The sequence below is a fragment of the Eublepharis macularius genome, chromosome 4, assembly GCF_028583425.1.
Source record: "Eublepharis macularius isolate TG4126 chromosome 4, MPM_Emac_v1.0, whole genome shotgun sequence".
In the NCBI taxonomy this organism is placed as follows: Eukaryota; Metazoa; Chordata; class Lepidosauria; order Squamata; family Eublepharidae; genus Eublepharis; species Eublepharis macularius.
In genome coordinates, this window is record NC_072793.1 from 108,579,911 (window position 1) to 108,651,999 (window position 72,089).

At 42.1% G+C, this 72,089-nt stretch overlaps 1 protein-coding gene across 2 annotated transcripts; it reads right to left on the reverse strand.

Annotated features, from left to right (window-relative positions):
• Positions 1 to 2,819: 2,819 nt before the first annotated feature.
• TAMM41 (TAM41 mitochondrial translocator assembly and maintenance homolog) lies at positions 2,820 to 47,894 on the reverse strand. 2 transcript variants are annotated; one of them, XM_054978834.1, is made up of 8 exons: positions 47,689 to 47,894; positions 46,435 to 46,614; positions 43,816 to 43,908; positions 29,905 to 30,055; positions 27,449 to 27,594; positions 23,056 to 23,221; positions 21,069 to 21,131; positions 2,820 to 5,226 (listed from the first exon to the last, which is right to left on the reverse strand). In XM_054978834.1, exons 1-8 carry the CDS (start codon positions 47,827 to 47,829, stop codon positions 5,153 to 5,155), a joined length of 1,014 nt encoding a protein of 337 aa, XP_054834809.1. In that variant the 5' UTR covers positions 47,830 to 47,894; the 3' UTR covers positions 2,820 to 5,152. The 2 variants fall into 2 exon arrangements, with proteins under 2 accessions (XP_054834809.1, XP_054834810.1); XM_054978835.1 differs by lacking the exon at positions 46,435 to 46,614.
• Between the last annotated feature and the right edge of the window lie 24,195 nt (positions 47,895 to 72,089).

Genomic DNA, 72,089 nt, shown 5'->3' on the forward strand with positions numbered 1-72,089 from the left:
TAGTCCCTTTCCCATTAAATCTGCGTTTAAAAAAATTCATTTCCCTGGAGTATAAGCAGCAGCCTACTTGGTTTCTGAACACAAGTTCACCACGGCAGCCCAGAGATGCACTGCATATTTCAGCCACGTCAGACAAATAAAGCCGATTCAGGTTACAGTCAAGATCTATTATAAAACAACACCTGTAATGTAAAAGACACTACAACATTAACTTCCGGGGGTTTGACTTTACACAGAACATCTGCTGCTCATAAAGATGTTTAATTAGCTGTTGAACTGCATGCAACTCCCCCTCCCCTTCTAAACATTTACTTTTGCTCAGTTAACATGGTTCTGGAGAAAATAACTAAGCTCTGTGTGGGGGGATGGGGCGGGGGGTGAGGTTATTCACCAGCAATGTTTTGCAGATTTGATCAAGTTTACATCTAATGTTTGGAACTATATTCTTCATTAATACACTTTCTCCTAAAGCGGCAAGTTAAATAAACTCTTAAAATTAAATCTTTGTTATGACTGGTCACTCTCAAACTTACATGTTTACTCAAGGTCCTGTATTGCCTGTCTTCTAAAAGCAGATACGTGAAATGTGAGCATGCTTGGATATATAAATATACTAATGAGACTTTATACTTGTATCCCTTCACACTTCCAAAATAAAAACCTATTTATAAACTATTGAGAACTTCCTTCAACATGACAACTTAGTTGCCTCCCCAAATATAATAGCCACAATATTGATGCTCCATAAAACACATAGTATTTGTAGCCTGCAACATTCATTTTGCCACTGTTTTTCATGTGCATGATGTAATAGGCTCACAAGGATTCCTGCCATAATAAATCAAGTAATTTTCTACCAGCACCACTGGAGGTTTTGCATGTGCTGGTTACATTTAATTGGCCTTCAGTTAAGTGGGGAAAGATGAAACTTGTCCTATTAAAAAATGGAATAGCTGTAACACAATCTGGTTCTGTGACCAGGAGTGTAGAATAGATCAGTACACCCACAGCATACTTACTGTTTCTTCCAATTTAAACTTCAAATAGGTTTATAAGCATGGGAGGGAAGGGAGTACCTTACAGGGCATATTGTGCAGTGTCCTCTGTGGAGAGTACAGATTTCTCGAGGAAGGCTCTTGAGGCTAAAGGACGGCATCAGACGTTGCTCAGTGGAGTGGTAGGATACATACATACATATAAACCAATCTAGCTATAAACATTTTGTGAAAAAGGTGAGGAAAAGCTCACCAGGCTGAATTAAAAACCTGCTTTGCACAGAAGACCCATTGTCCACAGCAGGGAGGAAGCTGTGGATCCCTCCTCCAGCTGCAGTTCTGTCACTCTCTTCCACTCCTCGGAGCAGCTTTTGGGGAGAAACAGCAGCATAAAGTAGGAAGAATAAGATGGAAAAGATTTATTCCACTAGCAAAACTTCACTTGTAGATCTCAGGATCCTGATCACAGTCTTATGAGCACACAAGCCTCTCCTATTAAATGATTGATTAGCAAACACTGACTTTCAAAGGGCGATATTTATTTTAAAAAACAATTTTATTACACAACATTGAATTATAAAATACACAAATATCGAATTTATGAAGAACCCCATTCTTTCGGAACAACAGATTTCTTCTCTTCATTTTGAATCTTAGGCTGGTTTGGTCTTAATACAAAAAAAGATGGCAGGAATCATTACAAAGACAAATTGTGCAAGTTACAGCATAAGAAATGAAACCTGAACCATTGTCTTCTGCCATTTTCTATCCTGATAGAAGTAAACCATGCAATGAAACAAAGCTTGTAATTGCCAGCTTGACATGACTAGTTTCCACTTTTTAAAAATGCATTACTCCATTTGGGAATTCTGTTTCATTTCTTATGTCTATTACATTCTTAGACGGCAGAACCTCTCACCCCACTATGTTCATCTGCGGCTTAATTTCCAAGAAACATCCTGTACTGCCTAGATTTCCCAAGTTTTTTGTTAGTCTATCTGAGACAGGCTTTAAGCAGAAGTTCTCCTCCTTCCTGGTCTACCTAATGATAAAAAAATTAGATTCAAATTGCACTTCAATGGTATGTGGAATGGAAATCTCTTCTTTGATTGGCTTTTTTCAAGCCAAACATCTTACTATCTTGTAAGATTTTGATATATCAGAGTTAGATTAAGATTTACTAGAAGGTGGGGTTTCCTTCTTTCTCCCAAAGCCTGCTAAGACAAGGGTTTGAATCCAACCAACTGCAAACAGAGCTCTCCTTTTTACCTCCTACTTGCTACTTCCACCAACTGTGCCCTGCATAACATGAGGTTCAGAGGACCTCATTCTAGCAAGATCGTTGGGCACAGTGTGAGTGTCTGCAGTGGGAAAGATAGTGAAAATTGCTGACACACTCCCTCTGTTGACATGCTTCATGTCAGAAGCAGTCTAGCAGACCACATAGTGCAAGCCATATTAGCCTGAACAAGAACTTTGGGAAACTGGGTAACTAAAGTATTAGTGTATCCAGTTCTTTTATGGGACAAAGAAAGCCGGGCTAGTCATTAGCTGGTAACCTGCTAATTACTGGCAATATAAATTATCACCAGGCAATCTGGTTGTGATTTAACAGTCCCTGATCTGGAGACCCATCCAGAACTAGCTTTTTAATTAAAACACAAAATGAAAATGCACAGTTCAGTTCCAGAACATCTTACCATATTTGCAGAAGGCTATTGGTTGCATTGTTTTTGCACGAATCAATAGTGAGTAAATTAACATCTCAGACAAGAGCACCCTCCCTGGCTTTTTGAAAATTTAAAAGAACAGCCAGGATATACTAGATGAATATATTTAGTTATTAGGGAGTCCAAAATGATTGTGTGATCATGTATCAAATTCCTTCTACTCACATTACACATCCTCTTCAATCAAGGATAAGGAGTGAAACACATACAAAAATAATTTTTTAGATTCCATGATAACATATTGATTATACGTGATTGTTTTCATGTGTTAAGCATAAATGTTTACAGATGTATTCAATATCTTAACAGAATGACACTGTCTCTATACATTTTTAAATCAATTCTACTCTCCATAACCTATTTTTCCCCCTTATGAACTACAAAACTTTTGGGAAGACCAGAAATCATTTATAAGGTTTACCAGCTCGGACCCAAACGATAAACAGAGTTCGCCTTGCAACTGGCACATATCTAGAGTGGCATGGGATATGACACATTGAAGGTTAGAATTTGCAAACCATAGACAGCTTAAATACCTAAAAGTACACAAAATCTTCTACATTTTGAATCAGAGGCCTCAACTAAAATTCCGAGGGACACACATGCACACACCATGATTTGCCCCCAAACTGCTTCCTAAATATTTTCCAGGTTGAAAAAGAAATCTGGAGATTTGCCTGAAGAGCACCTTAAAAGGAAACTACTCCCTAGTGGCCAAGTAGTTGGACTTTAATGCCACACTTCACTGGTTCAAATCTCATTACAGCCATGAATTCACCAGGTGACCTGAGATAAGCCACTCCTCTCAGCCCCAGCTCCCCAGCTGTATTCTGGGAATATTAACACTGGCTTTGTTCACTGCTCTGAGTGGGCACTAATCTATCCAGAAGAGCAGTATACAATTGAACTGTTATTATTATTAATGAATCTTCTCAGCTTTAATATAACAGTCATCACACTTTAGATGTTTCGACTCACCTTCGTCCTCGAAGCTTAGAACTTTCAGCCGTCCACCATCACAAGAGCCCAAATTCACTGATAGCACTAGTGCATGAACTCCCCCCCTTCCCATTAGATCAAGAAAATAAGATGTCAAAATCTGTAAGCATGTATTCTTTTTCTCTCTGCAACCACTTCTAAGGAATATACATCATGACTAAGTCCATTTACAATTTTTATGAAATATTACTTATTTCTGTAATTGATGCTTACTGTTTTGTCATAAGCTAGGTCTTGAAAATTGCTAAAATCACTTTTCATGTCCCTGTATTGACTGACACAGTTCACAACTACATATATTTATAGACAACTATCGTGATCCAAGGTCTTGTAAGTCTTCCAATCAACAAGTGAAAAATGCAGCACCATTTACCTTTATCATGATATGGTATTTAGATGTATTCTTCTATTATCCAGCTCTATATTTCCAATATTGTTACTATATTACTCTTTCAGTTCTACTGTGACTTGCTTTGAAGTCTGAAAGCACATCTGATTGTCTCGTCCATCTCTGTATATAAGAAGTAAACAGCTGTAGCAAATGGAGAGGGAGGAGGGAAAAACATCCAGATCTCCTCACCCAACTCTGTACATAATTTCATTTTGAGATTTTTAGGATCAACACCATTATTTTGCATTACTTATTAATATAGTAAAACAGTGTAACAGTAGAACAGGTTTCTTCCCAACTATCTTTGAGAAAATATGGAATAGTTCAGTTGATAGGTTACAATGGAAAATCATTAAAACTCATAATTTTGGGAGAGAAGTTAGCACATATCAAGAGGTAAGAAAACTTTCCTGCTTTTGATCATAGGCTGATGTTAAAGCCCACTCTCTGCTGGCAGCAACATGGAACCCTTAAATGATATCCAAATGGTCACACATTACACTTTGAGCTTCTGGGTCTAACAACCTGAGTTTGTTTTGAATTATGACCCACTCACCAGTATTTGGCTTTGAATTATGTTTCTGTCAACTATGCCTTAAAAATGAATGGCTAACCTTTTTCAAAGTTACTCAACATGTAACTCTATATGTCAGCAAGAGTGCAAAGAGAAAGCATTCAGTTCAGTACAGACAACTTTTGCAAATTCTGGTGAAGTATAAGATGCAAGTGTATGAAAGCAAACTGCATGCAAAATAAAACTCTAAATCTAAGATCTGTACAGGAAACATTTTGAAGAAACTAAAAATCAAATCTACCAAGGGCTTTCTAAAAGTACAAAAACACCTCACAATCTTCAAAAAAACAAAACTGAAAACCTAGGTTTTATCTTCTGTATGAGACTGCCTGCATAGAAGTAGTACAGATGTGTTTCTGCATATGATTAACTTTCCAATAACTTGCAATAATTATGCAACAGAATTTGCACAATGTTTAGAAATAAGATCAGCTTGATTTTCCAGAAATTCCAAATGCAGGTATCATGCCTTCCTTAGCCAACCTTTTGACATTTTGTACATCTTCTTCATGCTGTAAGTCACAGATTTTTTTAGCCCTTAAAGACAAAAAAAAATGAAGACATCAGAAGAGAAAAAAGGAAAAATTAGTGGTTCAACATCTTTTTGCATTAAAACTACAAATTCAAAAATTTAATTAAAATTAAAATTTAATTAAATTAAAAATTAATTTTAAAAGTTTTTAAACGGTTATATCCCAGATAATGGTACAGTTCACTAATTCATACCTGTACTCTACCCTGAGGGAGCACAAAGTTATTGCAAGGGGTACACAAATCCATATGTGCTCTAAACACTCATTTTGATTTGTCATTATGTATTTTCTCAATCAACGGATACTGCTATCATGAGGGGGTACACAAAAAAAATGATGTTAAAAGAGGTCCTCATACACAAGTTTGGGAACCACTGCTCTACTGAAATTTAACAGCTTTGTGGTCAATTGTTTATGACAACTGTGACGGACTGCACGTTTGATAAAGCCTGGAAGGGCTATAAACACACAGCTGCATGACTGTTAAGGGTTAATCCCTCACAGAATGGAAGATTTGTATTCACTTACCGTGAAGCTTCCTTTCTCTGTGGTCTGGGAGTGGGTCAGTCTAGACTGATGGGAAGTAGCTCCTCCTCCATAGCAGGGTCGATTGAATCAAACGATGCCCTCTGGGAGGGCTCTTCCCTGGCACACCAGTTCTTTTCCAAGCCCTCTGTACTCTGCTGCCACCGAGCGGTCGTTCTCGTGCATAAACATCAATCTGGTAACATAACTTCAACACTCATAAACACGTAACCATCAAAACAAATAATTCCTCAAACTTAGGGTGGGTTTGACTGACCCACTCCCAGACCACAGAGAAAGGAAGCTTCATGGTAAGTGAATACAAATCTTCCATTCTCCCGTGGTCTAGGAGTGGGTCAGTCTAGACTGATGGGATATAGTCTAGCAGTGTTCCCCTGGGTGGGTTATCTCTGTTCACATAACGTGCTGTAGCACCCTCCTCCCGAACGCTGCCTCTGTTGATGCAAGCTTGTCTACCTTACAATGTTTAGTGAAAGAATGCACCGACTTCCAAGTAGCTGCCCTACAGATCTGATCTAGCGAAGGAAAGGCCCTATAGACTGCCGACGTGGCCGCCCCTCTCAATGAATGAGCTGTTATCCCTCCTGGGGTTGTCAGTTGTCTGGATTTATACGCCAAAGAAATGCATTCCTTAATCCATCTACTCAACGTGGTAGTAGAAACCTTCTCGCCTAACGAACTCTTCCTAAATAAAATAAACATGTTTTCTACCTTACGGATTGACTTAGTTCTATCTATGTAGAAACTTAAGGCCCGTTTTTACATCTAATTTGTGCCAAGTCCTTTCCTTCTCGTGCTGGGGATTGCTACAGAAGGAGGGAAGGATAATATCCTCCCCCCTATGGAAAACCGAATTCACCTTTGGAATGAATGTAGGATCTGGTCTAAGAACGACTCTGTCATTGTGAAAAATACACAACTCAGAATTTACTGATAATGCTCTGATCTCTGAAACCCTTCTAGCCGAAGTGATTCCCACTAAGAATATGGTTTTAAGTGTCAGTTCTTTAAGAGTACACGTTGCCATGGGTTCAAAAGGTGCCCTAGTGAGTGCTGTAAGTACCAGATTCAGGTTCCATGTTGGAAATCTGTGAACCTGTGGAGGATTGATCAGCATGGTTCCCCGCAAAAAACGTTTAATGTGAGGGTGCCTAGTCAGGGACATTCCCCCCTTTGATCCCCTTATTGCCGATATGGCAGCTGTTTGTCTCTTCAGTGTGCTGGTACTCAGCCCCTTATCCAGTCCATCCTGGAGAAAAAGTAGTATCTCCTTTACTGATACAATCAGAGGGTTACTGTCCCTCTTTCTACACCAGGTCTGAAAGGTCTTCCATGTCCTGTTATAGCTGCTATTCGTAGAACTCTTTCTTGATGCCAGCATAGTATCAATAACATTGTCCGAGTATCCTAGAGATGACAACTGCTCGCGCTCAACCTCCATGCTTTTAACTTCAACGATGCCGGCTCTGGATGAAGCATCTCCCCCTGTGTCAGAAGGTCTGCCTGATTTGGAAGGCTCCATGGTTCCTCTGTTGACAGTCTCTTGAGTTCCTGAAACCACGTTCTCTGTGGCCAAAAAGGAGCAATCACCACTACCTCTGCTTGTTGTTGAATTATCTTCTATAGTACCCTGTCCAGTATCCTTACCGGAGGGAATGCGTACAGGAGACCTTGAGGCCAATTTCCTTGTAGTCCGTCTATTCCTATCGCTCCGTGTTCCTTCCATCTGGCAAAAAATGTCGGTAGCGGTACATTCTGTGCTGAAGCAAACAGATCCACTACCGGTTCTCCGTACCTTAGACACACTAGTCGAAATACGTCCTGGTTCAAGGTTCACTCTGCCTGATCTACCTTGTTCCTGCTCAACCAGTCCGCTACCGTGTTCTGGACGCCCGCAACATGTATTGCTTTGATGGATCTTAGGTTCTGTTCCGCCCACATCATAATCTCTGTCGCTTCCATGTTCAGGTTCTCGTATCTGGTCCCTCCCTGTCTGTTCACGTAGGCCTTCGCCGTCATGTTGTCTGTTTGTATCAGCACATGTTGGCCCATGAGCACCTTCTGGAGGTCCCATAATCCGTTCTTGACAGCCCGAAGTTCCAGCCAATTTATGCTGTTTCTTCGTTCCTCTGCCGTCCATGATCTTTGGGTCATGTTGCCTCTTGCGTGAGCCCCCCATCCTGTAAGACTTGCATCTGTTGTCATAACAATTCTTTCTGGCTCTCTGAGAGGGACTCCTTCCATGAACCTGTCCGGTACTATCCACCACTCCAGTTCCTGTCTCACCGACTGCGGTAAGCATATGCGTTTGTGTCCCCTGTGTGCTATTATCCTCTGGAACGGTCTCAACAGTCTCTGTAATGGCCTTACATGGAATTTTGACCAAGCCAGAGCATCCTGGCACGATACCATCATTCCCTGAAGCTTGGCTAACTGCATCACCTCCACTGCTTTTTCTCCCTGGATAGATCTTACCAGGGACACTATCTTGTGCTGTCTCTCTTCTGAAATGAAAACCCAGTCTCTGACTGTATCTATCATCACTCCCAAATGAGTAATCCGTTGTGATGGTAGGAGGCTGCTCTTTTTCCAATTGATCACGAAACCGTGAGCCTGCAGACAGTCCGTTGTCATCTGAATTGCATTCTCTCCCTCTTCCAGAGTGGGTGTCTTTATGAGGACATCGTCCAGATAAAGAAACAGTGCAATTCCCTGTAGTCTGAGAAATGCTATGTCACCAGAACCTTTGTGAACACCCTGGGAGAGGACTTGAGCCCGAAGGGTAGAGCCTTGTATTGGTAGTGTTCTCCATTGTACGCGAAGCGCAGATACCTCCTGTGTGTCTCTCTGATGGGTATGTGAAGATATGCCTCTTGAGAGATCTATGGAGGCTAGGAAATCTCCCTCCTGAATCGTTCCCAAGATCAACCTCAAGGTTTCCATTTTGAATTTGCACAATGTGATGAACTGGTTCAGCCAGCATAGGTCCAGAATCGCTCTGGTATCCCCGTTCTTCGTCGGCACAATGAAGAACACTGAGTAAACTCCCCTGTTCCAGTAAGGTGTCAGAACTGGTTCTATGGCTCTTATAGTCAGCAGGTGTTGAATAGCTTTCTCTATCTGAAGGTGTTTCGTTTCCAAGGCATTCTTCTGTATATGGATTACGCGAGTCGGGGGTCTGTCTTGGAACTCCAGTGAATAGCCCCTGGATACAGTTTCCAAAACCCACTTGTCCGTGATTGTTCTCTGCCACTGGTTGGCAAATTCCTGAAGTCGACCCCCAATCTGCGTTACCGTAGGCTGATCGTAGTCATGCCTGATGAGTCTTCTTTTGCCCTTTGTTTTGTTGGCCTGGTTTACGGAACGTAAAGGGCCTGTTTTCATTCCTGGCTCTAGGTTGCCAGCGGCTCTTGTACGGTCTGGAGGTACTCTGTCTGATAGGATGCTTGGAGTCACAAAAGGAGTGCCTGTCCCTCACCTTCATATCCTTTCTTTTTGATGGTAAGACTTTTTTCTTCTCCGTATCCTCAACCAGGTATCTGTCTAGGGCGTCCCCAAAGAGTTTGGCCCCAGTGAATGGAATTGCCGCCACCTTGCTCTGTGCCGGTGGGTCCACGTCCCAATTTCTCAACCAGGTGTTTCTTCTTGCTGCCACATTGAAACCCATCGCCCTTGAGGACATTTGGAAAGAGTCCAGTGTTGCATCCGCTGCAAAGGCCACAGCCAAGGCAATCTTCTTAACCTCGTTCTTAATTTCCTTAGGCACCTCTTTACCGGGAGCCGCCAGGTTAGATGCCCAAGTAAATGCAGCTCTGGCGAACAGGGACCCTGTAGCCGAAGCCCGAAGAGATGCCACTGAAGCCTCAAAGTTTCTCCGTAAAGTTTGTTCTATTTTCTTATCTGATGGGTACTTGGGCATTTCTTTCGCATCCATTGGCAACACCGAAGTGGTAGCTAGGCTCGTGACTGGATCATCAACCACCAGCAATCTGATTTTCCTCGTGGCCTCTGGAGCCAAGGAGTAAAATTTATTAAATACAGACTGGTAAATCTTAGGTTTAGCCGGGTTTTCCCATTCAGCTTTCAAAATATTGTGAAAGTACGCTGGCAGAGGTACTGCAGCTTGGGTATTTCCTGTCTTAGGAAGAACAGTCTCTAAACCTTGAGGAAAGACTGGATCAGGCTCCTCCTTTCCTACAGCAGCCTGAGCAATTTCTAATGTCCTCAGAACTTTAGGCAGAAGCTTAGAGAATACTTCCTGTAGAAAGAGTCTAGTTTGTATGACGCCTCCACTTTCCTCTTTCTCATCAAAGAGTTCTCCTTCCTCACTATCAGAGTGCTGATCAGACATCTCTGATTCTGACTGGGGTTCCTCAGAGAGGCTAGAGTTACCATCTAAATATTTCCCCTGAATCCTGCTTCTTTTGGTTTTGGGGGAAACATCAGAATGCCTGGACCTGGGTCTCTTCACTGATTTAGGGGCAGAGCCTCCTTTCTCAAAAGTCTCTGGGCCTTTAATCGAGTCCTTGATCTCTTTAAAACCCTTTTTTAATTCCGTTCTGATCCAGGTTAGCAGGTTTTCTTTAGCCTCTGGTCCCGAGAGGTCTAGTTGATTACTCTCCTGACCTCGTGTACTGGGGCCTGGGAAGGAGTGTGTGGAGCCAGGGGAACTAGACAGATCTAAGCCTCCAGTCATCCCAGTGGCTTTACTAGGCCCTTACATCCCCGTTGTAGTCGCCTTTCCCACCAAAATGGATTTCCCACCTAGAGGGAAGGGGGGGGCAAGAAAGGGAAAGGTAAAGAGAAAGAGGGAGAGGGGAAAATATCATAAGCCCCAATCCCTCTATAAACTTGCTCCTATTCCAGGTAGGCTGCCTTCCTTTCCCGGTGTCCCCAAAGGGATCACTTCAGTTGTTCAAACACTCTCCTGCCGCCACCGCCGCATGCGTGCTTAGGAGAAAAAACTTTCTTGCGGCTGCGGTGTTCCCTCTTATGGCCGCCTTCTGCACCGCTGTTGTTTCACCCCCCGACGGTCCTAGAGTGTCCTGCAGTCGGTGTCCCTCTTTGTGCGGCTTGCACACTTGCCACTGCTGCATTTCGGAGTCGGCTTCTCTCTCCCCCCCCCCGCCGTGGCGCGTTCCCCGTCGCGCTGCAGCTCCGGCATCTCTGTGCGCTTTGTGCACCGCTTGCCGCTCTCCTCCTCGGCGTTTTTGCGGAGCGTCGGCTTCCGCAAGTCTCGGTCGGTTGGGGAGGGGGTTGTTTGTGGGGTGGAGGGACAGGCCCTTCCTTTTCCCCTGGCCGATCCAACTCTGATCTTTCTCTTCTTCTTCCTTTTATTTTATTCTCTTTTTTCTTTTTTTTTTAGGATCTGTGCTCAGCCGAGCACAAAGACTCAACTTCACTTACCGTGAAGCTTCCTTTCTCTGTTGTCTGGGAGTGGGTCAGTCAAACCCACCCTACGTTTGAGGAATTATTTATTTTGATGGTTATGTGTTTCTCTATGAGCGTTAAAGTTATGTTACCAGATTGATATTTGCATGAGAACGACCTCTCGGCGGCAGCAGAGTACAGAGGGCTTGGGAAAGAACTGGCGTGCCAGGGAAGAGCCCTCCCAGAGGGCATCGTTTGATTCGACCGACCCTGCTATGAAGGAGGAGCTACTTCCCATCAGTCTAGACTGACCCACTCCTAGACCACGGGAGAATTAGAGAGCCTTGAGTGACAGGCTACTGCAAGGCATTTGATTGGATAACATGAGCTGGAGAGAGGAGGGTCTTGTTTCAGTCCTAGCAGAGTGGAATCCTATATGAAGAGTTGAGAGGTGGAGTCGCACAGAGGGAGCAGTTTTAACTCTGACAGGAGAACTGGGGAAAGTTGGCAAGGTGGTTTGGGAAGAAAGTGCAGACCAAAGGGCCAAAGGAAGGGAATAGATCTTCTAAGGAGAGGAGATTTTCCCTACCCAGTCATACAGGGAGGTAACTTTGGAGAGTGAAGAAATCCCTGGTTAGGTGTGGTTGGAAACTGCCTGTGGAGACCTTCAGATTCAGTTAACAACTGAAGGCAGTAGCAGACCTACATTTTTGGGACCCTGAAGCTTGAACTGTTATGGGAGCCCCTTCTCAACCAGCACCAATAGGGCAACATCCTACACGGTCCAAAGGGCTTTGCTGCCCTTGCAAGGACCTCGAAGCCCAAATGGTGGAGAACGGGGTGGTCACACCACCCAACTTCAATGTGTGGAAAAAAGTATTGGTTCATTCTCTACTAGAGAAGCAGAAGGTCATCAGAGGGGGCAGAGCTCATTAGGATATAAAGGTGAAAATCTAATTTTGGGTGTTAAAATGCACAAGTGAGACTAGTGCAGCCTGAATTGAGAATTCAGATGTCTTTTTATGGTTCTGATTGGCTAAGGGCTGAGCTGTAGAACTATTAAGCCATGCATCAACAAAGGATTCAAGGATCCAGCTGCCAAAATGAATTGATTCTGGCGAGCTCAGCAAGCCCATACAGCTCGGGTGCTGCAAGCCCTTGAGAAAATTTTGAAATTTGATGAATTACAGGGGCATTTTGAGGCCATATGAAACTAGTATTAGAGCATATTCTAAGGTCAATATTAAGTACTTCAAACCATTGACTTATGATTCTGTTGCTAAAATAGCCTTATTTTAATAACAAACACTTTAAAAAACTCCATCAAAAACTCCATCAGTGTGACACTGAGAGATCTCATTCTTTTGGTGCTACACCTCTGAAGATGCCAGTCACAGCTGCTGGTGAAACGTCAGGAACTACAATGCCAAGACCACGGCAATACAGCCCGGAAAATCCACAACAACCATCGTTCTCTGGCCATGAAAGCCTTCGACAATACATCCATCAATTCTGTTGAAAAATTCACTCATTAAAAAAAAAGTTGCTTCAGGACCCCTCCAGGATTAGGGGCCTTGAAGCTTAAGCTTCATTAGTTTTATAGTAGATCCATCTGCCCCTGACTGAAGGAAAGAACTGGTGTTTGGCGAGAAGGAGACTGGGATGCTAGAAAGTGGGTACCAGCATTCCTAACTCCAAAACTGACAGAGAATACTAAAAGAAAGTATACCAGACTGTTGGGGGGGGGGGAGGACAAGGGAACAAAAGCCTCAAAACCTAAGCCTTTAAGTATCTGTGAAGAGCCTAAGGGCATGTTCTGATTTATCTCAGATATGTATGAGTGTATGTGTTGAATTACCTCATACATTTTCAACCCCTGATTTCACCTGACCTTTCCCTTCTCAAATAAATAAACTAGTTATTTTTGAATTTTAAAAACACCTCTGGTGCCATTTCTACTGTCTAAGGATGAGGGAACGTCATAACAACATTCAGTCTATTTTAACTAGTCCAGCTCCAAACAGTTCATTTCTGAAGTCTCATTTTCTAAATTCTATTTTTTGAGAGGGATCTGGTACTCTGTCAGTGGAAAGCACTGATGGTCCCAGATCTTCCTCACTTTCCCCTCTCTCAAGCAGTTCTTTCTGAATCATGCTGAGGGAGCAATTTTGCCTCATTTACCCATTGACCGGTACGCTTTTTCTTCAGTTGGTCCTATAATCAACTTTCACAGTGTTAGAAGTTACTACAAGGAGAGGGGACTGCAGGAAAGAGCCACAATTCATGAGTGACGTTTTGAGTTCCAGTGGCACCTTAGAGACCAACAAAATTTTCAAGGTATACACTTTTGAGAATTAAAGCTCCCTTCTTCAGATATAGGGAGGAATGAAGATCCCTAAGACTTTATATCCCAGTCAGAAGGTGGGAGAGGCAAAGCAAAGAGTGGAGAATCAGGATGTAAGGTATAATGCAACTTGATAGAACAGAAATTAGCATCTAGTGAGATAAAAATCCTTTGTCTCTGTTCAGCCCTGGGGGTGCCATTGTTTTGAACTTGTAAGTAAACCAAGTTCAGGAATTTCATGTTGTAATCTGCCCTTGAAACATCTTTGTTTGAGGACAGCCATTTTTAGATCACCAAGAGAATGTCCTGGAAAATTAAAAATGTTCTCCCACTAGTTTCTGAGTGATTCTTAATGGCAGGTTGATAGCATATATAACGCTGGAGGATGAACATGTGAATGCTAAGGCGGATAACTAGTGTTTTTATGTCCGGTGATGTTGATGTTTGAGTGAATTGGGGGATAGAGTTGGCATCTCTGTTTACTGCAGGCCCTGATCCCAGAGTTCATCTTAGGAAGTATACTATTGTGAGTGAGAAGTAGTTTTAAGAATGAGGAGGCAAGAAAAGGTTTGCCTCTCAATGCTTGTAAGAGAAGAGTATAATTGTCCAGCATAGGTTGCAAGTCACTTTTTTGTGTCATTTATAGTCTGCCTTTCTCACTGAGACTCAAAGCAGATTACATAGTGTGAAATTAGTAGTCAATTTGAAAGACATTTCAATAAACAATGCAATAGGATATATCAATTTGAAAAGACATTACATCAGCAGAAGTCAAATATAGAGCTGAAGAAATGCTGAAACAGAGCATAAGCAATTTTAAGTCTGACATATTAAATAACATAAAACTATCTAGTAAGAGTACATAGTAGTGAAGTCTATGGTCCCTATTTCTTTCGTGAAGCATCTCTTTGAAACCATCTCCTTATAGTACAGCCTTCCTATCTGAGCAAGAAAGCTCTCTTGAATAATTCAGTTTTGCATTGTTTGCGGAAAGCCATGAGAGTGAAGGCTTTCCTAACCTTTTCAGGTAGGCTGTTCCATGAGGTGGGTGCAACCACAGAGAAAGCCTGTGGACAGGCAGCTGTTGATTTTGGCCACGTGCAAGGTGGCACCTGCAGGAGGCCTTGTTCAGATAAGTGAACATAGGGAGAGGGGCAGTTCCATGGGAGGTGGCGGTAATTTGACTATAGCTGTCAGGGAGCGACTCAAGATTTCTGCTGCATCCTATGGTGATTTGGATTATGAGATACAGAGTTAGGTGTCATCCACATATTGATGTCATCCCATCCCATAGCTGTGAAGTAGTTCTTCTAAAGGCTTTACATAGAGGTTGAATAACACAGGAGATAAGACTGCGCCCTGTGGAACACCACAAGATAATTCCCACTCTAGAGATAGCTAATCTCCAAGAGCAACCATTCCATAACAGCAGTCAGTTCCAGAATAAACTATTTAAACCAGTCCAAAGCACATCCCTTGATGCCCACTTCTGCCTCAAGCACCTCAACAAGATGGCATGATCTACTGTGTTAAAGGCTGCAGACAGATCCAGGAGGAGCAATAACGATGCATGGCCTTAATGATGCATTGACCTACTTTGAGCTGAGAGCTGTATGCGACCACCGGAGGCATTCTGTTGTTGTGTTGTTTGGCCTATCTAGTAGCAGGTGATCCCTTGGTATCATTCCGGCTTTTTCAATCTGTTTCCTTACTACATCAAGTGGGTATTGCAATTCCAAAAATGTCTGTTGAGAGAATTAGGGATGTGCACCCCCCCCCCAAATCCAGGTGATCCAGATGCAGGTTTCAAGCATACCAAAAAAAAATGCAGTGTTCCTGAAATCCAGGTCAGATTCTCTAATCTGGTTAGAGAATCCCAAATTTATCAAACTGTTAATTCCCTATGGGGGATAATAGGGAAAGCTATCTAGTGGGATGAGAGGGTTATTTTTCAAACTAACTCCACCAAAGGTGCAGGGAACCTACTCCTTCCTGTCCATGAGAGATCCTTTCCCAAGTTTCAGGAAGATTGAACCACGGGGTCCAATTCTATGTGCCACTGAACTAGCTGCCCCCAGACACACTCCATTGTTTCCTATGGGGGAAACATTTCCAAGGCTTTCCAGGCAAGGGAAACCTTAAGCAAATGCAAGTCCTGGCCAAAATCCAGTTCCAAACGCAAGTCCCACTCCAGCACAAGCTGAACCACCAAAGCCTAACAGAACGAAAGTGAAGGAGAGGAACCAGTGTCCAGCAAGAGAATTTCAACGTCTAACCAGAGAACGGTAAAGTAGAGAATCCTGAGCCAAGTAAAGCAAGGAGGGAGTGAGGCTCACCAGAGCTGCAGGGTTTAAATGGTGGCCAGTGGCAGTTTGAAGGGCTCTTTTGAAGTTTGGGCAGGGATGTAGGGGCAGGATAGGAATCTGCCTCCTGTCCCCCACCAGTCTCATGCTGCTCTCCTGCTGCAGTGTGAAGCTCGCCTCCACTTTGTACCACACCCTGTCACTCTCCGCTGCAGTTGCCTACAGCTGAATAATCTAACCCTGCAGAGTTTGGTTCCCTGGATACGATCCAGGATTATCTTATGTGATCTGGCATAGATGGATCACAAATCCCAGATCGCATACCTCTAGTGAGAATTTCTGTCAGAGGAACTGGAACAGATGTGGCGGTAACAGAGCTTGGCTGTAGATAATGGATTGCTCGGTACGGTGACTGGAAGCATGTAGATATGTTAGCTGATCAGTAGGTTTCCTATATAAGGTGGTTCTTAACTTTGTCATGTATTTGTACAGTAGTGTCTAGAAAATGTACTTTCTGTGTGGACTGATTCAGAGACAGATTGATGGTGGGTTGGAAATTGTGAAAGGCCTGGTGGACTTCCTCCAGAGCTTCTTTTTCATGTGTCCAGATGATAAAAATGTCATCAGTAAATCTCAAGTACAGGAGGGGTGTACATGATCACTAATCTATGAGTGAGTGGATCGCTAGGTCTAACTGTTTACATTCCTCTCATGAATTCAGACTGCACATGGTTAGCTGGGTTTGCTGCAATTACGATGACAATTTTCAAAATTTAAGTCTTCTTGTACCAAGTATACTATAGTCCAAAACCACACACAATTGCTTAAGTCCTCTCTTCTCATCCAGCCTTTAAAAACTTGCTGGTATTTGAAGTCTGCAAAAATAGACTCATCCCACACCCCACACCCCATCTTTGCAGGATATATCTCTGACAGATATAGCATCCTTTGCTTTTTATAGTGCACTGCTGTATAGCTTGAAAAACAGATGTATTTCATGGATAGCATGAAGAATCAGTACATCATAATGTTCATTTCTGCAAGGAAGGAAGCAGAGTATTTCTCAAAGCCTGCCTGTAGAGCAAGTATAACTAGGTCATAGTTTTCTTAGGTATAAGCTGAAAGGAGGAGGGAAGGAGAGAAAGCTGAAGACAAGGAAGCTGGTAAAGGTAGAATCACAGAGTTGAAAGGGACCTTACAGACCATCTAGTCTACTACCTGCCCAATGCAGAAATGGCCTAAAGCATCCCCAACAAGTATTCATCCTGCTGCTCCTTCAAGACTGTCAACAAGGGGGAACCCGCCATGCCCATATGCAGCCAATTCCACTACTGAATTACTCTTAATGTGAAGAATTTTTTCCTAACGTCCAGCCGGTACCTTCCCTCCTGTAGTTTAAACCCTTTGTTTTGAGTCCTATCCTCTGTTGCCAACAGGAACAACTCTCTTCCCTCCTCTAAGTGACAGCCTTTTCAATACTTAAAGAGAGCAATCAGGTCTCCCCTCAACCTCCTCTTCATCAAACTGAACATTCCCATATCCCTCAGTCTTTCCTCGCTGCTTTGGTCTCCAGGCCCCTGATCATCTTGGTTGCTCTCCTCTCCTTTTTCAATTTGTCCATATCCTTTTTTGAAATGAGGCCTCTAGAACTGCACACAATCCTCCGGGTGGGGCCTGACCAACACAGTATATAGTGGGACAATGACTTCCTGTGATTTGGATGTTATACCTTTGTTGATACACCCCAAGACTGCATTCACCTTTTTTTACTGCTGCGTCACACTGACAGCTCATATTTAGCTTCTTATCTACCCATACCCAAGACCTTGTTCACATACACTGCTAACCAGAAGTGTATCCCTCATCCAGTATGAATGCTTTGCATTTCTGTTACCCAGGTGGATAACTTGGCAGTTATCCATGTTAAATCTCATCTTATTCGAATCTGCCCACTTTTCCAGTGTATTCAGATCGCACTGAATGATATCTCTATCTTCAAGGATGTTTGCTTCTCCTCCCAGTTTGGTGTCATCTGCAAATTTAATAATTCCTTCACAACCTCATCCAGTTAAATTTCACCTTTATCCCTAATGGAGAATCAAAAGTGGCTTACATTGTTCTCCTCCCCTCCATTTTACCCTCACAACAATCTTGCAAGGTAGCTTAGGCTGAGCCTGTGTAGAAAAATATTGAAAAGCACTGGGCCCAGAACCGAGCCATGTGGCACTCCACTGGACACCTCCCTCCAATCAGACATGATGCCATCTGTGGTGGCACCTTGACTTCGCACTGTCCTTTCTCTTAAGGTTCACCTGGTGCCTACTTTATTGTCTTTTAGTCAAAAAGGCAAAAATAAATCTCTCCATGGCTTTTAATTATGGGTTCATCTTATCAGCTTTTTACCAGTCTGCTCTGTTCTATGGATAGTGTTTATGCTGCTTATGTCTAATGGCCTGTGTTTTTTACTGTGGTTTTTAATTACAAGCCTCCTCAAGCAAGATTCTAAAAAGGGGGTATAGAAATATTCTGAATTAATCAATAAATAATCTAATTAATTGCTCAATATTGTCTACTCTGACCAGTAGCTCTTCTCCAGGGCCTCAAGGAAAAAAAACCCATATTTTCCAACATCTACTACTTGGCATGCCATGACCCGGACAGCCCAGGTGAGTCTGATCTTGTCAGATATCAGAAGCTAAGCAGGATCGGCCTTGTTTAGTAATCGGATGGGATACCTCCAACAAAGACCAGGGTTGCAGAGGCAGGCAATGGCAAACCACCTCTGTTAGTCTCTTGCCATGAAAACCTCACCAGGGGTCGCCATAAGTCAACTCTGACTTGAGGGCACTCTCCACCACCACCACCACCACTAGGCATATAAATTTAGATGGAGATTCTGGGGACCCTTTTGTATGCAAACAGGGTTGCCAACACCAGGTTAGAAAATTCCTGGAGATTTAGGGGCCGAGCCTGTGGAAGGCAAAGTCTGGGGAGATGAGGGAGCTCAGCAGGGTTCTGATGTCGTAGAGTTCCACCCTCCAAAGATGCCATTTTCTCCTAGAGAATAGATCTCTGTAGTCAGAAGATCAGTGGTAATTCCAGTCCCTATGTGGAGGTTGGCAACTCTACATACAAAGCAAATGTGCTCCTGACTCATGGCCTTTCTGTAAAATATATATCCAAGTTCAAACTGCACAGCAGCTAATGGAGTAACCAAAGCAGGGTTGTGATTGAAAAGTTAGGTACTAAACCCCAAGCAGCTGGTACAGACCCATCATCCTAAATATTTTTGGGTAGCCAGAGACTGTTCTTGCCCCTTGGTGGTATAGGCCAGAGGTTACATATAGACCAAGGGTACCATGACAACTTGTCCCAGTGAATTAACAAAAGGGGACCAAGTGCCTCAGAAGAAATGTCTATCCTGCTCATTTCTACAGAATGTTGCAAGTATCTACTTGTACATATAAAAAACTGTAAGTCTATATTCCCCCCATAGATTCCCCTTATATATAAATACCCAAGACAACTATCAATCAGAATTCAAAAGTAATGCATGCCCCTGAGAGAAATCTAAGCATGACTGGATCATTACTGTAAATATAACACAAAATATTATTTCACATAAGGTTGCCAAATGCAGTAACAATATATACCTCTAAAGACAAAAAGCCATGCAACATTCTTTAGAAACAGCTAAATATAAAACTTTTCATAGCTCTAAATTCTGAAAGACCATAAGGCTAAGAGGAAAAATAAATCAATGCATGGTGCCTCTTCTAATAGAAACCAGACTAGAAGTCTTGCCACAGACTTTTAGAAAACATACAAGCTCTTTTTTTGAAGAGCTAAATTGGGCATCTGACAGTAAACAAAAATATAGGGCTCACCCTATTTTAAAACCACATTAGCAGGGAAAGATGAAGGAAACCCTCTTAGCTAGCTGAAGGTCTTTGTTGTGCTCTTTGCCAAATAAAGTTTGCAAACCGAACACGCCAGCTACAAAACAACTACCATCAAAGATCTGCCTCCAAAATGACAGCAAGTCCTCTTGTAATCAACAGAACTATAGATTTCTAAATTTAACAAGGACTATTTTATCTGTTCTTTACAATGTGACAACATACACCATTACGGAATTTAGGTATCATATTGAAACAAATAACTGTTGGCCTGTTGCAGGCTAGTGATAACATCATTCAGTGCTGACATGTTCCTAGATCTGGATGTCAACCATACCTTGGAATTACACCAGCAAAAGGAGCGGGGGGGGGGGGGTTAAAAAGAAAATGCAAGTTGTTAATTCAATAATGTCTGGCATTGAAGATTCTGCCTCAAGCTTGCCATTAAAAATTTGAATAAAGATTGCGTGGGAAAGAGGAAAAAGGGTGTAGGAGATGGGTGGATAATACAGAAATGATAAATAGCACTCATACAAGTCTGTGCTAGCACAAAGATTCATTAGCAGAATTATGGTTGTAACAAGAGACAAATGGTTAAGGGGTAAAAAGTGGTTAAACCAGTACCTTTGTATATACCTGAAAACCACCTACACATTAGCCAGAGCTAATTGTGTTTATAAGACTTCTATACAACTGTATTAATACCATCCATGCACTTGTAGGAGAGTCTACAATTGTGTACAAGTTCAGAGTATGTACAAGTCCATAGTAAAGACAGGTAAGAGTTCCTACCAATTAAAGTTTTACAATAAATGGTTTGTGCTTGTAGATACAGATGTCACTGGCCTCTTTCGGCAAACATCTCGTACATTTATGAAAACTTCAACTCAGATTTACAATTCAATGCAAATTTTCACATTTCTGCAATGAAAATTTCATCATTCAAAAAAACAATCAGCAAAGAAACTCAAGCGAGAACAACCATTAATTTGGGTCTAAACTAAATGAAGCCTAATAGCTCCCTTTTTGTAAGGCAAGGTCAGTATTGGTAACTACTTTAAATGCCCACAAGGGAGAATTAAAAGTAGGTGACAGACTAACTGGATTTTCCATACTTTTTAATCTTTACCAAGGCGTTGGTTCTTAAAGACACTTGAATCAACAAGCTCAGCTACTTTTCATGCATCTTTCAACATTGCTTCAGAAAGAACGCTATTAATTCCTACACTAGAATTATAGCAGAATCCTATGCAGAGTTACCCCAATCCAAACTCATTGATTTCAGTGATATTAGACTGCAGTAATTCTTCATAGGATTGCACTGCTAGCCTTGAATACAGCTCTTCCTCAAATGTAGGATAAATCAGAAGAACACCACTCTCACCAGCTGTTAGGGTGGTTTTAGCACTCTGAATTAGACTGGAGGATCTCACAATTCCTGAAATGCCTGGACAGAAAGAGAAAAGGGATAAACAAACAGATGTTACCATCACGTTCTTTTTTTTTTTAAGTTACAAGTCAAATATTTTTCCAGTAACATGATAAACCCAGCATGGCAGCATAACTTGGTTGCTATTTTGCCCAACTCTGTTGATCTTTCTTTCATAAAGCAGCTTCAAAACTTCATTCCAATGATTCTAATATAAAGAACATATACATTTGCAGAGGACCACATACACTGCCCCGAGTTCTTTGGAAGAAGGGCAGGATAAACATGATTAAAAAATACACGTTTACAAACACATTTTGTTGCTTTCCTGGGAACATGTGAACACAATAACATCTAACATCTGGGAACATCTAACACAATAGATGGCTCATGTTTACTTGTGGGCCTCCCTTTCTGAACAGATACTGGCATGTTGCCAAAGATATATATGAGAGCGTCTTTGAAGACACACTGTGTCCACATGAATATTTATTCATGCTACTTTGGTGTAGTGGTTAGGAGCATCAGGACTTTAATCTGGAGAACAGGGTTTGATTCCCCACTCCTCCACTTGAAGCCAGCTAGGTGACCTTGGGTTAGTCACAGCTTCTTGGAGCTCTCTCAGCACCACCCACCTCACAGGGTGATTGTAGTAAGGATAATAACACACTTTGTAAACAACTTGGAGAGAGCATTAAGTTGTCCTGAAGAGCAATATATAAATCAAATCTTATTATTATTATTACTTCAACCTTTTTGAACCATGCTTGTTCACAATTTTAAATAACCGATCACTTTATGAACCAAGATTCAAGCCCTGTTCACATGTTATAGTAAACACATGTATATCTCTTTGTAAGAAAGAGCCAACACATGTTCACATTACAAATGAAACCAGATTCCAGTATCTGGATAAATGCCGTATGTGTGTTGACTGTAATTTGAGAATTATTCAGCATATCTATAAAGAAAAATCAAGTGTACACTGTACAGAGATTGTACATGTGTTCACCACAACTTATGTACAGGGCTTGTACAAGTAACATTGAGTTTATAGTACATAATGTCTATATACTGTCAGTGAATGCATTATCCTATTATGTACTTTTTGCATCATTTAATGTGCATGTTAATACTTATGCTTTGTTTTAGCTTGATTTTTGCATTCCTAATCCTATTACATTGCTTACTGGTTGTCCCATTCGATTTACTGCACTGACTTACACTGTGTAATTTACCTCAGTGAGAAAAGTAGACTATAATGTAAATAAAATAAGTAAATAGCAAGCTTTTTAAAAGGCGTTTTAAAAGGCAGTGGTTGATATGTCATGAAAACTGGAGAATGAAGAAGGTGCTAGCGACATTAATAGGAAAAAGTGAAAAACGCCAGTGGGTGTGCTTCAGTCTAAGGCACTGATCCTTTGGATTTTGATCAATCATTCCTACAATGTCTTGCTTTATTTTTTAAAAAAATAGTCTCTACACATGCCAACATCAAACTACAGTTTGGTGTAGTGGTTAAGAGCATGGGACTCTAATCTGGAGAACCGGGTTTGATTCCCCGCTCCTCTACTTGAAGCCAGCTGGGTGACCCTGGGTCAGTCACAGCTTCCTGGAGCTCTCTCAGCCCCACCCACCTCACAGGATGTTTGTTGAGGGGATAATAATATACTTTGTAAACCACTCTGAGTGACATTAAGTTATCCTGAAGGGCGGTATATAAATTGAATGTTGTTGCTGCTGCTGCTGCTGCTGTTGTTGTTGTTGTTATTATTATTATTATTATTATTACTACTACAAAATTTTGCTGTTTAGTATATCTGCATATTTAATAAGGCTAAGCCTTATTTTATATTTTTAAAATGCTGTAGTCACTATATATACACAATTGATTCTTAAGTATCAACTCATGCTAAGTATCCATTATCATCAGTAAGCCTACCCTGGTGTACCACCAATCCACAGTCAGGGTCATGGGCGACTTGCAATAAAATTTCTTCCACATCCCTGTTCTTCCCTGGAGGATCCATGAGAGCAGTTATTTGTTGCTGCAGGGTCCTTGGCAGAGCCATTAGTTGTGCAAACTGACCTTCTGGGCTCTTATCAATCTAAAGATTCAGAAGAATGAACATACATCCTTTTCCAGCAACTTTGCAAGATTTTACTGTTAAAGTTAGTAACTTAACTTGCTTGCATGCAGACATCACCATAAGTTCCAATTAAGCTGGGACATACACAGACCACATGACCTCCTCAGTATTCCCTCCCCCCTTCCCACCAAGAGTGCCATTAAAGATTCCTGGTTTGAAGCATCCCCGTGACATACAAGCACAAGTGCCTGAAGGAATCAGAAGACCGTTTACACTCACTCACACTCTATGCCGGGATTAAACAATAGCAGAGAACCCTGATTTTTGGAAAATAAACAGACTTTGATTCACGTGGCTGCCTGCATTTGTACATCTTGGTGAAACAGAGTTAAATTTCAACCCGGAAATCCTTAATTACCCTCGAGGTGGGGGGAGTACGCAACGGCAACCAAGTGGAGCTTTTTGTGGCATCTGCTTGCAATGTTACAATATGTGATTAAGAAACACATGACCTTTTCTAAAAGTTCATTTGTTTATCTACCAGCAGCCCCCTCTATAAAATATGTATTACTAACAAAATAAAATGAAACAGGAGTTTTTATATTATTTTGGGGAACACTCAAGTATTCTCTTGAATTCCTCCAGAAATATTTATACCTCTGCAAGCATCTAAACAGTGTCATGTGACTCTTTTATTCCTGTAGTTTTATTCCAATAATTCTTGAACATCATAATGCAGCATCATTTCCTCTATCAGCGAAGTCAACGGTCTAAACGGATAACTGTAACAGAGTCACTAACAAAGAAGAAGGGGTTTCTGCCATACTTGTGAGCAGCTGAATGCCTGTTTCTCTCTTCATCCCACCCAAACCAGAATACTGCTTGTTGTCTAATACTGCTATGGAACCACAGCAACATGAGGCGAGTGGGAAATTAGCATCCCTTAGCCATTTCCTAAACTGGTAAAAGACAGGGAATCTTCAAGAGTCCCCCAAAGGATGGCAGAATCTCTGTCACTTGCTCTGAATCTCATGACCTTTCACAGCTTTCCAAACCTCTGCCCAAGCCAGTGAGAATCCCCTTCCCTTCTAAACAATCCAAAAAAAGACAGAAAGGTCAGCACTGTTTAGGTGTGTGGAGCAATCCCTCCGCATCACTACAGGATGATCAAGGGATCACTTTCAGTGATGCCTCCAGGCTCTCAAAGAAAGATTCAAGTCAACTGGCCCAAGTCTGAACACTTTTGTTACTACAAAGCAGAGGTGGGGTGGGGTGTGTGGGGAAGTCGTCTCTTGAAAGAGGGAAATAAAATAGTTATTGTTTTTATTGTCGCCTCAACTAAAACCTCTCTCTTTCTCACTCCCAAAACAGGAGAATTGTACAAAATGCTGTTCACAGCTGATTAGAGCCTTGGGCAAAAGCACTACTGTTAGGGGATATCACCACAACATTTTGTTGCCACCCTCTAGGGCTAGGGAATTCCTAGTTCAAATCCTACTCAGCCACAAAGTCAATAGTCAACTATTCCACTGTAGGAAGAGCCCTTTAAGTTGGAGGAAGGCTTCAGACTTTGCTCAGTGGAATGATAGGATATGGGCCACTATCTTTCAATCTAAATGCTGAACTAAATGTAACATGCACATACATGGAGGTTTACGTAGCAATCAACTTTTTTTAAAACTGAAAAGCAACATTGGCAGATCATTGTCAGGTGCATAAGAATGGTGGATAGGAAGTGGTTGCTCAACCCCTTTCCCACCAGCTGTCTTTTCCTCTGCAAGTTATGCCCCCAAGTTCTTTTAGCTCTCCTCTCCAAGGGGGAAAGATAGTTAACAGAAGAGGGAAATTCCAGCTGAGGGTTATGTGTAGAGATGGGCACGATTGAAAAAAAACCCACGATAACGGCAATTGCGCGATCGGGACCCGGCGGATCATGCTCGGCCACGGCCAACGATGCAGTGATCGGGGGGGGCCTGGATCGGGGCTTGATCGGGGCGATCGTGCTCAGATCGGGAAGCCAGACACTCAGGCGCCAGCAATCTATTCCCCTGGCAACAGAGCCAGGGGAATGCCTGAGCTGTGTTTGCCATCCTTCTGTCGCCCTGGAAACCTGAATGGAAGCCCAGCTTGCCTTGATCAGCAGGGCTTCCTTCCAACCACGGAGCAGCAAAGCAGTCACCAGTTGGGAGAAGACAGCCAGGGGCTGGAGGGGGAAGGGGGTGTTCTGTAGCCATGGGCACTCCAATCTCATCCCTGCAAACCCTGATAGGCAGTTCTGATGGCCAAACACAGGCCAGACCCCCCCCCCGCCCCCTGAGGGGAGGCGGCTCGTCGCCGTCTCCCCGTGCCCACCGGGCCCGGCGGCCGCCGCCAGCACCCACCTTCCCACATAGCTGGGAATAGCAGCGCGGCCTGCTTTGGCCTCCACGATCCACGGCTCAGGAACGGGAGGTGATCGGTGTGGATCATTTATTGGGGATCGTCGCCGGCGCCGATCCACAGTCGGCTGGATCGTTAATTTATTTTGGATCGTGCCCATCTTTAGTTATGTTCACAAAAAATGGTCTCTTCCATAGCTTCTTCATATTTGCAGTGTCCCCAGGCTGCTTTTCATTAAGATGATACAGACATCATTTAAGATGATACAGCACTTCACCTGCTCTACAAAGATTAACAGTACTATAAACAGCAAGCTAATGGGTATAAAGTAGTTGACAAAGGCCACAGAAAAGCTACATCACAATATTCATGTACAAGTCATACACTTATAGAATACTGATGCATACTTTATGGCCCAGGATTTATTTAATTTATGGAAAGTTGTTTATTGGCCAGTTCTCCATGCAAAGTGTCTGCAACAGAGCTGAAAGTTTTTCTCCAGAATTTAAATGGATTGGGAGGCAGGGCATTGAAGCAAGCTTCAACGTGGCATTTCTTTTCAAAATTCCCTAATGCTTTGCTTAATGTTATGACTGTGATTAGAGACTGGGCTGGCTACAGTTTTCTGCTTTCTCATTTGATGCAAGGATGTACCAACTCTGCCATTAATATTAATAAGCACCAGTTGGGATGTTTTTGTGCCCACAATAAAAGGAAAGGCTGCCAAACTCCCCATTATGTTAGCTTTCTATACTGTACACATTTCATTCCAGTTCTGAAAAGACCACAACAATTTGGTGACAAGATCAAACTGTAATCCATCTTGTGATTTAAAACAAATCTGTGTTAATATGATCAAGGCAACTCTACCTGACATAAATCCAGAGGAATTAGCCGTGTTAGTCAGCAGTAGCGAAAATGCATCTGACAAAGAGAGCTGTGGCTCTCGAAAGCATGCTACAATAAAGTTGGTTAGTCTTAAAGGTGCTACTGGACTCTTTGCTATTTTGCTACTTAACATAAGGAGATGTAAGTGGGTGCCCACAGTCTTTTTCTCCTTCTGTAATGAGTGCCAGCATTGTCTATTTCCTTACACCTGTAAAAAAAGACCAGCGAATGCAGGGTTTTCCAGTGGTGTACCTGTGAGAGCCATAGCCCCTGCCAGTACTTCTTCTGTAACCCACCAAGCTTTTCAGAAAGCAGGCAGTGCCACTGTAAGGCAGGACTTGTTATTTGCTGCCCTCATTCAAATGAAAAGGGTTTCTACAGTAGCTGCAGCTAATGGAAGATCAGGAGGAGAGGTAAGCACTCAGGCTTATGGTTCCATCCCCCTTCCAGCTTTCCTTTTTATTTCCCCTTCTCTCTTTCTCCCTTCCTCCCACCAGAGCTTCCCTTTGTTTCCTTCTCTTCTACACTTAGTTTGAAAAGCAAGGAGGGAGGTATTGTGTGGCTCTGCCTCCTGCAGCAGTAGCCATTTGGAGTTTGGCGCCACCTCCTGCAGCAGCCATTTTAAGTTGCGCTAATTGATAATGTATTATCATTACGTAAGGGCCGGTTGACAATAATATAACTTGTAAAGGAGGACCTGAGAACAAAGCACAATGGATAAATGCAGTTATCATTTGATAATTTGCATGTATGAAATGTGTGCTGTCAGCCATGACTGTTCACTGTTATTTATGTCACACAATTACTCAACAATGGGAGCAAAACTCGTTAATAATAAAATCAATGATGTGTTGGCTATTTAAGCTGAGCCGGAGAGCTAATTCAAGCAGTTAAAACCAGAAATCCAACGGTGGAGGAGAAAGCATACACACCCAGACATCGTATCATTAATAGCTTTAAAGGGTTACAACAGCTCACCTCTAGTTTTCCCAGCTGGTGTTTATATACCACTTGTGGGCAATCTTGCAAGATGTTGCTGTAAAGCTTCTGAAAATGCAACATGTTTGGCTTCACTATATTCATAACCTTTGACTTGTCTTCCCCAATTATCATTCTGAAATCACCTAAACCCAAAGCAAGGAGGTCAAACATACTGGTAACAGAAAGGCACATGTTTTGCATGTAAATTACTTCTAACCACAGCTGCAAACTGTGGTTTGGAGCACAGCATAGTTAGTGAAACAGAGAGATGTTAACACAAACTATGGAGAGTTTCAAAAATGAAAGGCAATGGGAGGGAAGAGAGAGAAGTGCACATGTTCTTAGGGACCCCAACCGCAATCCTGTTTTTATTGGGCCCATACCATTCATTTTCAATAAGTAATGAATATCCTATATTATTGGACATGATAATTTTGCCTAGCCTTGAGTAAACAAAGATTAACCTAACCCAACCCTGCTTCATCACTTCTAAGCCTACAGACAAAAGATGTGTAAAGATTTGGAGGGAAAAATACCTAGAAGCTGAAGCACTTTTCAATACACTTAAAAGTGCCATCAGAATATTCAGATGTACAGAATGACTGAACAAGAATATTGGCACCCAATCAGTGATTAATTAGCAAAATGGAGGAGGTTAAATAAATTGGGTATCCACATCATGTGCATGGTTTGAGGTCATCTTTCAGGAAAAGGACCATTTGCTGGGCAAATATTGAAACTGCCTTGTCTTTAAGCTTATCTGCTATGAATACTGGAGGCAGGGGGCCGGGGACACACACGTGTCTTGCTTACAGGCCTTTTGGAAATATATGATTGGCTGCTGTGCAAAAAAGGATGCTGGATTAACTGGACCATTGGTCTGAACCAACATGACTGCTCTTATGCTGTAACAAAGCAATTTCTTTTCTGCCTCTGCAATTAATTCAAGATGGCAGCATGGTGAAGGAAAGAACGATAAAGCCCCTTCATTCCCATGTTAGTCTCTCCCTAGAAACTGCAGTCCCAGGAGGTGCCATCTGTAAAAAAGTTTTTTTAAAAAAAAAATACATAAAATGTCTATTTCTCAGGTCGGACCATACTAACAAGTTAGTTTAGAATTACATTCCATTTTTGAGACAGAATTTGTTCACAGAATCATAATTTTCCTTTCAGAATTTCTGATTTTTATTTTCTAGCCCATGGGGAAAACATTGAATAAAACAGGGTTGCTTCTCCTCCCACAAATTAACAGTGGATGGAAGAAGAAAGGTTAAAAGTAATAAATTTCTAGCTCTTGTGCAATATATGCAGTATTAATTTGGTTTCCCCCCCACCCCCAAAAGGCAATTTGTTTCTCTTTTTTCCAGTATCACCTATGCCTAGAGGGGGGAAAAACAAAAATACTAACTCATCCATTAGTATTAATAAAAAGAATCACAATTTTGTTTTGAGTCCTGGAAACACAACAAGGACAAGTTTCAAGGAGAAACAATTTTAAAAAGTACCCCTCAGAATACTGACCACATTAAACTTCCTACAACAGGGGAACCTTTTATAACTTGGAAAAAAATATGCTGAGACAGCCTGTACCAACAAGAGGAAAGGGCATTTTCTCATGATCTAGGGATATAATCAAAAGCTGCAGTGTGTAGCATCCAAGTCTGATACACCAACTCAAGAGACAGTTACAACACGTAACCTGTGCCACGGAATGTGCTGTAGGCTTTCCTGAAAGAAAGCACCAGGGCCACTATTTAGCTTTCTGCCAGACAAGGCTAACCGAGGGAGGGTCAAAGGCAGATCGTCAAAGGATTTTCCTGACCACATACAAGCCTAATATACTCACTCACTCGCCCTCCTCAGTCAGTTTCCCAGCCATGTTCCACCAAAGCAGCAATGAGTTAAGAACCCTCCACCCAAACACAATTCTGTTCTTTTACATCCAAAGTTAACTTGTTAAACTTTAAACAAAAACCTATTCGCTAAACTGTATTAAGGTGAAACTCAGACATTATAAAATTGAGAAATAAAGCCTAACCAGCAAGGTAACACAGTTACCAGCAGTTTCAGCTCAACTTTCTTTTTCCTCTTTTTCTTTGGTTGTACTTTGGTTTTGTGAGGGACTGGTTTGTTCGCATGTGTATGTGCATGTACATAAGTTGGTTCATTTCTTGTTGATGGCTTTTGGAGGCTGTCATGCCTTTTAACAGACTGTTTTTGGAATATGAGGATGCACTTTTTTCTTTGTATGAGGAAATAACAAATTTGGCGCAATGGTGCCTTGGCTTATTGGGCTGGTTTGGCCTTTTGTGGAGAGTTCTAGGAATCATGAAACAAGAAAGCACAAGCAGAAAGTAGAAGAACAAATTACAGCAGGAATCAAATGACACGGTCTTCACCAAAGTTCAGTGTTTTTTTGTGTGTTTGTTTTTTACACTGAGCATGATACAGACCAGAATAGGAGAGCCCAGCAATCTGCACATAAAGATCCTCTTCAGAGAAGCTTTCAGGCAACATAAGAAAAGCTGCTGTGACTGCACTCTTCAAATTGCTGGAGAGAGCAGCTTGGAGCTCACCATTCTCATTCTGGGCAAGGATCTTTACCTGAAAGTAATAATCAGAGGATCCGTTTTAAAAAACTACAAAAAGGAAGATGTCACTTATAATAAAATGATGCAGCTACAAATGGAGCACAACGATCTTGAGAGCTTTAATTTGATCTAATTTTACCTTAAATAAAGCAGATCCGTCTTTGTAAATAAAACATCTACAGACCTATGGAAATAATTTAAAAACGATGATCACTGCAGCCAACTGCAGCCTGTAAGATCCCACCAGGTTGAATACCAAAAACGTCAAGAAGCTACTGCCTCATATCTCTATAGCCTCTTCTATTCCTAGTTAGAAGGAATGAGGCTAAGAAATAAAGCACATGACCCGCAGCCCTCTTCCAAACATGGCTTCCAACTGTTGGATATCAGAAGGAAAACTGGCATCGCTTCTCCCAATGTGAAGCTTCCACCCTCCCAGAAGAGAATGGGAAATAATGCATTTGACAGGTTTTACTGTTCCTTGGTACTGTATGTATAAACGTTTTAGGACTTGTTCAGAACATCTGTGCTGATATCATGGTTGCAATTGGGAAAAAATGCCACTGTTTGTAACTGGCACTGAGATGTGCTCTGGAAAGGTTGAAAACAACTAGATGAGATCCAGGATCCATCTTTAACCCACAGATAGCAGTATAAGCCCCAATGAAGCACAATGAAGTCATGTGACATGACAGGAAGAAAAGGAGCCCAAGTTATGACCTCGTCAACACCAGGAGTGCCAAGGGCCGCAAATTAAGTCAGGGTCGGGAATGCACCAGGAAGTGTATCGCAGTGAGGAACAAGCCAGTACAGGCTGAGGAGACATCCCACCCCAAACGCTCTTCCATGTCTTCTCTCTCCCCCTACCATGGCCCCACCCCTGCCCCTCATTGTACAATGTTCTTAGCCCATCCTTGCCATACAAAGCCTCCTCTACCATGAAAAACTAGCTCTCCCAGCGAGAGGGAATGCCACACCACAAGCTCCTGCGCTCAGCACTGGGGGCCCGGCTGATGGACATGCTTGGCCGGATGAGGAGAGGGAGACGACAAGGGAGAGCTTTTGCAGGGAGAGGTGGCCTGCCTCTGCTAAAAAGAATCCTCTCCTCCACTGAATGATTCAGTCTTGCCATCCCGCTGCTCCTCTTGGTGTGCTGATTCACCACATGTGTGCACTAGCAGCTGAACCTTCCAAAAAGCACAAGAAAAGGTCTTCAAGACACAACCCAGCTGGTGGAGCCCTGCAGCCCACCAGAGGGCCTCCACAGCTTTAAATCTGAGCACTTATTTTCTTTTACACAGATGCTCATTTAGACCATGTAAGAGGGTAAGTTACAAACTGCTACTTTTTATAAGGCCGTGGTTAGACCTAAAATACTGTGAAATTAACCTCAAAGTTTTTAGGCTTTTTCTTGAATAGCAGCTTCTCTCCCAATAGCAAGCATTTTTGGATACTAAGTGGTATTTCAGAAGTTTATGATATGGCATGGCAGGCAGCTGTTCATAATCAAGCATTCCTTTGAGGTAGTTCAAATCCCTCTCCAGGCAGCAATTGGACCTCAGCTTGTATTTCTCTGCTGTAGCTAAAAGAGATTAATAATTGCCATTGTTTTATCAGTTGACTCCTTGAGTTACTTGGACAAACTTAACATATGTCCAGCCATTGTGTTCACAAGCTGGTTTAATTTAAGCCTGTACACAACCCATGTTAGCTTCCTCCAATTTTTAATGCAGTATGGTTTGTCCCTGGCTTTCCAGTGTTGGCACATGTTGCACATGTATCACCTCCAACTTAATCACCAATTTCCCTCTAAAAATTCCACTTGATGATTTCAGATCAAATGGGACTGATGGAAGTAGATTTTGAAACAAGTAAGTAGACTGCTATTATTATTACAGTTTGCAATTTTACAGACATGTAGAAGTTCACAGGTGAAAGTCAGTCCATGACAAAAGGATGATTGTATCCAGAGCCCTACAAGCTTAAACCGGAGTCGATGATATATATTTCTCAATGCAACCCCAGAGACCCTAAATGAATCTTTAGGGTATACAATATCATTATTCTTCCATTATCTCCTCCTGCATTTGAAGTGTGGTTTTTGTTAGCAACATAAAATCTGAACCATCTGAACAGTTAAAGGTAAACCGGTCCTGGGAGAGGCCATTTAAACATATGTTTTTAATTTGCTTTCCTGCATGTTTGTAAAAGGCTAATTTTACAAATAAGCATTTTAGGGAACATTTTCCCCACTGAAGGCAGAGAGAACAGAGCTAGTATCATTGCCTAGCACTGAAAATGGCAGCTGAGAAGACAATAGGCAACTGTAGTACAAGACAGCTGCCTTTGCCATCTGTCTTCAAGGGCCAAATTGCACAGCCAGCTGAATGATCCAATGGCTAAGCCACCTATATTGAGGACCACTGTACTCACTTGCTTGGAAAGCTCCCTCTGTGAAAGCCTAGCTGTTTGGAAAAGTGAAATAATGCAATAAGAAACAGGGGCCCATAACTGCCTCCTTTGACCTGATTTATACTATCACTGTTGTGTGTGCAAGCGTGTGTGGGTGGGTGGGGGATCAGACTAAGATTACTGTTCTATTTTAATATAACTAAATTCTGAACATGCTCCTAAATGACAAGATTAATTACAACCATGTAGCGAACATCCGTGACGCAAACCAATTGAAAAAACTGATAGCATATTTGGAGGGTACCTCTGATAAGATACGGGTGGCCATGGAAGCAAACAAAGAGCACTTAAAATTAATTGAAAAAATTATCTTTGGTGCAAAAAAAAGTAAGATAAAAAATGAGCCGAGAATCCTTTTTTATATACCACATTAAAATTTCGGAACAAATGGAGTAACAAATTAATTCCAGAAATATCCCCATTAATTCCATTCATGCTGCACCCCAAATTTTCTCACATAGGTAAAATAAAATATACTAAATGGAAAGAAAAGGGGATTCATAGAATCTTTATCAAACTCCCCTTACTGTAGTGCAATTAAAAGAAAAGTTGCAAGGAATCCCAATGAATTGGATCCTTCTTCATCAATTATATTATCTAATAATTGTGAATTCTACAGTAAGGCACAAGAAAGATGACAAAATTTGAACAGAGGGAGAATGGTCAAGAAGAAAGAGCGAAAAGCAGGGGACACAAGGATGGAAATGGAATTTCGCCTCTTCTGCAAGCCTCTGCAGATCACCACTCTTGTGATTTATTTGTCAAAGAAACCATTTGCAAGATCCAGCCAAAACTTAACATGAGAGGAGGGCTTATGTTCAGAGTGATTTAGCACTAGTTCACTTGAGTACTACAAAAGATTGTTGCAAGCTACTTGAAACTAAAAGCAGTCCATATCTGCTGAGTCAGACTTATTTATTATTCACTAGCTTGATGCCTGTGCTTTGCTACGGCATTTAACTACTTTAAATCCAGTTATAATCGAGTACAGCTCGTGTGTCTGTCTACCTCCTCTTTGTATGCTGGGGCAGGAACGTGTAGCCAACTATATCAGGTTTGTGTGTGTGTGTGTGTGTGTGTGTGTGTGTGTGTGTGTATATAAAATTTTAATTGCTTAATTGTATTGTAGAATCTGCTGTGTAATTGTATTTTATGACTGTTGTACCCCATCCTGAGCCCACTTGTGGGGAGGGCGGGTTAAACATGGAATAAACTAACCTAACCTAATATTTAAGTGTATGTAACATTTTTTGGTTTATGGAGGGCGGGGGGTGAGTTGGTTTTGTAGTATAATAGCATAGTACCCAAGCTTCACAAAGGTGTTTGAATAAAGTGAAGCGTGCTGATGCTGAAAACTGATGGAGTGAATTTTGAAATGTAACATTTATTGAAGAGATTTTAAAAGGATAAAATTGTAGTGCAATAAATAAAGTGAAAAATACATACAGCCTTTTTTCCCCCTTAAGGACCTCTTTGTACACCTCACTGGTGGTTTTCCCCTCAGGTGCTAGGATCACCAGGCCACTGGGTAAGCTCACTCTGAAGCAGCCACATAGAACTGCCCATGTGAGAAGCAGTCTTCCCTCAAAGCAATTCCTGCCACTTTCAGTGTCTGCCCCTGGGACTTGTTGATCATCATAGCAGAGCAGACCTCGAGGGGGAACTGCAGTCTCTTGAACCTGAAACGGTTTATCTGATGGTATGAATGGTATGAACACCGACTCACCCCCGCCAGCACTGCTGGTGAACAATTTAACCTTATGATGTTCCTGTGGAGGACTTTCACTCATAGTCTGGTGCCATTACAGAGTTTGGGTGGGCTGAAGTTCTGGAGCAGCATCACTGGAGCCCCCACTCTGAGGAGAAGCTTGTGGGCTGGAAAGCCAGGAGGGTTGAGCGTGTTGAGGAACTCTACAGGGTAGTGGACCACATCATCCATTTGCTCCACTGAGTCCACAGATCTGTATTCCAGTCCTGCCCCTTCGAAGGAGTTAAGTTGTGTTTCATTAATGATGGCAGCCTTGTCATTCTTGGGGGTCAGAACGGCATGCTTGCACAGCCCATCCATGGACTTCTCCGTGATAGTGATGATATCAGGGTGTATCGTGGCTGTTAGGTCTGCTAGGATTGTCACTACTGTGGCCAGGCCTGCAGAGATGGTCACCTTTCCCTTGGACTTGGGACTTGCTGGTACTTGATTACTGCTGCTCAGTGCACCGCAGGAGTATGATGCGCATATTTCTTTGCCACATCTCCAAGTTGCTACCTCCTTTTAGCATCGGTATATCTTACACGTCTGCCAGGAGGCTTCTTGGGGGCACTTAGAGGTGATGGCGGCAAGAAGTGTGTGGTGGAGTTGGACTGAGGGAGGGGTGGTGTGGTGGGCCCTTTGGCAGGTTCGTGTGAAAGGTTCACATTGAAATGGCCCCTAGAAAGGTCATGCACCATCTCCCCATGAACATTTAAAAACTCAGTTGCCATACTGACTTTTATATAAAATCCCTTTTCAGGAGTCTTGTGCTGCCTTTCTTCAACTGTCTCCAGTTTCCTTTACCTGATTTTTACCTCAGAACATAGTTCTACAGCTGACCCATCAGCCTGCCAGCCACACAGGTAAGCCAGGCCCCACAGGGAGATTGGCAACCCTAGAAGGGCAGGCTGGAAGGTATATTTTTACCTCAGAACATATTCAATGACTGAGAGTCACTGAATGTGTCCTGAGGTACTGCATGTACACTGCATACTCTTTAGAATGTTGGGATGATGACCAATCAAGGCCGCTATGTAAATGACCTCAGGGAAGAGTGGCAGTTGGTGGGGGGAGCACCCTGCCAGCCACAGGGAAGCTATATCCCTTTGGGAAAACACATTTGACCCCTTTTTGACCCCTTAGGGGATGAATTTCTTAAAATCCCTTCTTAGTGAGCCTCTATACCACAAAAGGAACATCCTCCCCAAATTTCACATTTCTAGGTCTAGGGGTTTGGGCTGGGCATTGATGAGTCAGTCAGGACACTTATCTTTATATATATAGATTAACTTCACTTATACCCCACGTTTCTCCCCAATGGGGACCCAAATATGTTACATCATTCTCTTGTCCTCCATGTTATCCTCACAGTAACCCATAAAGTAGGTTAGGCTGAGTGTGTGTGATTGACCCAAGGTTACCACCAAACTTGCATGGCAGAGTGGGGATTTGAACCTGGGCCTCCCTGACTGTGGTTTAACATTCTAAGCACTATACTACGCTGGTTCTCATTCAGATGTCAGTGATTCACACAGACACAGTTTCCTTCTCATTCAGAGTGTGACTAAGGATTGCAGGTTAAAATACTCTCTGATTCCCCATGATGCATGAATACAGGTGACTGGTTGAAAAGGAATCTAATTATTCCTCACCAACTGGAATTCTAAGTCAGGATTAAACTGGTTTATAACCCTAGTTTAAAAGGAGTAAACACCCTCCAATTCAACTGGGCACCTAGTTTAAAAGGAGTAAACACCCTCAAATTCATATATCCTGGGGACCTGGAGTTTCTTTCAAGCTGTGGGACTCCATGGTCTGTGCAAGACAAGAGGAAGGGAAGAAGAACATGTGGGCATGAGAAATAAGCCATTGTCATGCTTGCTGCAGTAAAACATGGCTTAATGGGACCCTTAAATCCAGTGAGAGTGTTGAAAACATCTGGAGAGATGCCATACAGCAAATGCCAAAAGGCAGCAAGACACAATATTGGGCAGCTCTAGTTGACGTCCCTCTGCATTACTGCTTTGCCTTCTGTAAAATGGATGATGGTGCAAAAGACAAAGGAACATTTTCCTGCTTAGTGCTCAGATGTCACTTTTGCTTTGTACTTAGTTTCTGGCCTTGACCAAACCACATGTCCATCTACTGCAGCCCAACAGTGGCCGGACAAATGGCTCAGAAAAAATTGTTAACAAAACACAAACACACCAGTGTCTGTTAGGAACAGGGATTGGCGATGTCTCTGGCTCAGACCTTCAAGACTATAAACAAAACAAAAGGAAGGCAAGAACCATAGAGTTAGACAGATAGATAGGCTAGTATCAGTCTCCTTCCTGGCTACTCTACTATCACTCACTTTCTCTGATTTGTAGAATGTAGTCCAAGGGAATTTCGTTCCTTACTGTCTCTTCTTTTTTCTTTTTTTCCCCCCCTGCAAGCTCCAGGAGAAGCAGCATGGTATCTCCTCCTGGGACAAATGAAGCAGACGGCCTGTTATCAATCTGAAGCCATCCTAGTTAGCTAGATTAGTTAGTTGCTTTTTCTCTCCACTATACTTAAGTTAATGTACTTCTCTAAATAAATAGACCATTATTGGTTCTTTAACTCGAACGAGAGGCTCTCTGTGTGAAATTTGTAAGATAGTGCGGTAAATATTAGTTTACTGCTGTGCTGAAGCTCAAGTGGAGCACTCTGTTAATAAAGAAGGGAAGGGCTGTCTGACTGGCCCAGCCACCCTTAACTAAACCCAACAGTGTCCCCTGTCTGATTCCTGGCAGCTGGTATTCAGAGGTCATGTGCCTCTGGAGGCTCATGTAACTTCCATGGCTAGTAAGAGGTGGGCAGAGCTGCATTGAAGCTGGCAAGAGAGGTTTGTGGTGGGTGGAGCAGAGGGAAAATGGGAAAGATACACACTTTATATAGGCCACCATCTTGCCCTCCCTTCCCTGCCATCAGGCAGTTAACCCTAGATCAAAACCAGCATTCCACATTCTAAAATCTAACTGAACACAAAGTATTTAAGAAAGCCACAGGTGGCTACAGAAGCCATGATAGTGTTTATCCAGTTCTTCAACATGGACAGCAAAGAGGATTTGGCTACTTTTATGTGGCATCTAAAATGAAAAGCCAGAGGGGCCTGGGAAGTAGAAGACAGTCCACAATCCTCAATAGCCATTTGTGCCTTCTTGGAGCTGTCCTCATTTGAACTATGTAGATTATATGAGGACAGGACCAAGAATATTCTGAACTATTGCATCAGAGACTAGAGGAAACTTAGTTTGGTGGCATCCTCCTCTCTCCTTTGGTGGCCTCCTCCTCTCTCCCACCTCTGGCACATTAACTTGGTAGCACACAATCCTGCTGCTGAAGATTAGGAATTATTCTTTTTCTTGATTCCTTATTCATATGGAAATTGAAACCCCATATTAATTGCTGAGTTAGACTGCTGCAAAAAGCTTAACTTTCAACATTCAAGAGATGTAAGTCACAAAGTAAAACTAGTTCTTAAAAAGGAATGCCTTTTCATCATCAATCACAGACATCAAAATGCAACAAAATCAAAACATCCAAACCTAGTGAAAAAGGCCTCATCAGAGGTCATCCCTCAGGTATTGTCACCAGGAGCGCTAGAGAGATGATCCGAAAACTCAACATCTTCCTCATAACATTTGCTCCATTTTAAATGAAAAATTGGTAGTTTCTTTCAGTTCTGGACACAACTTCCAAGAATAAAACTAATCAGCAAAGTTCCAGAAAGCACAACTTCAAGACTTTGGCTCAGCTGCTGACATCATTCCATCATTTGTGGTTTCATGGCACCGATGGAGCTGTACAGGGCTTGCTCACACAGTCTTGGCTCCTCTTTCTCCCACTATGAGAAAATTAAACTCTAACTGAAAATCAACTCCATTTTGCAATGACCACAATTTGTCATTTCAGATATTAACAGCAAACCGATTTTATCAAATTGCTACATTCTGGCAGCGCACAAGGGAAGAAGGAATTGCACAAGAAACCTTGAAGAGCAAGTGATCTGAAGTGAGCAAACAGGACAAGCAAACAAGGAGTTTTCTCTGGGAGAAAGCAGGTAGTTCCAAGGGTGTTGCTTGTGTGCATTTTTCCCTCTTTTGTCTGCGTCTGCTGAGTGAGTAGAGGCTTGTGTTGGCGGATGTACTTTTCCCCTCTGCTTTCCCCCTTTCTCCTGCGGTTGCTGAGTCACCTGACTTCTGAGTAATGTGAGTCACCGGAGATACCTGACTTGAGTTGGGGGCAAGGCTTGTAATTGCAGAGGTGTAGCCATTGCTTCACACACGTAGAAGCAAGCAATCTGGAGCATGCGAACAGGACAAGCAAATGGGGAGTTTTGTCTGGGAATCTGAAGGGGGTGCGAGAAAGTCTGGTCAACTTCTTATATGGATGCAAGCAACATGGCTGGTGAGGGAGCTGAAGGAGGACCTGCAAAGTCTGTGCCACGTTTGTCTTCTTACCAGAGGGTAATGATAACTACCCTGGCAGCAATGGTAAGCTACTAGCTCTACTGGAGGAGAAGATACAAAGGCTTGAGACATGCTTATCCACACTCCAGCTTATCAGGGTTGGTGAAGAGTTCTTGGGAAAAACACATGAAGCACTTTTAGGAGAACAACAGGAGGAGGAAGAGAAGATATCTCAGGAAAAGGAAGAGCACCAAATAGCGGAAGAAGGCAAGTGGAAGAACGTAACCCACAGGAGCAGAAAAATCAGGAGACATTCTGATCCTTTATTACTGAACAATTGGTTCCAGGTCCTCCCCATAGAGAATGGCTCTGGACTACTGGAACAAGAATTACTATCCAAGGCTCCACAGAGTAAAAAAAAGAGGTTTCTCAGGCCCCTGTGGATGAGAGGGCTTGTGCTTTTGCCCCCCCCCCCAAATTAGGAGACCTGCGGTGGTGTTTGGGGAGAATGGTAGAGGCTAAAGTGTGATGACCAGACCTGTCATCTTGGGTGCATGCATCCAAAGGCTTGAAAGGCTAATCAAACCCACATATTATTATCCCTTCTTGCTCATCCATATGGGAACAAACGATACTGCCTGGCACAGTTCAGAACATAATAAAAGAGACTACGAGGCTCTAGGTGGAAAGCTGAAGGACCTGGGAGCACAGGTTGTGATGTCGTCACTTCTTCCTGTTGAGGGCCGTGGTTTAGGAAGAGAGAGCAGAATACTGGAAATAAATAACTGGCTACGCAGATGGTGTCATCAGGAAAAGTTCAGTTTCCTGGACCATGGACTACGCTTTTGGGATGAAGCACTTCTATTGGGAGTTGGTTTGCTCCTCACCAAAGTAGGAAAAAACGTGTCTGGAAGGAGTCCAGCAAATCTGGTAAAGAGAACTTTAAACTAAATCCTATGGGAGAGGGAGAAAAAAATCCAAAACTAGGTTGACAGCGATTACTGGTAATAAGAGTGCTAATGATCAGCAGGTAAGGATAAATAGGAAGCACTCCAGGAACATAAACCACGGATTTCTTATAGATGTCTCTTCACTAATGTGCAAAGTATGGGAAACAAACAAGAGGAACTTGAAGCCTTAATACAAGAAGCCTTAATACTATGACGTAATAGGCATTACTGAAAATTGGTGGGATGAGACACACCATTAGAAGAGTACGTTTTCATATTTGAATGTTTTATAATGAGGCTTTTGTTTGAGAGGCCATAATCCTGAAAAAAGGGCTTCCGAAACAGGACGTTCAAACTGATTCCCTGTCGGCAATGGAGCTGCCACTGGATGATGCATCACGTCTTCATTAAGCTTATTCTGCACCTCCTGTCTCACAGATTATAGTCTATTATAATGGACATACTGTTTGAATTAGAGCTGGAGTCACGATACAAGGTGCAGCTATGCAGCAGATATTCCTTTGCATGTACTTCTATTAAGGACTTGAGCAGCTTTTTTACTTTCAGAGACTACTGAGCCATATTGTTTGGATTACTATAATTGTGATGTTATTTACAGGCTGTTGTTATAAAATTACTGTAATCACTATTTATAACTTTTAATACATAAGAGTATTAAAGAGTTACTACGTTGGTGGATCAGGGAAAGGCTGTGGATATAGTTTATCTTCATTTCAGTAAGGCTTTTGATAAGTTTCCACATGATATTCTGGTTGAGAAGTTGGTAACATGTGGTTGGCATCCTATTACTGTTAGATGGATTTGTAAATTAAATGGATCGTACCCAAAGAGTGCTTGCAAATGGTTCCTCATCTTCTTGGAGAGGAATGACAAGTGGAGTGCCTCAGGGATCTGTCCTGGGCCCCATGTTGTTCAACATCTTTATAAATGACTTGGATGAAGGAATAGAGGGGATGCTCATTAAATCTGCAGATGATACTAAATTGGGAGGGTGGCAAACACAGTAGAAGACAGAAGCAAGATTCAAGGTGATCATGATAGGCTGGAAAACTGGGCTAAAACTAACAAAATGAATTTCAACAGAGTTAAATGTAAAGTTCTGCATTTAGGGATGAAAAAACAAAGGCACACTTATAGGATGGGGGAAACTTGTCTTGGCAGTAGTACATGTGAAAAGAATCTAGAGGTCTTAATAGATCGTATGCTGAACATGAGTCAGCAATATGTTGCTATAGCTAAAAAGGCAAATGCAATTTTAGTACAGTGTCCAGATCACGTGAGGTGATACTATCACTTTACGCTGCTCTGGTTAGACCTCATTTGGAATACTGTGTTCAGTTTTGGGCACCACAGTTTAAGAAGGATGCTGGAACATGTTCAAGGAGGGCAATGAAGATGGTGAGGGGTCTGGAGACCAAGTCTTATGAGAAAAGCTTGAAGGAACTGGGTATGTTTAGCCTGGAGAGGAGGCAACTGAGAAGTGGTATGATAGCCCGCTTCAAGTATTTGAAGGGCTGTCACATCGAGGATGGAGCAGAGTTGTTTCTGTTGCCCCAACGGGTTGGACCAGAAACAAGCAGTTAAAAGCAAAAGAGTTTTTGGCTAAACATTAGGAAGAACTTCCTGACAGTTAGAGCAGTTCCTCAGTGAAACTGTCTTCCTCAGGAGATGGTGGGCTTTCCTTCCTTGAAGGTATTTAAGAAGAGGCTAGATGGTCATCTGACAGCTATAATTATTCTCTGACTTAATATGAATGTACACAGATAAAGAGAGGAAGTGCATGAAGGGATGAGCCGGTACTTGGCTCTCATGGCCCTTTCTTATATGCCCATGATAATGCCTATCACCACTTTGGGGTCAGGAAGGAATTTTCCTTTAGGCCAGATTGGCTAGGTATCCTGGAGGTTTTTTGCCTTCCTCTGGGCATAGAGAAGGGGAGATAGTTGTGAATTTCTGGCGTTGTGCAGGGAGCTGGACTAGATGACCCTTGGCAACCCTTCGAGTTCTATGTTTCTGTGAGATTTCATGCTCCTTCACACAGCACTGCTCCATCTGCACCAAAGCAAAGAAAATCCTCGGCTAGATTCAAGAATGTATGTTTGAGTTCTTAATCTACATTTTATTCACATTATTTAATTATATCCAGCCTTTCTTCCATCATGGAATGCATGGGGCTCCCAGGAGATCTCTCATTCAGGCACTGTCCTGACTGAGTGGCTTAGAAGTAGCGAGTTTGCTGCACCCGAGAGTTTCCAAACATACTCTGCACCCCACTCCCTACCTGTTGTTTCTAATGTGGCACAGTCCTCTCAGGAGTTGTACTTCTTAGTAGGCATAGCAAGACCACTGTTTGAAAGTATCACTCTCCAGGATTTCCATGAATGTGGAAATCTGACATAGTTTGGACACCACGACCTTCAGACAAGTGACCTCTACAAGTATTACAAGACACTAAAGTCCTGTGACAATCATATGTGTACACGTGGGGCTACTTACATGAATCAATTTCAGATTCTGGCGTTAGTATATCCCTTCATGAAGAACGTAACCACTATGCATTTATGCCATTTGTTTTCTGAACACATCATGCAGGTAATAAACTCAGGAGTGGGCTCATGCTCTGCCTTAGACAAGAGGTAAGATGTTAAAAAATCTGTTCTGTGACATTTACTGATCAGTGTTACGAGGGCATTTCCCTTTCAGTAGACATGCAGGATTCTTCTGAAAACATACTTCCTGTTACTTGCTGCCTCCTGTTCCTGCCATCTTTCTCCCTCTAATGTTAATATTACTCAGAGGGAAATATGGCCACAAAAGTCTATGGAGAATTCAGAGGCTTCTCGTCTGTTTATTTAAACACTTTGTTTACAAGAAGACTGAAGAGACCCCTTAACTACTCTTCCATAATAGAAAGTGTAATTAAAACCTTCTAGACAACTTTCTTGTATTTCAGAAGACTGAAGAGGAAGCATGCCACTCCTGTGTAAATTAAATGTATAAGGGGGACAGGGTATAAAAATATTTACCAAATCTTTTATTTTTATCTGACCACTGCATTTGACATCTGTTACGATTTGGTTTACCTTTGGTGCCATCTAGTGGTCAACCAAAATACTTGCAATTGATGAAATCTTCAGACTGCAGATTGGATCCAGACAGGTTTTCACTCAGTCTCACCCAATTATCGTCCCTATTACAGCCCCCATCCCACGTGACGCCATGATTCCTACTGCCTATTTTGGGTGGTCACAGAGGACATCTCTTTTCTTTTTCTCCAGCAGAAAAACTGTTTGGATCAATCCAACCCTGTTTGTTTCTATCCCAGATACCCATACTGGATAATGTAATTCTCAGAGGTACAGTACAGCACTCTTTATTATAAAGTGCATCTAGGAATCCATGGATGATGTGTTACATGTGGAACAGAGAAATATAGGTTCAATCCTACCTTTGCTACAAAACACACTGGACACTTTGTGAAATCATTATCTAACCCCATGTATGGCTCCCTAGAGAAAGGGCAGGATAGACATGGGAAATAAAGATATTTAAATACAAATTGGACAACTGACACCAGATCTATGATTTGTTTCAAAAGGATATTACAGAATCTGTGATCCAGTCAGCCTGTTCAGGGCCTGTGAAAGGGGATTGTTCAAGCCTTACCCTGCAGCTTAGAAGAGACTTCTGGTAGCCGCTGCTGCTTTACCAAACAGCACACAAGAACCTTGGGGGACAGAGAAGGGCTGAGGTCTGTCTTCTCCACCTTCATCCCACAAGAGCAACCCTGAATACCCACGGCTAAATCAAAGCTGCACTTCCTGGAAGTGCAATGGAGGAGGGGGAGGAAGAGGATAATTACTTCTCACTATACATGCTGTAACGTAAGCTGCTACAAAAGCTTGTAAGCTTGGAACTGGTTTGGGAATAACCCCATCTGGTTCCAAAATGCCACTTAGATGGAATGCAGAACTACTTTAACATCTTTTCAAAACACTTCCAATTTCAAGTGAATGATTTAGCTAACACCACAAGAAGAATTCAGTGTCCCCACCCATTCATATTTGGGTCACTACTTTCGCCAACATGTTCCTAGTGCCACAGCTTTGGGCAATGTTAATAGATGAATGAGCTGAACAAATACCGGCTTTTGCAGACGTCCAGCTACATAGAGAGTCTTCCAGCGAAGTAAATCTTCAATCAGCGTATCAGTACTAATAACACCATATTTTATAACCTGAAACAGGGAAATATGAGAATCAATTGCAGAAGTACAATCAGGGTAAAATGCACAGTTGACAAGACTGAGGGTGGGAACATAAATATGTACAGAAGCTGAATCCTTTGGATCACAGTTCCCCAACAGTGAAATCCTAAGTAAAATTACACAGTTTTACATTCAACAGGATGTAACTCTGTTTAGTATGGCACTGCAAGTGTTGAAAAGAAAATGTTATCTAGTTTTGTAAATTGCCCTCCTGAGAACAGAGAGCCATGAAGCAAAAAGCCACTTTCCTCAGAGATTTGCATCATGGACCCCAAGTTAAGTGCAGGCTGCTACAGATGCCTGTGTATCAGAGAGTCTATGAGACTGAGCTCCAGGACAGGACATTCCTGGTTCAAAACTCACTAAGCAGTCGGAGGCAAGAGCCAGTTTGGTGTAGTGGTTAAGCACGCAGGACTCTAATCTGGAGAGCCGGGTTTGATTCCCCACTCCTCCACATGAAGCCAGCTGGGTGACCTTGGGTCAGTCACAGTTCTTCCAGAGCTCTCTCAGCTCCACCCACCTCACAAGGAGATTACTGTTATGGGGATAATAATGGCATACTTTGTAAACTGCTGAGTGGGCATTAAATTGTCCTGAAGGGTGGTATATAAATTGAATGTTGTTATTGTTATTGTTATTATTTTATCAGTATCCAAACCCCATCCCACATAGTACTTGCCTGCCTACAGGACTGTTTTAAGGGCAATTTTTTAAAAAAAAAACTTCGAAGTTTGAAAATGGTATACAAGTAGTAGAAATGCCAGTAATAATCTCACCTTCTAAGTGCAAAATCTCATGCCATTTGAAAGGCTCGCTACAAACCAGAGGCTTGGGGGCTTGGGAACTTAACATCCGATATGATAAAGAGCTCCAGAGAACTCAAAAGCTTGTACACTGCTATGTGCCATTGAGATGGTCCTAATAAGAGGTATTGCATTGTGTTTGTGACAAAAGGAGCCTCCTGGATGGGAAGACTTTGTCAGTCACAAAGCTGTGTAGTGGACTAATACTCCAGCCAATAGAAAACCTGTTCCTAACAGATCTGTAGTGGTGGTAGAGAGTGCCCTCAAGTCATAGATGACTTATGGAAAACCTCTGGTGGGATTTTCATGGCAAGAGACTAACAGAGGTGGTTTTGCCATTGCGTGCCTCTGCAACCCTGGTCTTCATTGTGGGGGGTCTCCCATCCAATTACTAACCCAGGCTAACCCTGCTTAGCTTCTGAGATCTGATGAGATCACGCTCACCTGGGCTATCCAGGGCAGGGCAGCTTTGCAGTAAGAAGCAGAAACTAAGGACACTCACACTTGCAATTTCAGCTGCCTGTTCTCCCCAGTTCCCTTTCTGGGATCTTATCAGGTTTACTGAAAAGCCCCCAGAACAGGTGGTGAAAAGTATCTCTTACAGAGAAATCCTAAGCAGAGTTACTCCAGTCTAAGCCCATAGAAATCAATGGGCTTAGACTGGAGTAACTCTGCTTAGGATTTCACTGTTAATATGCAAGCCAGCTCCAAGATAACACTGTAGAACTTAAAAGTGTGGTAGTCATAATGGTAGAACTTTTTGTAATGGAAGACACCAAGTTACTGGAATGTGGTGTAGTAGTTAAAAGAATGTCGGGCTAGGATCTGGGACATCCAGCTTCACATCTCCATTCTACCATGAAAGCCATGGGCCACTCTCTCTCAGCCTAACTGACCTCGTCAGAATTGCTGTAAAATGGAGGGGGGTTAAACAATAGTGTAAGCTGTTTTGGGTCTCCACTAGAGACGAAAAAAGGGTTTAAATATCTAAACAAAGTCTCTGTATTAGTATGCTATACAAGTCATTCATTAATTCTAATTTACATTCAGCGTTGTGACAAAAATAGCTCTCAAAGTAGCTTAACATAGAAGATTTACAAACTCAAAGTCCATAGGCACAGTTTTATAAAACAAAAGGCAACATTCAGAACTATTTTAGTCACATGCACAGTTCTCCAGAAGATGTCAATACTTGGTACTTCTCTTTCATGAACTCATAAAGCTGCCCTACACTGAGCTAAACCACTGGTCCATCTAACCCAAAACAGTGTGGTGTTATAGTTACAGTATGTAGACTAGGATACAGTAAACTCCAGGTCTGAATTCCCAATCTGCCATGAAAGCTTTCTGGACAACCTAGGGCCAGTCACACCCTCAGCCTAACCTACCAACTCACAGGGTTGTTGTGGAGAAGAGAATGATGTAAGGCACTCTGGATCCCCATTAGGGAGAAAGGCAGATTAAAAACGAAGCAAATAAAACAATCAATAGTCCTAGTATTGTCCTACTATGACTGAAGTGGTTCTTCAAGATTTCCGGCATAGGAGATTTTATACATCACCTGCTGCCTGATCCTTTTAAACTGGAAAGGCCAGGGATATAATCTAGATTTTTTTGCATGCAAAGCAGTTACTTTATCAGTTGACTGTTCCCAAACTTGGATTTTACTAAGAGATTACCCATATTTACTTACCCTTCCATTACAAGGCACTAATGTATTGTAGTAAATCCCTGCTCCATAGTTTTGGATATTACTGATCGGCTTGGCCCCAAAATATTTTAAAAAGGAATAATGACTGCGATTCTTTGACAGGTTCATCATGTGCCATGATACTGAATCATCCACAGCAAACACAAAGTCCAACATATTGTTCTACAAACACAACAAAAAGCAGAAGGCTTTGATCTCCCTCTAGAAGACTCATCACAAAACATGAAAATAAGCATCAGATCAACATTCATCTCCACACCCAGGAAAAAGCAAAACATTGATGAAACCACTTTTCCCACTTCAACTATAAGGCCTACAAAGTTAACAACTTAGTGACAACACATCAGAATTTGATCATAGCTAAAAGAAAAATTCAAGCCTCAGGAACACTGATATCAAAACTACATAGTACACAGAAAAGCTAAAACAAACTGTGTATTCAAACCCAGTAGCTGCATAAAAGAATTTGACTTATTGTCCAACATTTTATGCCAATTAAGAACCCCACCCCAGCACCCAACCTTAACTATAACTTCAGACAACTAAACAGCAAGCCAAATTGGTGGGCTTAGCAGACAGGGATTGTGAGTTTCATTAAAATCTTCCCTACCATTGTTTGGAGCCTGCCTACCAAGAGAAGAAAGAGAAATTTAGAAGGCAGCAGATCTAACGTGGCCAGTTCCAGGTAGGGAAATTCCTGGAGGGTGGATTTGGGCTCAGCAGGGATGTCATGCCATGGAACGTACCCTCAGAACCTGCCACTGATCAATGTGGTCTGGAGAGCAGTCAGGATTCCAGAACTCCAGGCCCCACCAGGAGGCTGGCAACCCTAATCTGACCCGAGGGTTTAAACTGCTGGTCTTCAAAATGTAGGAGTATAACTGATGCTATGGTTGCCAGACCTAAGCATCAAAACCGAAATAATCTAAAGCTGATTCTCCCTCCTCTCTGCAATTACGTTGCTTAGTGCTAGGAAGTGTACAATAACGAAGAGGATACCATTATGTTTAATAGTATGGAGAGAGCAGGAAAGGGGCGGGTGCTTAAAATACCAGATTTCTTGAAAACGGGGTTTTATTCTATCCCCACTTCTTAGCACTTTGCAAAGGAAAGGCCACGAGAACCGGCTTCAAAGACCAGCTTTTCTGGACCAGGAACGAGCACGCCTTCGGAAGGTTACAGCCAGAGGAGGGGCGACGCAGCCCTCACGAGATACCCCATTTCTGCCCCTCTTACCGCACTTTCCCCGGCAGAGGCCCCAGCTTGCTGGAAGACTCCGGAGCCATAAGCAAAGGCTAAGCTGAGCTCTGGAGGGAACTGAGCGAGGATTCTGTGGAATTTCACTGCCGAGCTCGGCAAAGGCATGCGGGCCAGCATACAACGTGCGTTTTCAACGCGCACACCGCAGCACTCGCAAAAGTCACTTCCAACGAGCGGTTGCAGAGCCGGGCGGAAGCGCAGCTTCAGCGGCTGCCTTTGAGGAAGAGGACGAAAAAGGGACTCGGCGACGAGAGAGAGGGAGACTTGTGGAAATACAGCGCCCTCCCTGGTAGGAAGCAGCAGAAGGCGCTACTGCTGCCTGAGAAGACGCGGAACAGAGACAGCAAGATCTGGACAGAGCTAGTGGGTACTCTCCTGGAAAAACACACAACATGCAGGATCTTGCAGAGCCTTGCAATCTGTGCGGATGAATGATCTGGGACCACGGGTCTGTATTAGTTAAATCTGATTTAAGCCTGTCTTTCCATCACCTCCATCTTGGTTGTAAATAACAGAGATGCAACTAGTTGTATCTTTGTTCTTACTATTTACTCTGTAGAAACCTATAACTGTTTCTACAACTTATTTTCTGTAAATAAATCTTTGGTTGTTGTTCTGGACCAATTGTGTGCTGTCTACCCAGTCAAAATAGCTAGGGAAAGGGGTTTATAAATCGCCTCAGTCTCAGTGCAACATAGGGTTGCCAGGCCCAGGTTGGGAAATTCCTGGAGATTTTGGCGGCGGAGCCTGAAAAGGGTAGGGTTTAGGGAGGGGCCTCAGTGGGGTATAATTCCATAGAGTTCACCCTTCAAAGCATCCATTTTCTCTAGGGGAACTAATTTCTGTTTCCTGGAGGTCAGTTGTAATTCCAGGAGATCTCCAGCTATCACCTGGAGGATGGCAAGTCTAGTGCAACATCATTAGGGTCACAAATAAAAGCCCTTTAGGAAACACAAAGCTACAAGCTTCTGTCTAGTTAATAAAAGCGTGTGTCTTCCCTTTTTATTGTGACAGCTGGGGTTTAAACAGAAAGGAAGAAGAGGCCAGAGTGTGGTAGACAGGCCATTGGGCTGGCTGGTGAGGTTCTTCAAATCCCACAAGACTTGGTCTACTGCTCATTATTTCAGCACCTAACAGCTGCTGTCTCCCTGACATGACTCCTGATTCTGATGTTATCAGGAGTAATAACATCAGAACTGGGAGTTATGTCAGTGAAACAGCAGTAGTGTTAGATATTGCCAGCCAGACATAACAGCCTAAATATATCAGAACAGCAATATCTGACTGCAGACCCCTACCTGGGACCTTCTACATGCAAAACAGGTGGTCTATGGTCCCTGTCACAAGTGTAGCTCATCCTTTTTTCTAGCCCCTCTTTTAATCCAGAAAGATCCCAAAGGATACATTCAATAATATAGTTAATCTGTCCAGACATGTTAACCTTGGGACTTGAAAGAAATACCTGTATAATTTACATGGATGTATCAAAATTTGCTATAACCCTGTTGCAACCAAGCTGGGATGTTATGAACACTTACCTAAGACTGAGGTCCATTAAACATGAAAGGATTGATCACCATGCACAGAATTAGGCAGTACATGGAGCTAAATCAGCCTTAATATTTCTGCGTAACTGTATTATGCATGTCCCAACTCTTATGTACTCTGTTAAGCAATGATAATGCACGTAGATACAAATGGGCATACTTGCTCTAAACCACCAAGCAATCTCATCTGATTAGTCTGACCATTAGAGGGCTAATTGGTCTTCCGGGATCATAAGGAGCTGACAATTACTCAACCAATGACTGTATGCTGCCACTGGCAAAGATTAATAAAGAAGTTATTAAAGTCTAATGCTAAAATCTAAAGGGACAGCTGTTCTGTTGTGGGTCTTTTCCATGACTCTATTAATAGAGAGAGGCACAAACCAGAAAAAAACCATGCGGCTCGTGGTTCATCGCATTTCATGAACTACGGATCACAAACTTTCACGAACCTGTCCCAGTTCATGAATTGGTTCGTTTGGTTCGTGAAAATGTCATATCAGGTCAGCAAATCATCACTTCCGGGCCAGCAGAAGGCCACTTCCAGGTCAGCAGAAGATCTGCAGGAAGTCCATCCCCTGTTTGCCTAGGAAACTGATGGATCGACACCAGGCAGTCTGCAGTGACGAACCAAAAAATGAACCAAATGAACCAGCCTAGAGTTCGTGACAGTTCATCAGAAATGGGCTCTGATGAACCCCTGGTTCACAAACCACGAACTGGCCTGGTTCGTCACGAACTTTGGTTCGTATTTTGGTTCATGCCCATCTCTACTCTATAACAACTGAATTATATGACAGTCAGTGTTTGAAGACCAAGAACTACTGGATAAAATCTTCATAAGGGTCAAGAACCATGAGACAGGAAACATCTTCCAGCTCTGCTGCTGCTTTACCTTTCTGAAATTACCCTGCAAACACACGTGCATCCTCCATCATTGTGGCTCCTGGCCCATTTCTCCTTGCTGTTCCTTCTTCCTTTCTCTTCCAGTCTTTACAACAACAGCAGACAATATGATTTCATTCTAGAGTTGACTTGAAGTATCTTCTGTTTCTGCAGTGACATAAACTGTAATATCAGAATGTAGAAATCAAGAAAATGGGACTTTCCTGTATTTTGGGCTCAAGCTGTATGGCTTTGGCTCAGCAGATGTGTCTCTACCATTTATTTGGTATACATGGGAATCCGGTTATCAACAAAAGCTCTAACGTTCTAAATGCTTCATCTGTGCCTGAATAGTAGCTGTACTGTATTATTTATTTTTATGACCATTATTAAGTGATGTTATCAAAGTCCACCAGATGTTTGGGCTGGAATATTTTTGTCCTTCGCCAACTTGATTTTATCCAGGAATCAAGGAGTCAGTGAGGTATTGCCTTAGTATGTGGCATGTTCTAAGTGATGCAACTGTTTGCAACTGTCCAATTGTTATCCTGTCTATGCTGTTATCTCCCATGAGGATTGGATCCACTTTATTCATCAGTTCTGGCCCCATAGTGCTTTGATTCTTTAATTCTACACTTTGAGGAAATTGAACCGAAGTGATGACTGTTTTTTTTATTTCTGCACTAGAAAAATGTCCTGTTTCTGCTGCAGGCTTTGAGGACTCGTCAGTTTCCTCTGTTGATTGCTGAGAAAACTTGCACGTTTTTTTTGTTTTTGTTTTTGGTGTGGGAAGCAGTTTGGAAACCGAATCAAGAGTATTTTGACCACACGTTCAGAAGTCTGGAGAGAAATCAATGCAGTATGGGGCCTGAACCAATGTAAAAGCCTAGTGTGGGTAATCTATACTTTCTATCATTTGTAGGTTTTTCAATCTTCACATTTACACAGTTCGTTCTTAATGTCTGTCGTTGTGTGGCTAACATATGCGTTTCTGTCTCTTTTTCAATATCCCTTGCTTTAGCCATTTCCTGTTGTTACTCTTGTTGACTTTCCTCTCAGTATTCTTCATATATTGACCATGTAGTGATTTACTTTACCATGTCACCATGCAGTTTTTCAGTGTTTCTTTCCTATATTTGTCTTTTCTCCTTAACTGTAATTATTCCTTCTCTGTAAACATCAGCCAGCATCTTATCTTTCTTGCTCTTGATGTAATCAGTTGCTGCCCTCTTTTCTTCTGTTACTCTTTTTTACTTGTAACAATCCTTGTGCACCATTACTTCATGGCAAATAAAGTCTATCTATGTAGTTTTGAGGATGTAGGGCGTGATTGGCTGTCATGATTTTTCTCGTCTTGCAATCTAGTGCATCCAATTTGGCTTGAGTCCAATTTACAATTCCAGCGCAGTATCAAATCACTGGGATGGCCCAGATGTTTATAGCATTAATTATATATCCACCATTTAATTTCAACTTGAATATTTTGGACCCTTTTTTATGTATTCAGCATAAGTTTTCTTCTTCACTAATGTATACTGAATATCATTAGCTTGCAATATACTCGAATATTTGTTGTTTTCAGTTCTGTTTCTATCCACAATTTCCCATCTAATTCAGTAATCTTTGCTCATTTTATTGATAACATATGCACGTTTTCAGTTCCAAAGTCCATAGCTAGGTCTTGGGTAAATATTTGCACTCTTTACACCAAAAAATTTTTATTTTGTCTTCAGATTTTCTGTATAATTTAAGGTAGTCCATATATAGCAAATGAGATATTTTCTCACTCCCTTTGAAATCTCATACCTGCAATGTATTTTATTCAGTATCATTATTAATGGTATCATAGCAATGACAACAAAGGTGACAGGGAATCACCTTGGAATATTCCACGCCTAATACTGACACATCCTAGTTCCACTCCATTAGCGGTCAATGTTGTGCACCAATTTCTCATTGTTGCTGCCAAGAACTTTCTAATATTGCTGCTAACATTTCTATTTTTAACAACAACAATAACAATAATGGCCACTAAGACTAACACCATGACAGCCCAAACTGGTTGAGCCTGAGGTCAAAATTGATGATCTCTTAGGACAGTGCACAAACCTGTGGATAAGAGTTGTGAAGTGACGCATTGGAGGAACATTCTTCCTCCCTCCTCTATTCTTCACAGACTTTTATCTAAGTGACTACTGATGTTACCATGATGCAAATAAGTGGTGAAGCCAGGCCTCTGGGCCATTTCTTTGTCCACATAGCACACAGGACACTTCAGGAAGGCATTATTGAAGACAGTGATATTTCTGGCTACATTGAATGTTCCAATTGCATGTATGTCAGAATGACCAAGAGCGGTGATTGGGGCATTAGATTTATTCCTTTCCATCACAGTCATATCTCAATGAGTTTTTGACATTTCCCATTTCTGTCTATCTGGCCAAATATGTGTAACAGCTACCAGTGAATTGGTAATGTGACTTCAGCTGTTGGAACTTCATCCCAAATCACTCAGCAGTAATGCAATTAGATTTATCTCATTGTTCTTTCTGTAGCTGTAGCAACACATTAATACTGTTTTCTATGGTCATCTTGTTTGCTTCCTTTTCCCTGTAATTGTAGTGGCCTTTGTTTTAATAGTTATTATAGCACCCTGGTTATTATAATTAGGAACACTTCCTATTTTCTGTTTTCCTACTAGCTTTTTGGAACATTTGAACCAGCAAAACCCATGGAGCAATTAAAAGCAATGGCTTTCCAGCCTTAGATTGTTCAGTAGCTGCTTCTGGAAGATCAGCTCAGGCTGTTTACAAGCCCTGTAATCAGCTTGCTCCAATTAATGACTGAATTTGTAACATTTAGGCGTCATGCTCTCTCTTTTCATTAGATTACTAAATGTATTTGTATAAAATGTCTTTGAGGATCTGTTCAAATATTTAACACATTAATGTTAAATCTTCATTAATTAATATACTGGCAATTAATCAGAGACAAAATACTGGAACTGTTCCAGTCGTATACCTGGTGTTTGTTACTGTTATAAGCTTTAGGTGCAATTATAAACACATACCAGTTGGTGTCCTCTTTCCCCAAAACTATAGCTATCCATTTCTAAAACAGGCTATAGTTTGTAGCACTATTTGCGTTTCCATTAGAATACCTGTTTTGTGCAGGATCCTACAGCCAGTTACTGTCATTTTGTCATAAGATAATTAAATTTGGGGAAATAAATGTGTATTGGACTATTTTGCAGCTAAAATGTTTAGGTATACTGAGCCACCAGCACAACAGAACCAGCCAAGAGCTGGTTCAGGCATTTTTCTAGCCAAATGATAAACAAGAGGGATGGATGGATGGATGGATGGATGGATGGATGGATGGATGGATGGATGGATGGATGGATGGATGGATGGATGGATAAACAGAAAGAAAGGGAGGTAATAAAAAGACTGGATTGCTATAGGATGTTCTTTTGTACTAAGGGTGGTGTTTTGGAGGGTAGATGAAGCTAAGCAGGGAGTATGGCTCAGTGGTAGAAAATCTGCTTTACATGCAGAAGGTCCAAGGTTAAATACCTGCTGCCTCCACTTTAAAAAGGACCAAGTAGTAGGTGATCTCTAAGACCTTTATCTGACACCCTAGAGATACTGATCTTGATGAATCAGTCGCTTGACTCTAGAACAAGGAATATTCATTTGTTAGTTGTTGTATATAAGAGCATCTTAGCAGCTCTGACTAGTTTCATTTTTCTGATGTGGGGAGGAGCGTCTGTCTTAATAAAAGCAGGAGTTTAATTTGGACTTGCTCACTGGTTCTGGTACCACATTCAAGTTAGATATTGTCTAACAGGTTGCTGAAAAATAAGATTGTTTGCCGACAATATGTTGATGGAAGAGTCCATAAAACTGGCAAGTGTGAATGAAACCTGGCTAGATAATAGCAAGTATAAAGTGTTAAATAAATACGAAAGGATAGATAGCTTGAAAAGAAAGACAGAGAAACAGACAGCATGTAACACTGAAGAAAGTACCCTACAGCTGACTGCTACGTCTTCTTTTATGAACGGGGCATGCAGGAATCCAGAAATCCCTTTTCACCACAGTGTTCCATGATTATTTCTCTATTGTCACATTGTTCACGCATTTAGCAGTTGCTTTTAATTATATGTATTAACGTCCTCTCTATCTAGATTGTATATATGTACAGAAGATAACTTGTGAATGCAGACACTTTAATCCAGTTGATATTTATTTATTTTCAATATTTTAGCCTGCCTTTCTCCCCACAAGGGACTCCAGCTGGGTTGCAATATTGATTGCAAACAATAAAATATACACCAGACCAACCAAATACCAACCCATTAATGTGCCTATTTATTTGTTTAAAAGCCCATCACTTGCCAGGTAGATTATCATAAAAGGTAGATTATTATAAACATTATTTGGTATTGATAGCACCCTGTTCATCAGCCCCTCAGAAAGGAATCTTCCGGGAAGTCCTTCTTTTCTGACTCTTGCAGTCAATACATGTCATCCAAACCAAAGTGCTCCACATTTGTTGAAGTCTTATTGCTAGGTGATGCCAGCTTTATTGTAAACCTAGTGGCCTGTGAGATGAGATGGCTGCTCCAGTTCCTGGACTGGAGAATGTGGTGCCCTGCAGCAATGTGGAAGCTGGTTGTCTGTGATGCAAACGTAAGTAGAGAAGAGTTGCTCCCATGCAGAGGCTTTACTTTACATTTTCTTTAAAGTACAGCAGGTTTTGTTTTGATTTTTTGCTCCGTCTTAACATTGTTGTGAAATTATCCACCTTCTGGGTTTTCCCTGGCTTTGCGTATAGTTGTACATAAACACCTAGCTTCTTTAAATGAAAACAAGTCCTCAGAACCAGATAAATTGCATCCTAGGGTACTAAGGAAACTTGCTGATATAATTGTGGAATCATTGAAAATTCTTGGAGTACAGGTGAGGTGCCAGAAGATTGAAGGTGGGCAAATGTTGTCCCCATCTTCAAGAAGGTGAAAAAGGAGGAGCCAGGTAATTATTGACCCATCAGCTTGATATCCATACCTGGAAAAGTCCTGGAACAAATAATCAAACATTATAGGCTGGAAAACGGGGCTAAAACTAATAAAATCAATTTCAACAGAGATAAATGTAGTTTTGAATTTAGGGAGGGAAAATCAAAGGCAGTAGTACATGTGAAAAGGCTTTAGTGTCCTAGTAGATCATCATACGCTGAACATGAGTCAGCAATGTGATGCTGTAGCTAAAAAGGCAAATGCAATTTTAAGCTGTATCAATAGAAGTACAGTGTCCAGATCATGTGAGGTGATGGTATCACTTTACGCTGCTCTGGTTAGACCTCATTTGGAGTACTGTGTACAGTTTGGACAGCACAATTTAAGAAGGATGTTGACAAGCTGGAATGTCTCCAAAGGAGGGCAACAAAGATGGTGAGGGGTCTGGAGACCAAGTCTTATGCGGAAAGGTTGAAGGAGCTGGGTATGTTTAGCCTGGAGAGGAGGTGACTGAGAAGTGATATGATAGCTCTTTTCCAATATTTGTATGGCTATCACATAGAGGATGGAGCAGAGTTGTTTTTTGTTGCCCCAGTGGGTATGACCAGAAAAAAAAGGTTAAAATTAAAGCAAAAGAGTTTTCAGCTAAACATTAGGAAGAACTTACTGACAGAGTGGTTCCTCAATGGAAGAGGCTTCTTTGGGAGGTGGTGGGCTCTCCTTTCTTGGAGGTATTTAAGAAGAGGCTAGCTGGTCATCTAACAGCTATGATTTTTCTTTGACTTAATATGCATTTGCACAGATCTAGAGAGGAAGTGCATGAAGGGATGAGCTTGGCTCTCGTGGCCCTTTCTTATATACCCTGGATAATGCGAGTCGCAGCTTTGGGTCAGGAAGGAATTTTCCTCCAAGCTAGATTGGCCAAGGATCCTGGAAGTTTTTGCCTTCCACTGGGCATACAGCAGGGGTCACTGAGGAAGGTGAGGGAGAGAGATAGCTGTGAATGTCCTGCATCGTGCAGGGGACTGGACTAGATGACCCTTGGCAACATTTCCAGTTCTATGTTTCTAGTTTCAAAACTACCTTGGCTACAATTTTCCCTGAAAAATTGTACTCAAAGCAGTCTGTCAATGGGAATGGGTGTAAATGCGAAGGAGCGAATTTCCACCTCTCTGTGCTCATGTCTTCTCCATTTCATCTTGCTCTGCTCATTCCCATTCCACTACCAACAGGATTTTTTTGGCTTAAAAATCAGCTGTATGTGCATCACTATAGTGTGAATAGCAAGTGTGAGGGGAAAGCACAGAAAGCACAGAAATACATATAGATGCTCTGTTGCTGCTGCAAATGCATTTGCAGCAGCAATGAGGATACAATCAGGAATTGCCTTTGTGTGAAAGAACCACCATGGTCTCTTTTCCAAAAAACCGATTGGCTGTTCAAGAGGCTGTACGACCTTAAAAATGAAAAATCTTGGCACAGTGCAGGCAGTTGAACTATATGACATTCACGTTCCTTTTGGGCAGGAGTTCTCTGATTAAAAATACAAAACCTTATATGCGTGTAATTTAGTAATAACTGTAAAATGCAAATATTTGGTCAACCCAGGAAAACTTGATATGTTTATTGAGTAATGTAAGTAATACAGGAAATAATGTTCTTATGATGTTATTTCTTTGATTCCTGTTTCTGTGTTTATTGATAGATTTAGCAACTACTCTTATTATCTATGCTTGCATTTCTATTGATTCACAACAATGGTCAGATTGCTGCCAGTGTTTTGAGAGCATTTCTCATTTCTGCTGATATTTGAACTCTTGATTTAGTCGACATCTAAGTATTTTAAACACATCTTCCTCTAGCGATAGAGACTGTTGCTCATCTGCAGTAGCATCCATTTTATGAAAGGATTGCCAGAAGCCATGTCACTTTGACAGAAGACCAGTGCAATCCTAAACAGAGTTACTCTCTTCTGTACCCACTGCAATTTGTCTACATCCTATTTGAAGTGAGACCTCCAGAACTGCATGCAATACTCCAGGCGGGGCCTGAACAGTGTGGTATATAGTGGGACAATGACATCCTGTAATTTGGATGTTATGCCTTTGTTGACACACCCCAAGATTGCGTTCGCTTTTTTTGCTGCTGCATCACACTGCTCATACTTAACTTCCCATCTACCTGTATCCCAAGATCTGGTTCACATATACTGCTACCCAGAAGTGTATTCCTCATCCACTGTGTATGCTTTGCATTTTTGTTATCCAGGTGGAGAAGCTGGCACTTACCCATGTTAAATCTAATCTTACTCAAATCTGCCCACTTTCCCAGTGTGTTCAGATCTCATTGAATTCTACCTCTACCTTCAAGAGTGTTTACTTCTCCTCCCAGTTTGGTGTCATCTGCAAATTTAATGAGTAATCCATTCACGCTCACATCCAGATCATTTATAAAAATATTGAAAAGCACTGGACCCAGGACTGATCCATGTGGCACTCCACTGGACACCTCCCTCCAATCAGATGTGATTCCATTGACAACTATTCTTTGGGTATGGTTATCCAGCCAGTTCCCTGTCCATCTAACCATCCTAGAGTCCAGTCCACAGTCCACCAGTTTACCCATCAGAACATCATGAGGAACCTTGGCAAAAGCTTTATTGAAATCCAGAAAAATCGCATTGACAGCAATCCTGTGATCCAGTAAGCCTATCACTCGATCAGAGAAGGAGGTGTTGGGGACAAATGCATGCTGACTTATTGTCCATCAGATGCTTGCAGACTGGGCCTTTACAATCTTTAAAATCAAGCTTTGTGCATTGGTATATAGGCACTGGAAGCCCTGCAACATGCCTGTTCTTTGACTTGGTCTTTCTGGGTAGGCTTCTGCTATTTGCTCTCCTTCCTAGGAATTCCTATCCCAGTTGTTTCCATTCCCCTGAAATGTCAGTTTAAAGCCCTCCCAAGGAATCTCCCTAAACACTTTCTTCCGTGTCCTTGACAGGTGGAGTCCATCACATGCAAGTGTGAAAAACATGGGCCATGGTCCTAGACTCCAGAGGTGGGCTAAAGGTGAGTGGAGGAAACATGGGCCAATGGCCTCCTTGGCTGGGCTTCTGTTTCTCCTGCCCCTCCCTCCTGAGAGGTTTAAGAGGCTGCTGTGCCTGCCTGCCCAGGACCCAAGAAGCCCCAGATGCTGCTGGCCGCCTCCTCTGGCCTGTTCCCAGCTGCAGTCTACCACCTGAGCCCCACCTCTCTCCTGAGTCTTGGATAGGGCCTGCAAGTCTCTGAGACTGCTGCTGGGGCACCTCTAGGTGTGGCACTGCCCTTCTTTTCTTCCCCACAGTCCCTGGTTGAATTGCCTGTCCTTGAGGTGCCTGGATGAGGCCAGCACCTGCCAGAGGTTCCTCTATAGTAGGTAAGTGCCAGGGTGGGGGTGCCGCCTCTGGACAGGACACTTAGGACTGTCACAAGGGCATAGGACCAGTTAGGATGGTCTGTCCTGGAGGCTGATGGATCTCAAGGGTTTCCTTATATCTCTTGGGGATATTCTGATCAGCAAGTCTGGTGCTCCTCCTACAGCCTTGGTCAACCTGTGGTATGCAGAGATGATCTTGGCTGTAGATACAATTATTGCTGAGTACCTTCTCCAGAAGGCACCTTGGTTTATTGTGGAGCTTGGGATGATGAAACAATAGGAAGGGCTGTTGGAGTGCAATGGGTATACAGTTAAGCTAGAGCTGAGATTCACGGCACTGAAGAACCCTGATATAAAAAGCATAATGAGGGAATATATTTTTTTGAAGTATTTTTCAGTTCTAAGTTTCAAACTAATGTTCATATGCACACATCAAAAAGTATTACCGTGTATACAAGCCAATTCACAACTTGGTAAGAGAAGAAACACATTAGTTTCTTTTTTTATTTTATGTGTAAGTAAGCTGCAAATTGAATTCATTTTTCTGCCAGGAGTGCAGTTTTAAGAATAGTATTCATGCCTGTAATTCCATAAATCCACAAGAAATTTGTCTTATGCCATTATTTTTAAAAAAGCTATACTACTGACACTACATAACTCATCTGCAGTATAATTAAGATTTGCATCCTATTTGTTTCTCTATGAGACATCTATATTTTCTGTCATTACAGTTCTGTTGTCCTATACTTCATGTTCCTATACTGGTAACTCTCATGCCAGCATAGAAATGTACTTTTGCCTAGTACAAAACCAGCAGTAAAATAGGGTGCTGCTTAATATTGTATAGTGGTGCTAAATGAGGATCACTGAGTTTTATTTTACTGACATATTTTTAAAAATGAAGTCATTTGTCCTGAAGCTTAATGTCTGTGGTAGCAAAGTTGCATTTACAAAAGGCCAAGTATCTGATGTCCCAGCAGTACAATAACAATAGAAATCAATCGCTTAAACAGTGTTTAAAATATAATTAAATTGGATGACTGAAAGAGGTTAGTATGTTCTGAGGAAAGCCCCTGAGGTCTTGTAAAAACTTACTTACTCTTAATAGTAGGCCACTGCTCATATCCCTCCAATTGTTTCCACCCTATGCCAAGAGCAGAGAACTAAAGTGGCACCTGACAGCTCTTGGAAATAGCAACGTCTGGTGTACAAGAAGGGAGAAGAGAAGAAGACCCTTCCACACAGGGGACAGCATGGATTAGTTAGATAGGACAGTGAGGGCAGCAACTCTCTTGACTCCTAAAGGTCATTTCCTTGTCTTGTCTCCTGTTGGGCTAAACAGGGCAATATCCTCCTCCTTCTCTCTCCTGATCTCTCTCTCTAAGAAGTAGTCAGATAGACAGCATCTATCTCTATCTCGCCTCTCAAGTATGTAGTTCCTAAATAAACTCTTTTAACCAGTACTGTGTGACTACTGCTGCTTTAATTGCTGCTCTGCCAACAAGAGCCACTGCCTCCACTTAGACTTCCTTTCTCTAGGGATTGTCAGAGCTCATTTTGAGGGGGAATGCACCGGAACGCTGTTCTGGTAGTTCCCCCAAGTCAAGTAGCCCCACCCACCAAACTTTAAAACATTTGGGGCCGTTTAGGCCTCGATTGGGGCCAAAATGGCCCCAATCGGGGCTGAAACGGCCCTGATTGGGTTGGTGGCACCGACCTGATCCTAGCTGTTTTGGCCCCAATCCAGGCCGAAACGGGCCCAAAATGGCCATTGTTGGCCATTTTGGCCATTTTGGCCAGGATTGTGGCCAAAATGGCCTGGATCAGGTAGGTACCAGGCAGCGGGAGCTTCCCTACCCAGCACCGACCTGGTCCCGGATGTTTCGGCCCTGATCCTGCCAGAAACGGGTCAAAAATGGCCATTTTGGGCCCATTTTGGCCCGGATTGGGGCTGAAACGGCCAGGATCAAGTTGGTGCTGGGCGGGGAAAGTCTCCCCACCCAGCACCGACATGGTCCCAGCTGTTTCGGCCCCAATCAGGGTCTAAATGAGCCCAAAATGGCCATTTTCAGCAATTTTGGGCCGTTTCGGCCTGGGTTGGGGCCGAAACGTCCCAGATTGGGGCCAAAACAGCCCAAACAGGGTTGGTGTTGGGCAGGGGGTGCCATTTGGGGCCCTTTTTGGCTGGGATCAGGACCAAAACTTCCAGGATTGGAAAACTACAAGGGGAGATCACCCGGATAGGTTGAACAACTAGGTCTGTAGCCCGGGGAAAAGAATTTCCAAACAGTCACAATACAATTTTAAATAATTTTAAAATTGTTTTTAAATTTTTAAATAGTGCCAAGTGCCAAGTGCAAGAACAATAAATATAATAAATACAATATCATGTAATCCAACTGGTAAAGATCAAATTCATCCGGTAAGGAGTCCAACTGGTGAAGACCAAAGCATTAACTATTTTCTATATCTTTTTCCTGTCATCAGTAGATTGAAGACCATCAAATTATCTAGAAGAACTAGAGCTGAACGTTCCTTTAAACATACAGCCGATGGGTTTTTGCTCGCAGATTTCCAATTCCCGTTTCGTACTCTTACTTCCTCACAGGCATAGTCTTCAAAGATGGTCACCAGAAACCAGTGTCACACATCACATAGTTGGCAAACGATGGATTGGGTCAGTGCCTGGTGGGGGACCACTCCCCTGCCTGGCACTGAACCAATCTGTGCCATTTTGGGCCTGATCCTGTTTTGACCTGGATTAGGGGCAAAATGGCCCTGATTGGGCTACTGCCAGGTGGGGAGACACTCCCCCGTCTGGCAGCAGCTGAATCCTGGCCATTTTGGTCCGATCAAGGGGTGTGGCATATGCTAACGAGTTATGCTAATGAGTTCCTGCAGTTCTTTTTCTATGAAATGACCCCTGGAGATCATTATAAAAGGGCTCTCTTCTGCTAGCAGCAGCACTGTTGTTGTATGCCTCCCAGAGAATGGTGATGGGAATATTGGTTTCCGCTTCCTCTGCCCTAATACCAGTCCCTCCACCCTTAGTTATCCCAACAGGTAGGTTGGGAAGGTGATGACAGCAGTTGGGCTGTCAACTGCGCCCAATTGGTTGTGCTGACAGCAGTTGGGCTGTCATCTGTGCTCCTTGTCTCCAGGCTATACTGAGCCAAGACCTGAGGTTTGTGTAATCAATAAAGTTGTGGCCTGATCTTCCCCAGCACAGTATGGTCCCTCCCCCACCCCTACTCATGGCTTTCTCCACTCTAGGCACAAATGAAACACATGGAATTCAAAGGACCTGGTACAAAGAGGCCCCTGCAATTTTTGACCCCTTCCACCAGCCCTGCTTGCAAGGCAGAAGGAAATTAAACACAATAGCTACTGTGCAACTGCTCTTATTAAGAGAGACAGGAGAGGACATCCAAGGCTTGGCTCATGAGTGATCACAGCGGTAGAATACACACAGTATGTTTGCCTGACAAACCTGTTTGCCACAAGGTTCATGGCATCCCTAATTCTTGGTACAAGAAAGGAGTGAGGTACCTACATAAGATCTGCAAAAGTTCATGCACATGTTTTCTTAACTGTAGTTACATGAGACATGAATGTAGCCTAATTGTAAATCTTCCTTTGGAGTGTGTGGATTCAAGCCAAGTCAGGAAAACAGTCGTGCCAGGAACCACTGTTGCGAAGATATACTACTTTGAGTGCTCATATCTTCTGAGTATACGGATTCAGGATATTGACTCGGTGGCAATAGCTTTTGTACCTGCTTAACTACAATACCCATAGTACAGTTCCATGCTTAGGTAAGTTATAACAATCTCTACAGTTTGATAAGGTGAAAGAAATGTTTCTAAGTCACATCAACTTTGGCTTCTTTGAGATAAAGATGGTTAATTAGTCTAAAGGTCTGACTCATGCATTGTTGGGGCATTTGTGCCAATTATGTTTGTTCTTTAAATGTAGCATTTACTAGCACAAAAATTATTTTAATTTTTTTTTCAATTTTTTAAAAAAAGCACTCTGAAGATGTTAAGAGTTTTATTCTGAAGTAATTAGAAACTAAGTATGTTGGGTTTTTTTAGAGTATGGTTAAGTAATCTTCCAAAAAAGGCTATATAATACTCTTTTAAGTTAGGATACATCAATAGTGAAGTGAATGGGAAATACATCAGTGAATTGACTTCCTTTCTACATCTTAAAGGATGGCTGTCTCCCATACCTATTAAATGTGAAAAACTGAACCTAACACCGAGCTAACGAGCTCATTTTGCATAGTTACGGCAAGGCTTCTTGCCGATTCAATGCTGTGCAGTGAACCTAGGTCAGAACAGTCACGAAATATGATCAGAGCCTGAGTGGGAAAAAATGCTTGTTGTCAGACTGTTGTTAGAAAACATGCATACTTTAGATTTACTAATCTTGTTTGCGGCATAAGCTTTCAAAAATCACAGCTCTCTTCCTCAGATGCATGGATTCATGTATCTGATGAAGAGAGCTGTGGTTCTCGAAAGCTTATGCCTCAATAAAGTTGGTTAGTCTTAAAGGTGCTATTGGACTTTTTACTATTTTGCAACTACAAACTAACACAGCTAACTCCTCTGGATCTAATCTTGTTTGTTATCAATGCAATATAGCAGTACATAGTATCAGTTAAATATGAAATTCCCAAGCAGGTTTAAATCATCATCATCATCATCATCATCATCATCATCATCATCATCATCATCATCATCATCATCATCATCCCTTTCTTATTGAGATTAAAGGTGGAATACCCTTAGTAGAAATGCATGTTTCAGTCCTGAATACACAAAACTTTTAGGAATGGGGAATGATCACTTTGACCAAGAGTTTGGGTGGGGGGGGTCATTTTATTTTTGCGATTTACTAGAATTCCCTCCCTAGCGCAAATGTAGTGTCAAGTAATCTGAAATCATTGTTGGCTTTTCAGCAGACAGGATTTTAATTGTAACACTGAATATTTAGACAAGAAGCAATTTTTTCCTAGTCACTTTTAAAGACTCCTCTAGGGCTCTTTCTGTGATCTAGAGAAATAAGTGCTAATCATTTTGAACTTTGATTATACTTACACACTCAGTGAGCAAATTAGTTGCATCTCAGAAAGAGGAGCAGTAGTTATTGCTGGAGCTCAATCAGTGGACATGCTGTGGAAAACTGAGATTAGGATGCTAGTTCAAATGAATCTACAAAATAAAAATCCTGGTTATAAAACCTGGTTATTTTAGCAAGAACAACAACAAATATTAAGACCAGGATCCAAAGAGCAGCTTTAGACACAGCCAGGGCCCCAGGCATGCTTAGTGGTTTTGGTTTCTCTCTCTCTCTTGAATGGCAAATCCTCTCTGCTGTGCATTCAGCTGCATCTGTCTGAGCAGTGGTCTCAAGATATGATTGCAAGTTTAGCTAGATTCATGGGTAGACACTGAAATCATACTGGGATGGCTAAGCAATGATTCGCAATCTTGAAGTTAAATTTTTTCTATGTGCCTTTTAAAATTGGAGGAGGCAGTGACAGGGGCCAGCAGCACAAGAAAGCCATCTAATTGTGTGAGGAATCCATGCAACTTTGCAAACTGGGTGCAGTCAAATTCACGTTGATGCATCCAAATGTTTTGTTGAACATTTGGCTCGTTACTTGTGCTGGCGAACAGGAAATGAGCCAAACCAGTGGCTATTTGAGTACAACAGGTTGAAACCTAGGGCTTTTTTTCAGCAGGAACGCAGTGGAACGAGGTTCCGGCGCCTCTTGAAAATGGCACATGGCCGGTGGCCCCGCCCCCTGATCTCCAGAAAGTGATCAGTTCACTGAAAAAAAGCCCACTTCACAGTGGGTGAAGGAAGCACCTTGCTCCTTGCTCCAGCAAGGACGGGGGGGGGAGCAGCATGGGGGGCAATTTAAACTTTAACCCCCCTTGCTCCAGCTGACTGGCACCAGTCTGCTGGAGCAAGGGGGGAGTTTAGATCACCCTCCGTGCTGCTCGTGAGCAGTGTGGAGGGTGATTTAAACTTTAACCCCCCCCCTTGCTCTGGCTGATTGGTGCCAGTCACCTGGAACAAGGGGGGTTAAAGCAGCACAGAGGACAATTTAAACTCCCCCCTGTGCGATGACATCACTTCCCAGAAGTGATGTCATTGCACGGTCCTGGGAGTGTGCATGCACTTCGTGTGTGCGCATGTGGTACCAGGGGTGCAACCTCCTGACAGGAATTGTGCTGGCAACCCACTGAGTTCCACCACCTCTTTTCCCAGAAAAAAAAACCCTGGTTCAAACCTATTTGGGTATACATTTTAATAAGTTATAAAACTCCTTGAAAATAAAGATAAAGTTATGAAACCAAATTGTACCAAGATGTTCACAGATCTTGGTTTCTGTGTTAAGACTAACAGCAAATCTGGAAAAAAATGGGGAAGGGATTGGAGGGTAAAATATGATTTGCAACACAGAAGTAAAAGGGAAGCATTGTAAGATCATTAATTCACTGTTGTTGTTCAGAGCTGCTGTAGCACAGTAGTTAAGTAACTACTGTGCTACAGCAGCTCTGAACAACAACAGTGAATTAATGATCTTACAATGCTGCGAATCAGCACTCTACTGGTTTGAATCCCACTACTGCCATGAGCTCAGTAGGTGGCCTTGGTTAAGCCACTCAGCTCCCCAGCCGTATTGTGGGGATAATAATAACACTAACTTGTTCACTATTCTGGGTGAGGCACTAATCTGTCTAGAAGAGTGCAGTTATTATCATCATCATCATCTTTATCTAGACATTCTTTGGTGTAGTTGTCTGAATACAGAAGATTTATATTCCTTTCACCTCCATTAATGTTTTGTGATGTATGATGGGTTGTAGGGAACAACAACTAACTATGGTATCTAAGTTTTAGGTAGGGTAATTAATATTAGGACCAGTAAAAGAAAAAAAGTGATATGAAGAGGAAATAAGCTCCATATTAATCTGCATATTAAAAAATGAGAGGATACATAGTTGATGTGACTGGATAAAAAGCAATAGATGTAGTAATGTAGGAAATTTCTTAGAAACACCTAATTTTTTTTAAACGGCTGAAGCTCTGTGAAGTCCTCTTCCACAGTATGTAGCTCATGTCAGAAAAGCTATATGCTCTTAAAGAACAAGCAGAACTAAGTGCTCTTATAGATGAAACAGGGTCACAGGGATTGCAGGATTGCATATGTCTCTGATCCATGTATCATAGTCTGTCTTTTAAACATACTAAAAAAAGGCAGCTATAGATAGAAATAGGCTGTCAGGAAGTGTCCAAAAATGGCAGATTACATCCCCAACATTGTCAGACTAACCCCTACTTCAATGGGGGCTGGATCAAAATCTCAATGAGCATTCATATGCACAACATGTTCAGATCTCTCTTGTTGGATTTGGGTGTTTATATTTTGTCCATACAGCAAGTGATTAAGCTTCAGTTGACTTAGTCTCGCTACTTTTCTTGTGTGTCGAATTGGAAGAATAATACGATGACTGCCAGATATTACCTTGCTTGCTAGAGTGGAATCTCTCTTTCACTATAATGGCACAAGTCACTGTGTGTCTGCCTTTAGAAAACAGATTTACAGGATTTAGCTATTCACCAGGTTAAATCCAAGCACCCCAGCTTAACAGGTGTGATAATTCGGTTGTCACTGCCAGAGCTCAAAATATATCACATTATGTTTCCTATAACTACTTTGGAGACTTTTCCAAACTGAAAAAACTGCAGGAGTTCTAGGCATTCAGGAAATCTCCCACTATAATTTCAATTAATCATCTGTTTAAACAGAGATTTCACTACCAAGAATTTAGTGGATTGTTGGTAAAAGTGGTCCTGTTAAACAACAACATTTTATGCATTCTCCTGGGGTGGAAATGCTATGTTAATTAAAAATGTATGACATACTTGTGACACCCACATGTCTAGCTAGTGCACTGGCTTATCACTTTTGCTATCTTTGGTCAATGATTTTAAATCCAGTTAAATTTCAATGCAGCTGTGTTTACAGAGCCATTCATTTCCAGAGTGAGAAATGTAATCCCCAAAACACGAATTCAGTTCACATATTTATTTTATATAATTTTTCTAATGACTAAACAATATTCTAAGTAATATTATTTGTTTAGTCTATTCTATCTCATAACCTGCAGTTATCAAAAGTAAGCATATGAAGATTCTAATCAATACACATTATTCTATAAACATCAGTATGTATTAATGACTGGACCTTTCACCATTGCTAGTAAATAGGTTATGCATGCTCTGTCAAGAGAAACTTAAAACAATATGCATGTTGGTCAAAAAGGGTAAAAGAATAAATATAGCAATAGTATCTGCCATTTCTACCAAGACAGCTTCAGCCCATTTCCATTCCTTGCTGCCCTCTCCTTGCCATTCCACACAGTTTTAGACTGGAGAGGTGAAATTGACAGAGCCTTTGGGAAGGCAAAGATGAAATTAACAAGCCTCTGAGGCACAATCTCTGCTGGCTCTGACTTTTTAAACTACACTTCCTGGCTAAAATTGCATCTCCCTAAGCTCGATGAACATGCGCTGAGGAGTCTCGTGTAGAGAGACTCTTTGTGTGCCTGATTTTTTCAGGTGGGGAGCTGTGCTGGTCAGCAGTAGAAGATCAAGATTCCAGTCCTGTAGCACCTTAAAGACCAATGAAATTTGCCAGGGTATAAACTTTCATGAGTCAAACTCCTTTTGTCAAATACAAGTAGGAACAGAGCTCCCTGAGCCCTTATATCCCAGTCAGAAGGTGGGGATATTGCAAAGAAGTCAGTGTGTAAAGGTACAATGCAAAATGTAATCAGCTTAATTAGAGTAGGGGAGAAGTGTTAGGGGTAGGAAATCTGCATTTCTTTGTGACACCCTTCCCACCATCTGACTAGGATATAAGGCCTCAGGGACCTGCATTCCTACTTGTAACTGACAAAGGGAACTTTGGCTCATGAAAGTTTATATCATGGAAATCTTGTTAGTCTTTCAGGTGCTACAGGACTTGAAACTTGGTGATCTACATGCCTGACTGTAACAGATTAAAGGAATGCCCCAAGGATGGAAAACCGCCAGAATAGAGGAATAGAGACATGAGGTTTATTTAATACCATCAGAATTTTGTTAAAGGTTCTCTGTCTATCATCAAAGTTTTTAAAAATCTTTGTTAAACTATGATATGAAATCGTGATGATGCAACAATAAAATCTATTATTCAGGTCTCAATTAATCCTAGTTCATGAATGTATGGATTAAACTTGATGACAGAAGAGTTGTGTATTTAAAACATGGAACTGTTTCACTCACTTAGCATACATGGATGGAGTCTAATTTCAAGAAAAAAAATGGGATTGTGGCTGAGGAGAACAGTGCCCTCCCATCACAGATCTCTGCAATTTGTTCCCTGAAGTCACATTTCCTTCCGATTTGGCACCATATTGAAAATTCCTGTGGGAAGGAGATTCAGGGAAGGAGATGTCCTCCTCGCCCATAACTCTTTCTTTTAATGTGGTTTCTGTAACCAATGACAGCGTTATTGTATTGGTACCCCCAGAGGAGCATCTGAGATCCCCTAATACAGTACCCCAGATACAGTACCCCAGAAAAAGCTGTATTATTTCTTAATTTGGTCTCTTCTGAGTTTTGGAATCAGAAATGCAGCCAAGTGACAGGGCCACGGGAAAGCCAGTGCTCTAAGAACAACACTTCCTTCCATTTCAAAGGAGAGCAGACATCAAACAGCATCCTCTGCCTGGGAAAGACCACCTCTACGGACACATGAACATACAGTAAGCTGCCTTACATTGAATCAGACCATAGGTCCATCACAGTCAGTCTTGTCTACTCAGACTGGCAGTGGCTTTCCAAGGTCTCAGGCAAATGTCTTTCTCATGACCTGCCTGGTTCTTTTTAAGTAGAAATGCCAGGGATTGAACTTGGCACCTTGTCATGAGCTGGGTCATCCCAAGCAGAATAGTCAAAGTCCGGTCCAAAGTCAAAGCACAAGTTCAAAGCCAGGAGAGAGTCCAAAAGCCAAAAGCCAAGTCCAGAGATCCATAGGTCAATTTCTGGTAAGTTTGGGGGCTATACAAAAGCAAAGTCAAGGACCAGTCCAAAAGTCACAGAGCATGGGGCGGGGCAGTAGCAGGAAATGACATGTTGCTTCCATGCCTCCTGGTCTTCTGTGGCTGGGTTTTATAGAGAGGCTGGCTTGCGGCCAGCTGCTCTGGGAGTTATCCTGTGGTTACTCTTCATCGCTCTCAGCCAGCAACTGGCGTCTGGCCAGGAGGCATGTGCTTTGCCATCTCTCCTGTAGCTCTACATGTTGTCTCTGTCTGTGGTGCTTTTTGGGTGAAGCTGGAGGTTTGGACGTCTTGGGCTGAGTGTCACTGGTGGTGTTGGAGCTGGAGGGTGTCGGTGCCTCTGACTCAGCTGCTGGCTGTGGACTCTGATCCTCCAGCAGCTGTTCCTCCTGACCACTGGCTTCTGCTGAGTCAGGGCTGGCTAGGCTGGCTACGCGAGGCTCCTCTCCTCCAGAGGAGTCCTCACTATCACTGAGCCCCACGACACACCTTCTGCATACAAAGCAGAGGCTCTTCCAGTGAGCCACAGCCCCTCCCTCTCTCTCTCTCAGCCCCCACCAAGATAGATAGCAATGCCTTAACCATTTGACATTCCATTTTTGTAGTCCTAAATACATGAAAAGTATAAGTAGGTCATCTAATAGTGACATATAAACCCATCAGCCTCAACGAATTATTCTTTTATTCCATTCACTATCTTTTCCCACTGGTATTTGGTTACACCAAATGGTTTCAATACAGTTTAGAATGTTGTCCTTCCAAAATCCAATTTTGATTAAAGTGAGCTGTCTTCATCAATCTACATTGCACAAACACTTGTCCATACCTCTATCACCAGCTTTCTTTTCAGACATTCACTAGCATCCATCAAGTTCCCCCTCCTTGGGAACCTGCTTTCCTACCAAGCTGTTATAAGCTCGATTTTCCAATAAAATTTAAAGGTTTTAGTTTCTAGTCCAACTGGTTGGACAGTGAAGAAAGCTGACAGGAAGAAAATTTATTCATTTGAAATGTGATGCTGAAGGAGAGTTTTGCAGATACCATGGACAGCCAAAAAGACAAATAAGTGGGTACTAGATCAAATCAAGCCTGACTTCTCCCTTGAAGCTAAAATGACAAAATTAAGGCTATCGTACTTTGGTCACATCATGAGAAGACAAGATTCTCTGGGAAAAGTAGAAGGCAGTAGAAAAGAGGAAGACCTAAAATGAGATGGCTTGACTCAATAAAAGGAGCCATGTCCTACAGTTTGCAGGATCTGAGCAAGTCTGTTAATGATAGGATATTTTAGAGGTCTTTCATTCACAGGGTCGCCGTAGGTCGGAGGCAACTTGACGGCACATCACACACACAGTTGCAAACCAATCCTGAATAAGACATATCTGCTGTATCTCACTTAGCATCTCATTTCCCCGACAATCAACACACCTTTTCAATATAAACGTACCCCCCCCACACACACACACAACTCCAAAGCTTTGCAACAGGTTTTCCCTTGATTCCCTGCTACTGCACCTGCCAGTTTCCTTTGGAGATGTAAGCTACCCTTCATCTCCATTTCAGTTGTCTCCTCTACTCCTTGTCATCAGACATCCAAGGACTACTATTTCAGGATTATTTCATACTGTTTTTTATTTTGCTTCTTTTAAACTGTTAGGATAGTTTGGTTAGAATTCGTTAGGCATTAGGATTTATTGTAGTCTTGTATGTGCGTGTATATGAATTAATAACAACAACAACATTCAATTTATATACTGCCATTCAGGACAACTTAATGCCCACTCAGAGCGGTTTACAAGGTATGCCATTATTATAATCTCCTTGCATCTACCTCATTTTTCATCATTCTGTAACTTCTATTTCTTTAATAAACAATTTGATTTGTGTTAGTTACACTGTCTGCTTGAATTTACTCACTACCTGAACTCTGATCCAAGACCCTGGTAGACACTTGGCTGTGGATCCCTTTAATAAAGGGGTAGGGTGTTGCTGTGTGTGCGTTTGAGACTCAAGAAGGACACTTCATGTGTCAGGGGATACACATGTGCAGGCTATTCAGGTAACAATTTCCAATATCCAGTTCTAATGTAAGTATAGCTGATCTGGGTCTAGACTGACCCTGAACACTTGTCAGAATAATTGGTGTTTCTTGAACTCAGTTGATCAAAAGTGTTCCCTTTGCCTTCAAAAGCAAAGATATTGTGTTAGTGGCAGAAAAATCCATGTGCTATAAGTAGATTTAACATGGAATGTTTAACACATTTCACAATAAAGTCCCATTACATGGACTTGGAGACACAACAGTTTTCTCCTCCACCCTCCATGGTTTGTCTGCCACTATGGGCATTGAAGACTTTTATTACTTCCCAGCAAAACTAATTTTATGCTTTGTAGGAGAAAGGATCATAAAAGAAACCAGTGCTTCAGTAGCTGGTTTATGGTGCTTTCAAGGATATCTAAAAAACTATTAACAGGTTTCATTATCAATCCATTATCAGAGTTATTGAAAAATAAGTTTTGTTGTACGTGGAGTTGGTATAAGAATATAAGAACAGGAAAGCTGGATCAGATGAAGACTTAGATCCTATACCTTGCTCCCATTTGCACTCCTTTTTGTATATTGTGAAAGTAGTCCTCCACTGTGTAGCGCACTCCTCTCACACTAGGCTTTTTTGGTATCCTTGACGGACATTGAATTGGAAGTCCCTAGAGTTAAAAAAGCACGAGCACTGCAGTGGAGGACCATCTCCCCAATGAACGATGGGAGCTCAAGCAGAAACAAGGTCTTGATTCCAAGCCCAGCAGTCCATCCGGTCCAGCATCCTGTTTCACATAGTAGACAACCAGGAGCCCTTCACACAGGACATAGAAGCCAAAGTCTCCCCCTCTTCTTCCATCCCAGCCATGAGTTTCTGTCTCTGAACATGTCCATCTAGTCCATGTTGTCTTTTCACTGAACTAAAAAGCTCCAAACTTCTTAGCATTTCCTCTAAGGGCTCTTAACTCTTGATCATTTCAGTTGCCATTGTCTGCACCTTTTGTAGCACTACAGTATCCTTTTAGAAATGTGGGAACCAGAACAGTACACTGTACTCCAAATGAAACCACACCATAGATCTATTGCAAGGGCATACAATACTACCTATTTTATGAGAAAATACTGGTATCCCACCTTTCTATTTGTCTCAAGTCAGCTTTGCCTTTGTTCCTGTATCAGAGCTGAGAGGATGGAGATGTCAGTCCTTACAGGATTCCCTGCTCATGGTGGGAGTAAAGGCAGTTCAGTGGGCCTAGACCTTGCGGGGGGGGGACGACTGTGTTTTTCTTTGCATTGAAACCAGATTGTGTGCATGTTCCTTACTGAATGGAATGCTTCTTATTGTC

What these genes read in the sequence shown, in the direction of transcription:
- TAMM41 (XM_054978834.1), bottom strand. Translation starts at nt 47,829, where the DNA reads ATGCTGGCCCGCATGCCTTTGCCGAGCTCGGCAGTGAAATTCCACAGA. An exon ending in ACCAGCTGGGAAAACTAGAG is followed by an intron (nt 23,222 to 27,448) that starts GTGAGCTGTTGT and finishes CTGAATCTTTAG; the next exon opens with ATTGATAAGAGCCCAGAAGG. An exon ending in TGGATTGGTGGTACACCAGG is followed by an intron (nt 21,132 to 23,055) that starts GTAGGCTTACTG and finishes CTTTCTGTCCAG; the next exon opens with GCATTTCAGGAATTGTGAGA.